Source organism: Strongylocentrotus purpuratus, unplaced genomic scaffold (assembly GCF_000002235.5).
Source record: "Strongylocentrotus purpuratus isolate Spur 01 unplaced genomic scaffold, Spur_5.0 spur5_scaffold_18, whole genome shotgun sequence".
Lineage (NCBI taxonomy): Eukaryota > Metazoa > Echinodermata > Echinoidea > Camarodonta > Strongylocentrotidae > Strongylocentrotus > Strongylocentrotus purpuratus.
Genome location: NW_022145603.1, coordinates 31,355,054 through 31,427,142, shown reverse-complemented (window position 1 = coordinate 31,427,142; position 72,089 = coordinate 31,355,054). Strand labels below are relative to the sequence as shown.

General features: G+C 36.8%; 1 protein-coding gene and 1 long non-coding RNA gene across 2 annotated transcripts; both read right to left on the bottom strand.

The window, feature by feature from the left end:
- Window positions 1–29,828: 29,828 nt before the first annotated feature.
- Window positions 29,829–41,462, bottom strand: LOC105437620. Its single transcript, XM_011664425.2, has 7 exons — window positions 40,774–41,462; window positions 39,609–40,143; window positions 38,417–38,562; window positions 36,814–37,088; window positions 36,052–36,084; window positions 30,640–32,228; window positions 29,829–29,873 (listed from the first exon to the last, which is right to left on the bottom strand). The coding sequence occupies exons 1-7, from the start codon at window positions 41,460–41,462 to the stop codon at window positions 29,829–29,831; spliced, it is 3,312 nt and encodes a 1,103-aa protein (XP_011662727.2).
- Window positions 41,463–46,276: 4,814 nt separating this feature from the next.
- On the bottom strand, window positions 46,277–47,970 carry LOC115925571. Its single transcript, XR_004064821.1, has 2 exons — window positions 47,451–47,970; window positions 46,277–47,018 (listed from the first exon to the last, which is right to left on the bottom strand). It is a non-coding gene; the product is annotated as an uncharacterized LOC115925571 (long non-coding RNA).
- Between the last annotated feature and the right edge of the window lie 24,119 nt (window positions 47,971–72,089).

Genomic DNA, 72,089 nt, shown 5'->3' with positions numbered 1-72,089 from the left:
CTTAAACAATCCTACTTATTACCAATGCCTTTACATTGAAAATTGTAGATGAACCAGTCACGGTGATGCTGTGTTATTTGTTGCCACTTGCCAAATTATTTAGTACAATTGCTACTTATAGCGTAAAGTACTAATTAATTGTATCATCTGGGATTGATGCCACAGATTACCAGACTATGTGGTGCATACCACAGTGTGGTAACGCTGTGGTATACTATGTGGTTTATACCACAGTGTGGGCCACATGTAAATTTGGGACATGTGGTATTAAACGCTGTGGTGTACTATGTGGGAGATACCACATCGTCGGCCACATGTGGTAACGCTGTGGTGTACTATGTGGTTGATACCACAGTGTGGGCCATATGTGATTTTGGGACATGTGGTAACGCTGTGGTGTACTATGTGGTTGATACCACAGTGTGGGCCACATGTGATTTTGGGACATATGGTAACGCTGTGGTGTACTATGTGGTTGGTACCACAGTGTGGGCCACATGTGATTTTGGGACATGTGGTAATGCTGTGGTGTACTATGTGGTTGATACCACAGTGTGGGCCACATGTGATTTTGGGACATGTGGCAACACTGTGGTGTACTATGTGGTTTATACCACAGTGTGGGCCACATGTAAATTTGGGACATGTGGTATTAAACGCTGTGGTGTACTATGTGGGAGATACCACATCGTCGGCCACATGTGGTAACGCTGTGGTGTACTAGGTGGTTGATACCACAGTGTGGGCCATATGTGATTTTGGGACATGTGGTAACGCTGTGGTGTACTATGTGGTTGATACCACAGTGTGGGCCACATGTGATTTTGGGACATGTGGTAACGCTGTGGTGTACTATGTGGTTGGTACCACAGTGTGGGCCACATGTGATTACGGGACATGTGGTAACGCTGTGGTGTACTATGTGGTGCAGTCGATACCACAGCGTTACCACACTGTGGTACGCACCACATAGTTTGTTTGTTTGTTTGATTGATTTTATTTCTGCGTTCAAAAATATACAAATTCAAAGTCAAAGTACAAAATTTCGAACAATAACAAATACAATGAATACAATGTTTACAAACGTAATTAAATGAAAAATCATGTTCAATTATATCATTCGATAAACATGTACGAAGCATACAATAACATAAGAAATATGAAATATTTTCAATAAATTAGAGAGGTAATTTGGAACGCAGGAGACCACCATCGTGAGCGGTTAGGCTGGAGATGGATGGCGGCCTCGTAAAAAGAATTGGCGACATAACTCTCTTCGAAAAACTGAGTGACCAAGAGGGTGCGGTGCAAGTGCAGGTGCAGTGAGCAGTTGCATGATAAAGAATAAATAAGTCACGGTTTTGTTATACTAATTTAGAGAGGGGGAGCATATGATTGTATTATTTGTCGTTTAAGTGTAGCTTTTAAGGAGTAGATGGTTGAACAAGACTTGATGTTGTCGGGTAAATCATTCCAAATGTCCGGGCCAGAATGTCTAACAGATTTGTGTGTTATTGATAATTTGGGGTTTGTAAGATGGAAATTTCCAGATATGCGAGTAGAGTATGAATGAACGGAATTATTAAACCTAAACATGTTATCAAAGGATGGTGGAAGCAGATTATTAATGTACTTAAACATAATAACTGCTACTTGAGTAGTGTTCAGATCGAAAATTTTTAGTGTTTTAAGTTTATAGAATAAAGGATCAGTGTGAGCTAAGAAATGCGAACCTGTACAAATACGTATGGCTTTCTTTTGCAGTTTGAAAATAGAATTGATTTTTGTCGAACCACAATTTGCCCATACACTATTACAATATGTTATATACGGGAGAACTAGCGAATTATATAGTAGGAATAAGGTTGCATGGGGTAGAAGAAACTTTAACTTGGAGATTATTCCAATACTTTTGGAAATGCACATTGTAACTTGGTGTAAATGATCATTCCAAGTCAAGGTTTCATCTATAAGAACACCCAAAAACTTGGAATTAGTTTTCTTCTCTAGTAGCATACCATCGATTTTAATATATATAGGTGTTTCTGTATTATGAGAATGATGTTTAAAATACATGAAATGAGTCTTTTTTGTATTAAGTGAAAGTTTATTGGATTTAAACCAATCTGATACTTTGTTAATTTCATAATTCAAAGTATTGTTTAGCGAATTAAGGTCTTTATGGGAATAAAAGATATTTGTATCATCGGCAAATAAGATAAAAGAAAGAAGGGGGGATGTATTGATAATATCATTTACATAAAGAAGAAATAACAGTGGACCTAAGATGGAGCCTTGAGGAACACCGCATTGAATTAAAAGAGGATCAGAATCATAACTATTAAATGTAACATATTGTCTTCTGTTTGTTAAATAATCTTTAAACCATAAGAGTGGCTGACCCCGAATTCCGTAATGACTGAGTTTGGAGAGTAGAATAGCGTGATTGAGCGTATCAAATGCTTTACTCAAGTCACAGAATATACCTATAACATACTCTTTGTTAGCTATGGCACTTGTAATTTTGTCATAAATTTGAATTAATGCTAAGTCAGTTGAGTAATTTTTTCTGAAGCCATATTGATTTGAATTGAGTATTTTGTGTTTAGTGATAAATTTGTGTAGCCTATTATGAACGATCTTTTCTAAGACTTTAGATATACTTGGGAGTAGGGAAATTGGACGATAGTTACTAATTTCGTGAGGATCATCTTTTTTGAGAATGGGGTTGACTTTAGCTAGTTTTAATAGATCAGGGAAAACACCTTGCGATAACGAGTGATTAAATATGTGAGTTAAAGGCTTTGCAAGTGGATACATTATTTCTTTTAGGAGAGACATACTTATTTTATCAAAACCATGCGATTTTGAGTTGTTAAGAGATTGGGTAATGTTAATAATTTCGCTAGGATTTGTCGGATTTAAAAAGAGGGACTTTTGGTTTTGATTGGAAAGATAGTCTTTAAAGTGTGCGTGAGTTCTATTAATTTTGCTGGCGAGTTCAGGGCCGATATTCGTAAAAAATGAGTTAAATGAATTTGCATGAAGACTAGGATCATGTATTTTAGTGCCATTTAATGTGATATTATCCGTGGGTGGGGGATTCGTTTTTTTTCCCATTACCTCTTTGATAATTTTCCAAGTTGCAGTTGTGTTTGAACTGGCCTTTTTTATTTTATTAGAAAAATGCAATCTACGGGATGTACGGATAAGTTTTGTTAATTTGTTTCGATAAATTTTATATGTGTTTAGGTTAGTGTCAGTTGGATTGTGTAAATGTAATTTGTAGAGGCGATTGCGTGTTTGTATTGATTTCAATAAACCTTTAGTTATCCAAGGGTTCCTGGGTTTATTTCGCTTATTACTAATTTTGCCTAAAGGAATATTCTTTTCATAATAATATTGCAATTTGTTACTAAAATGTTTATATGCAGTATTGACATCATTTACACTATATACCTCAGCCCATCCCTCGAAAAATAAATCCTGTTTCAGCAATTCTATATTACGTTTGGATTCTTTGCGATATATAAGCTCATCAAATGATTTACGGCCAGATAGTTTGCATTCACAAGTTAAAAATATGGGTAGGTGATCCGACACTTCAAAACACAATATTCCACCGATGGTTTTGTTGTTATGTACGTTTGAAAAAATATTGTCAATCTGAGTTGATGAATGTGGATTTATTCTGGTGGGTTTATTAATAATCGAAAAAAAGCCGTATGAATGCATCAACTGCATACAATTGGTTGAGTTACTGTTATCAGATGAGGGTGAGAAGTTGATATTAAAGTCACCAAGGATAAAATTGTGTTTATTTTCATCCCCTATTTTATGAAGATAAAAATCCAGTTCGTCACAGAATAAATCACAATTAGAATCAGGGGGTCTATAAATCAAACCTATGATGACATTTTTGGCATTTGAGTTATTAATTTCGATAAATAAAGATTCAGCTTGTGTTAGTTTAATATCTGAACGGATTTTGAAGTTTATGTTTTGTGTAATATAAAACGCAACACCGCCACCTCTTCTTCCTTTGCGGTCCGCCCTAATCAACTTATAATTAGGCAAATTGAACATATCTGGAGAATTCTGATGTAACCATGTCTCACTTATTCCAATGACGGAAAATGCAAAATTATTTAAAGAGTGTAAAAGGTTTTCAACGTATTCGAAATTTTTGTTCAGACTTCTGGAGTTTATATGTAAAAGTGAAATATTGTCTGGTTTGTAAGAAAATGAATTTTTGAATTCTTGGGGTGTGTAGTATTTGCTCTCGTTTATATCGTCGACAAGAATATCGGGAGTGTGCGCGTGCGAATTCATTTAACGATACGTATTATGTAAAGTACCGAAAATTTGGAGGATGAACAACTGCATGTGTGATGCTGGTGCGTTTGTGTGTGTACGAAGTGCAAGTGTGCGGGTAACTTCAAAATATAACACAAATAAAAATACAATAAGACCCATCTTGGTCACAGTTACAATAATTGCTTAGGAGCAACAGAGCGGAGCCCGACCGCCCGAGTAAAGGGTGTATTTTTGACACGCAAAATAGAGGGGCTGGGAAGAAACAAAATGCTTGATAAACAATAATGACAAATCGGAGTACGATTATTAAATGGCAAAGAGGGATTTGACATTCCCGCTCATCAAAACTAGTTCAGTCTATAACAATGGATTTTGTGATTGACACAGGAGTTTTGCAAACCAAAGAGTTTTGTTGTGCGGAGGAGAAAAATGTATGCATGTTAAAGCAGATTCTGAGATGATGCTTAATAGCAATAACGTCATTTCGGAGTACAATAATATTAAATGGCAAAGAGGGTTTTGACATTCCCGCTCAAAAAAAAAAAAAAAAGTTCAGTCAATTACAATATAACAGATAGACTCAAATTTTTGGAATGCTATACAGATAATAATTATTGATAAAGAGTGAGGAGTTCAGTCTTAATAATCCCAGTAATCAAGATCAAAGGTCGATAAAAACTTGTCTCCAGCTTCCAGCCCAGTGGAGGGTAAGCTATATACATTCCTGCATGATACAAAATGGAGCTGCATGACACCCGAATGTATAGAATCGTGACAATTTAGCATTAGTGAAAAAGTACAATTCCTTCAAGATTCAAATGTTTTTTTCCATTATTATTGGTCACAAAACAGTAAAACACACCAAAACATAAATGCAGATTCGAAATGAAAGTAAGGCTGCTCAAACAATGGACCCATCGCTCTATGCGTCGAGTATGTTTGTGATAGAGCGCCACAGCGGGCCGATGTGAAGATCGGTTAACCGTGGTGCGGAGAAGCCACGCCCTGTTCCTATACGTCAGACACGCGTAAGCGATAAGTCCATGTATTTGTTAAGGTTATAAGCACACGAAATTGCGAATGTATTTTTGATTGACATAGGTGATTAGAAAGATACATGCATGCTAAGACAGGCTCGTATGTACATACTTGATAACTGTTATGACAATTCGGAGTACAATAATATTAAATGGCAAAGAGGGTTTTGACATTTCCGCTTATCATAAAAAAGAAAAAAGTTTCGTCAATTACAATATAACAGATAGACTCAAAACAGTTAAATGCTATACAGATAATAATGATTGATAAAGAGTGAGGACTTCGGTCTTGATAATACCAGTCGTCAAGATCAAAGGATAACGAATACTTGTCTCAAGCCCATTTGAGGGTAAAGAATACATTCCTGCATGATACAAAGTTCTACTGCATGTCCCCTGGAAGGAATACAATCATACAATCATAGCACACCACAGTGTTACCACATGTCCCAAAATCACAGTGTTACCACACTGTGGTAACACACTGCGTTTGACTATATGGTACACAGTGTGGTTCACTATGTGGTAACACTGTGATTGTTCCATAAGGGCAGGGCCCTCACATATCCGTATATAGGCCAAGCTCCCGCGGTTCAGCTGGACATGCACCGAGCTTTGGATTGTTTTCAGGTCAAAACTAGCCCTAATTCGTGGTTTAGGCCTATTATGATAGAAACAAAATGCCGATGATCTCTCTACACTAGGGCGTACAAGTTACAACGTTCAAAAGTATTTCAGGACTCGGTTAACTTCAGGTCCATCTGTCAAATCATCATGCTGTTACACAGTGTACAGGGTCCGCAGTATGGCGGGGCTCGAGCCCCCCCCCCCCCCCCCCTCTTATTTGAAAAAGTATTTTAAAGAGAAATAGAAAGAAACCAACCAAGGGCAAAGCCCCGGAAAAAAAAAACCTTTTTTTTTTCCTGCAAAATGCGAGACCACATATTTTATCTTCATAAAAGCGTGACTTAGCAAACGTAATTAAGGAAAAAAGCACGAAAAAATAGCAAATGCGAAAAGTAAAAACACGGAGGCATCGTGAAGCATGTCGGCAAAGCTTCCAAATTCGGCAGTTCGCGGATTCATAAAATTAGTTCCGTAAAAGTGGTCGTAAAAGCCTGATTTATTTAGAAAATTACCCATTTTTATCGCCATAATCTGGGTAAAAACACTGCATTCAGTTGAACAGGTGCACAGAAGACGACCTGTCAGTCTAAAATTTTCTTTTTCAATCTGCCCATAATATTTATTATATGTAAATTATACCGAATAAAATTAGTCTCATGCACATCGTTTATTAGTGTCACAGATGGGTTGTTACTGTTACACTATTTGGACAGATTTGAAAGATGCGTAAATCATTGAAAATTAAAATCAGTATACGATTCGAAAAGGATTCTTCTCCAGCTTCCGGAAACCAACCTGGGATTTGTGTTGTGTCCTGCAGGACGTAATTACTCACCTCTTTTGCATAATGTGTGCGTGAGATTTGGTTCTTTCTTATACGTGCCCCTTTTCATCTCCGATGAGTGCATGCCCTTATTAAAATTTGAGAGGTGCCCCCTTTAACCCTGTAATCAGTGCTCCTTTTCATCTCTGATTAGTGCCATTTTTCTTCTGAAAATTGCACCTTTTCCGTTGTCATAAGTGCCTATTTTCATCTCTGGTGAGTGCCCCCTATTAACTGCGAGGAGTGCTCCATTTTCACCTCTGGTAATTCCCCTTTTCACTTTGACATGTGCTCTTTTTCATTTCAAATAAGTGTCATTTTTCCCTTTGGATATGTGCCCCCTTTTCCTTTCCCCATAAAAAGTGCTCCTAATTTAAAGGGATTAAGAGGAACTTTTCTTTAATTTCACCCAAGTGTGGCTCGCTACGCTCGCTCGTATTTAAATTTGATAAAATTATGGTTCATATTAAAGATCATTTCAGTCTTTCATGATTAGATTGTGCTTAAAACCCCATCCGGATTTTTTTTTCTTCTTTATAAGATGTAATTTTTTTCACTGCGACCTCACAAATCCAAATTTTTTGCTCGCTCGCTTCGCTCGCTCGCAAAAATTATTCTTACCTTCACAAACCAACTACAAAGTAAATGTGTGATGCTTGAACAGTATGGACCATGTTAAGAGAGAAACAGACATTGAAATCATCCTTGTATTCACATTGTAGGGGTATATACCAATTTCTAAAAAAAGCTGTAAATTTTCGCTTTGAGGTTTCCCTTAGTAGGTGCCCCTTTCTCCAGGAAAGTGCTCTTTATTGTTGATGCCCCCCACACCCTTTGAATGACCTCATTTGCCCCTGGCCTGCTCAAACCTCCGAGGTTCAAGGGGCGCCGCCCCCTGGATCCTACGCCAATTTACGCTACACTCTACCTGTTCATAAATACTTTAGCCCCCCCCCCCTACTTTGAAAAACGTTCACCGGGGCCTGATGTGAGGTATTTAAAGCTGAAGCCCAAATCAAGTTATTGCTGTCTGCCCATCACAACTGTTGCACTAGTCTTATACTGGTGGTAAGAGGACATTTATCAAAAAGCAAAAAACAAAAACAAAAATCGCCGAAGGGGGGGGGGGGGTTGTTCTAAAATACACACATAAAAAATAAATAAAGGGGGGGGGTTAACCCCCCCCCCCCCTGCGTACGCACCTGCCTAGAGGTACCGGTGCCATGAATACCAGTGTCCTAAAGACTTTTTGTCACAACGGGATACTATGCGGACTGCACACATAGTCCCACTTCTTGTGTTTACAGTTTGTTCCTCCTATCATAAATTTATGCTGGAAAAAGTCACAGATATTAAATGATATCCTGGCAGAAAGTATACACCAAATCGCACAAACTGAGTTTACAAATTCGATTTTTCTTCAGCCTTCAGGGGGACACATCCCCCCTCAGACTCCCCCTGTCCGCTCAAGCGCGGAACGCGCCGCTCAATATTTTCTCACAAATTAGCTCCCCCTCCCCCCTCCCCCCCCCCCCCCCCCTCGACGCCGGATGGATCTGCCCCTGGCTTCTAATGGGTGCAGCTCCCTTAGACTGCATGTCAGTTTTTTTAGATGATTTAATTAATAAGCAAAGAATCATATCAAAATACCACTGCAAATTCACACACACCAAACACACACACAATAACTCGGGAAAAGGGGGGAGCAAAGGTATTTCACAATTTACGAAGCATTAAATGTGGAATTAGTGAGAAAAAAAACTTATAATAATCCGTATTCTCTCACACTGGGCAATCACGTAATCACAGGAGATGGTCAGTCATTGTGAAAGGGACGAAAAAGATTTGTGATGAGCAAAGCAGAAGAAAAATGTGTTGAATTATATTCCCACATCTTCTATTTTTGTGTTATTAACCGGAGAAGAAGAAGCTCGATCGGCAATATCTCAAATCTATATCCTGCATCATTGTATAACATGTGAATGTGTCAATATGTGGAAAAATCAATAACATAGGTTACCCCATTTCATGCTTCATGAAATGGGCGAAAAGAAAATTATAAACCATTTAGTTGTTTAATTCACTCCCTACATATTACGCTAAAATAAAAACTTAACGCCCTTAGAACTTAAGAACATATTTAACCTTAGAGGAAGAACTTCGATCAGCAATCTCTTTATAGAAATCATCATGAAGGGAATATGACTGAATCTCCAGGTCTGTCAGATGAGACAGGAGACTGAGAAACTTCCCCACACAGCAGGATACTGACCTATCGTCGTATAGGTTCAAGTCATCAACAATAAACTTGAAATATGAAAATACACAATAATAACATATGTAATTCATGAAGCATGGATGGGGGGAAATAGTGGAAACCCTTATCCAGAATACTGCAGTTTGGAGGGGGATGGGGTTCAGTAAAAAAAAAAATGTATACGTATAATTTTAATTAACACGCTTAGCACGACTGTTATCTTTGATCATACTTAATTTCACAATTGTACTATGTTTGAACTTAACCACCTGTTAAAGTGTCATAGCTACATTACTATGATATTACAATACTTGTTGTTTCTTGTCAAATGAATAGTATAATAATTGTTAATACATGTTTTATATGTATATATTTTGTATAATTCAGGAGGATATGAACATTTTAAAGCTAATTAATAGAAGGCCCATTACACATGTTTCCCACCTCATCCTTCTTGATCTATTCCTCTAACTTGCCCATTCTTTCTTTTTCTTTCATTCTATTCTCACCTTTTGTTGATTCTTGCTCCTTGCTCCTATTTCTCACTCATCCCTTCTTCCTCTCCATACTCATTGAACTTTTTATATAGAGTTTTGATATGACTTTTTTTACTCATAATTCTAAGACTATTGTACTTTTCACTTATAAATACATGTACTTTTTAATTGTATTCCAATGGTAATTCAGTTGTAAGACTGCGACGATGGAATTTTGTTAATAAAACCCTTCTATCTAATCCACATAATGAACACAGAGTAATATATAAAAAATGTCTATTAAAAAAACCCGCTGGATTGCTCTATTTCGGAAACAGAGTAGCTTCTCAACACAGCAGTATGCTGATTTTCCCTCGTATTTATATAGATGGAATCTTTATTTTCTTTCCATTTTTGGTAGATATCATAATAATTTAAAGTGTTGAACTTTCAGCATGTGAATCTGTGGAAATACAATCAAATACGGTGTACGCCGGCACGTCATGCACACGGAAATGTGAATAAAAAATAGTGCGAACCCTATGATCTGTAATTGTTAAAAAAGCTGGTGAATATAATTGTTCTGCGTAATATACAGCTTCGAATAATCTGTGGAAAAAAAAATATGTGGTGTTGGTCAACCATGAAAGAAAATATAAACCGAATTTATGTTTGACTATCTCCGGACTCTCCCCGTACAGAAAACATACGCGACCTTACAACTTGTCATAATACCTGTGAACTGTAATGAACATTCAATTTAATTATTAGTTCATACGAAACTAAATATTGGTCAATCATATTGGAGAAAGCAGGGTTTAACAAATTGCATTATTTCCAGTGTATCCTCAGGTACTGAAAATATATCTGATCCAGCTTCAAATACTTCACCAGGATTATTACCATATCTATATTTTGTGCTGAAGTTTATCTTCCTGTTATTATACATGATTGTTGAAAAGTGTTATGCCCATGGAAAAGTATCCAGAAGACTGGTTTCATTCATTCGTATTTCTAACCCGGCACCACAATATAAAGAAGAAGAAAAATATGTAAAATTATATCTCCTTCGTTTTATTGGAATTTACCTGAGATGAAGAAGCTTGATTAGTAATCTATTTGTAGAAATCATCATGAAGGGAACATGAATAAATATTCAGGTATGTAAGATAAGGTAGGAGACTGAGAAACTTCTCCAGAGAGAAGGATGCTGATTGATCATCGCGTAGTTTCAAATTGGAAAACTTCAAAGTCTGAATCTGTGGAAATACACATACATGGCATTCTTAAATCATGAAGTGAGGAATAAAGTGGAAACCCCTAAAATAGTATTTACTCTCACATTAAATATTCACATAATCACAGGAGATGATCCAGATTCTGAAGGGGGGATCTGATGAGCAACACGCTAACTTATTGTTTGGTTGTTTGGTATCATTTTCCAGTGAAATCTTCCATACATTTTTTTTCAAAATAAATCTAGTAGGCCTAGATCTAGATTCTAGTACGCGAAAACCAGATGCTGGTGATTGTACGTCACGGAGAGATCCAGATCCTTCCCGTAGAGATTGCACACATCCCTATGCATTTCCATTGGCCATTGCTCACTCATGCTAGATTGTTCGATGTTTTAATTACCAGAGATTCAAACTAATATTGCTCGTGATCCTGAAGGTGATACTCAATAAGTGAGGTGTCATATGAAAACGCAGGTTTTTCTCCATATTCCCCACAGGGCCGGCCCACCCCCAAAATTGTAAAAATATCTTGCTTAGGCTAGAATCTGGATCTAGTCTACTCTCAACGAAGCACTCATAAAAAAACAACCGTGCAGGGCTGCGTCTCACGAAACCGTCACAATTACAAGTTGAGCGACATCCCATTGAAACGCGTGTTAAACCTAATACACGCGTTTCAATGGGATGTCGCTCAACTTGTACTTATGACGGTTTCGTGAGATGCAGCCCAGATAAACTAGAGAAAGGCCAAGGTGGTGTCATAATTTGTTCGGTATATAAAAGTATTAATGACTGCTTTAATATTCGATTAATAGTTGTTTTCATACGCTCTGGGGAAGGTTACAATTGGGCGATTGTCCTCGGCACGCCTCGATCGGGCAATAGCACAATTCTAACCTTCCCTTGAGCGTATAAAAACAACTATTTCTCTCAAAGCAGTCATTAATACTACACTAAAATCATTAGAATCATTTCATTTCATTTCTTTATTGTGTCCATAAAGGATAACTGTTTATATGCACATGAACAATCTTGCTTCAACATATGAACATAGGAACAACATAATAATTGACATTCATAGGGCCCTGTTTTAGTATACATTTGATATAATATACATGGTCATATACGTGTTGGTGAATTTAATCACCAGTCTAAAGTGCATTGACCTTTTCGACCATATCGCCCTCATTTAAGGTCGGAGGTATAACAAACTATACATTTTTGGAATCCTCATGACCAGACGAGTAATTTGATATGCATATCTACACGATATGAATATATTTGAATTTCGACCCCTGTTTGACCTTTGTTGGCCCCTCACAAAAATGCCCGGGATTTTCAAGGGGGCAGCCCAAGTCAAAATTGTTTGGTATTCATCAGGAAACACAACAACACTTTCAAACCTTTGTTCCCAGAGATTGGTCCCAAGACGTAAATAATCATATCTGGTTGAAACACGTCTGTAAAAACCCAATTAATTTCAGTGTCGATCACTACTGGTGTCGATATCGCCAATGCCTAGTTCACTTCACGCTACGAGTCCCCGTCGCGTATCGACCCTTCTAGTTTATCCTGGAATCCTCCGCTCAAAAGCCAATTTCGGACTTAAATTACAGATCACATTAGACCAAAGGACGTTAAAAATGTTCTTCAAAGGAAAAGTTCCAATTATTCCCCAGGTCCCGATGGTATCTATTATGGTATGCTTAAAAACTGCCCAGTCTCCCTACAATCTTGGTCTCGGAGTAGAGTATCGTTAATTCATAAAATGAGAAATACAAAATAACCTGAGAATTTTCGAATGATAGCATTATCAAGTACGACTGGAAAGATATTTCACTAAATACTCGCCGATAGAATTCAAACTTTTCTAACGGATAACGATTTTGTAGATCGCACTGTCCGGAAGGGATTCTTACACGGTATTTCTATCTGTCTTGACCACAATACATTTATACTATGACGCTCACACAATTAACACTAAAATAAGAGCTACTGGTGATGCTGAGGTTAAGCATTGCCTAGATGTTGCCCTTCAAAGGGAATCTCAGTGAAACCAGAAAAAAATCAACAGTGGTGAATAGTCATAATGTCTTTCAATCGCTTCAAGATCCTAATGCCACTCTTCCAAAATTGAAGAAACGGGTTAAAGACTCTTTAATACAAAAAAGGTCTAGAGACTTGGCTGAATCACATCCAGTCACTTTCAGTCCAAGGCAAGTTTTTTGAACTTGCAAACCTGGAATTTAAAATCAGTAGAATGGAAAAGCCTGATATACAATCACCCAACAAAGTTGCAAAGTTTCTCATGAATTCGCTTTCAGATACACTTAATACCTTTGTCGATGGGGGAAAAGGGCATCAGCAAACTGTACAAAATGTAAAAATAGAGAAACAGTACACCATGTATTGAACGCATGCCCTGTGTCACTTGATGAGGGACACTATACTTGGCACCATGACAACATATGTTTGTATCTTGTCGAAATTATTCAAGAAGGCATCGCGTCTCTTAGCGACACTATTATGTACACAGACCTGAATGTAGAGCGATGAACAAAAGAAGGCTTCTCCACAATTCCACTAGAGCACGGGAGGCCAACCCGCGGCCCGCGGAGCATTGAAAAGTAACAATAAAAATGGATCATGAATGAAATGCGACCCGCATGTGTATCAGCGATGAAATAGGGTAAAATATTTACACACAGCTATCTCAATTTCCATAATTTAGTTTCATCATTCACAACATATTGACTCGTTACTTGGTTGATACAAAACTCCTCAAATTCCCTCTCATTCCATTTGACATTAATGACATTAACATCACTCGCCGTGTTAATTTCAGTTTGTAATTTCCGCACGCAGTAACGTTTGTAAATATACAAATGGGAACCAAAAAATATGTTTGAAATGCCATACTTGTCTTAAAACAATTACAACACTTTTTTCCCGCCGTTGAATTTTTTCATGAATCTTAATCGTAAACTGGGTGGTCCCCTTTTTTTTACACCAAGTTTAATTAAGTGTACAGTGTACAACTAATAAAGTTAGGATATTATTTCTGCTGTGTCCTTGATTTTGTTTGAAATAACAACCAACATGGAATCGACTTCGATACCTGCGAAGAAAAGGAGAGTTTTTGATGGAGGCAGAAACTTAGATTGGTCTCTGAAGTATTTCTTCATGGAAGAGAAAGGTAAACCACTGTCTCATTTGTCACCAGAGTATGTAATGAAGTTTAACAACATAGCAGAAAAGTGCCAGCCCCAGAAATCACACAAAAAAAATAAACCTGATTTGTTTTCCCCAATGATTTTGTTGTTTGCTTGTTTGTTTTTGCAAAATTGCAGATGTGTACACGTATTGCATGAGTGTGTGTGTGTGGGGGAGGGGGGGTGACTACCTACGGCCCGCCAAGTTATGACGATCGTTAGCTGTGACCCGCGAGCTTTAAAAGGTTGGCCACCCGTGCACTAGAGCATATCCTACCAACCTCATCCCAGACATTTTTGTTAGGAAGAACTTAAATTAACTTAAATTCTTATACTTGAACTGTCAGTTCCCTTTTAAACGAATGTAATTAATGCACATGAATATAAATCAAACAAATATGCCCCCTAATGCCTAGTTCACATATAAACCGGGCCCCGTACGATTTTCATTTCTACGGCATGTGTGGTCACATATTCTGCGGCGCCCGGGAGGTGCCCGGAGAAAATTGGTCGAGTGAAATGCAAGGCGCCCGTAAGGGTGCCGGCAGGGTGCCGTCCGAGTGCGGGCCGGTAACCTTACGGGCTCCGTCCGATGAGCAGGTGTACCGATGGCTCCCGGAAGGTGCCCTGCCGAGGTCCTCAAGGCGCTGGGTGCAGTGCGGTGCACTGAACTACAGAGTGAGTCAGAACAAATGTCCCACTTTTTAAAATTTGTATTGTTTGAAGTATGAATGTTTAATCATGGGTTTCATGATATATCTCGATAGAGTTATCCTCCCTCTACATTTAGGTGCCATATCATTTGAATCTCTGCATGCATGACTGAACATCAAACAATCTTCACAAGACTGCCATATCTCACTTGCGCCAAGTTACTGGGTGAGGAATACAACAGTGCATTGAACACACAAACAAACAACAAACACACACATACCTTATACATGCATACATACATGCACGCACATGCCAAATTTGACAACCATAAAGTTAAAGAATTGGACATATTTCGAAATACTGACAGCTGCAAACTGTAGTGTTTTATTATAATGAACTCCGAAATAAGACGACACACTTTCAAGTAGTAATATTCACTATGAACATGACTGACAAAGAAAGCGGACAAAATATACAGTTCCTCAGGTAAATAAAGGAACATCCCTTCACTGCTATTATGTAAAAAAAAATGTGTAGAACAGGTGTCACATGCATATTCATGTTTTACATAATAGCAGTGAAGGGATGTTCCTTTGTGTACCTAAGGAACTGTATATTTTGTCAGCTTTCTTTGTCTGTCATGTTCATAGTGAATATAAAGATTGAGTATTTCGTCAGGAAGATGCGAACCCTTTATTTTGAGTCCCATCACTTAGAAAATGATGTATATCAAATGGTCAGGGGCGTCGCTAGACCTTTTTTTAGTGGGGGGGGGGGGTGTAGAGGCCAACGATTACCGACAAAACTAGCCCCCAATTACCGACAAAGTTAAATGTCCCAATAATTACAAATTTAACCCTTTATACCCGGGGCCGAAGGCTAAATTATTTTTCCTACGGACTATCTATAGTACTTGCGTATGCGCAAATGGTCATTTTCCTCGACGACATAAATATACGAATTATTTCGTCAACTTAGTTAGCATCATAGCTATATATTTTAATGCAGGCGCTGAGCTAGGATCTCATTTTAAGGAGGGGCGGTGACCAGGCGAAGCGCGCTCATTAGGGGGGTGTGGGTGATAGGCCTACCGCGCGAAGCGCGGAAGCTTAGACGTTTCCTTAAATTATTAGGAAAAGAAGACGATTTATTGTACCGTTCTCGACTGTTAACCCTTGTCTGAATGAATTCCCCCCTCCCTCCCGCGCGGAAGTTTTGGCGTTTCATTAAATTATTCGAGAAGGTAGACAATTCATTAAACCGTGCCCGACTCTTAATCCTTGTATGAATACAGTTTCTCCCTCTCTCTTCCGCGCGAAGCACGGAAGCTTTGACATTTCATAAAATTATTAGAGAAAGGAGACGATTTGTTAAACCGTGCTCGACTCTTAATCTTTGTCTGAATTCGGTTAACCCCTCCCGCGCAAAACGCGGAAGTTTTGACGTTTCATTACATTATTAGAGAAAGCAGACGATTCGTTGTACCGTTTTCGACTCTTAATATGCCCTATTTATCTGAATTCAGTTTCCCCCTTTCGCGCGAAGTACGGAAGCCTTGACGTTTCCTTAAATTATTAGAGAAAGCAGACGATTGGGTGTACTGTTCTCGACTCTTAATTCTCGTCTGAATTCAGTTTTCCCTTCCATGGCGAAGCGCGAAAAGCTTAGACGTTTGATTTAATTATCATAGAAAGAAGACGATTCGTTGCACCGTTTTCGACTCTTATCAAGCCCTATTTATCTGAATTCAATTCAATTCATTCAATATAAACAACAAATTAATTCATTGATAGACCTACACAAACATCACATGCATTGCAGCCCTTAAATATCATCCCCTCGTCCCTTAAGTTTTAGGTGTGTGACAACCACCGAGTAGGACTTGGGCAATGCAACAGTTACCGTATTTTATATCACTCTCAATCAGATGCGTTCACAGTTTTCACACCTCTTAAAAATGTTTCTGGAATTCATATAATGATACATGTACTGTGTTTATTAATTAAATCTAATGAATTCTTTAATTTCCTCAGCCAAATCCTTTCTCAAATATAAAAATAATAAGAATGTGTACAGGCTTTTTTTTTTTTTTTTTTTTTTTTTTTTTTTGGGGGGGGGGGTCTCCAAGGCAGGAAAAGCCAGCGAAAAGCCGGCGAAAGAGGGATTCAGAAATGTTGGCAGTCCAGAGATAGGGGGTGCTTTCAAAGGGAGGGAACGAGCATACGCGTACCCTAAATAACACTGAGTGGGGGGGGGGGGGGGGGGGGAGTCGGGCATCTACTGTACATGATTGCACTTTTTAAGCGCTCGCGCGCTGGCGCACTTTACGTCTGGGCTATAATAATACCTTGCAAAAAATTATTCTGAAGTTTATGAAGTGCTCGTTCGCGCACGTTGCGCAACTTCTCTTAATGATCGTGACATCCTGTATACGTGTAGGCTACACAGTTATACATACATTAAAAAAAAAACTAATTTCTCATGCATTAAGCTAAAATTGAAACAATCACGTTTTTTTTCTTCTTCTTCCTTTTTTTTCCTCTCTTTTTTTTTGGTAATCTCAGGGGGGGGGGGTATTTGTACAGGCCACCCCCCCCCCATCCCCCGGGATTTACGCCCCTGCCCCCTTAGTTACCGACACACAGGCTAGTGGATATTCTGTGGTGTATCTTCCTTTGGAAATCGACTCTAGAGGTCATATTTCGCCAGACAATGTGACGAGGCTAAAGCAGCTGTTGAAAGAAATTGGAAAACCTGTCAACTTGAAACAAGTTCGACAGAATTTATCCAAACTACTTATTGTATCTTCGTTTGTCATCTGCTACTCAAAGAATGCCAATAAATGTGAAACCAAATTTCCTCTTCGCATTTCAAGTATGTAAAGGGTTAATCAGACACACACACACACACACAAAACAAACAAAAACACCTTGTAACCAGTCTAATAATTTCTTTCTATTGCTCGCCTCTTTTCATTGCCTGGCACTGACAGAATCCTCTTTGTATTATTAAACCCTAAAAGGGTCGGGCTATTTGAGGTCTTAATAGGGACTTTTAGATTTGCGTGGACTGATACGTGGTACTTCCATTCACGGCAGTGCTTTAACAGGACGTCGATCGTAGCATAGACCTATTGTCTTCGTGCGAATCTAAAAGTCCCTAATACGGCCGGGGGGGCATTATGCCCACCTCCCCCTAAGATCTCTACCGTTAAACGGCCGATCGCCGCGGAAATCTGCATGCATGTCAAGTGAAGTGTGTAGAATACTATGGTAAATTTAATTTTATGGAAAATTCACTAATTTGCACATATATGGTAATTTATGCAAATAAGGTCATAAAACTCACCTTTTCACCAATAAATCATATATTCTTTATATGTAAGCATTCTTTTTCGCTACATGTATTCATTAGTCCATTTGAAACAATAATACCACAACGAAATTCGGAAGAGCTATTGGTTATTCCTTATGTTATCTCTTGTTTTGATAATATCTTATGTATTTCATTTTTTTCAACTTGTGTAATTTATTGTTTTTGTTGTTTTATTTAATTTCTAACTACAATTCAACTATTTTGACTCCCAAAACAAGCACCTAAACTTTAAACAAGACCCAATAACCAATAATCCATAAGTTTTGTACACAAATCACAAAAATGAGCGATTTTCGGGCTGACATGCATAGACAAAAGGTCACGTGACTCTGTACGTCCAATTTTCAACAAAAAAAATTGTTTTAAAAGATGTGCAAGACTCGAAAAAAAATCTGCAAGGGGCGCACAGTGGGCCAGGGAGGGACCAAAGTGCGCCAAAACTCATGTTTGGGGACTTCTTTTTTATAAATCCAGAGGAAATGTTTAGATTTCCAGGGATTTTCGCTTAAATTGTATTACCAACATTTTCTCTGATGTCTAAGCTTTAAGTTGATACCAGATTTGGCTGCCCGATTCTGCCCGTTATTATGTTAGAGCTGTTTTCCTTGCAACATTGCCCCGAAAAATGTGTTTATTTTGGTCTGCGGTGTCAGAACAAGTGTCACGCGCCCCCTCGCGCCGTGATTTATGACCACGAATCCTTCATGATTCATCCGCGGACCCCAAAAACCCACATTTTCGGGGCAATGTGGCAAGGGAAATCGGCTCTAACATAACAAAGGGCAAGTTTGGGCAGCCAAATTTGGTATCAACTTGAAGCTTAGACATCAGAGGAAAGGGTGGTATTAAAATTTAAGCGGTACACCGCGGAGATCTAAACATTTCTTCTGGATTTATAAAAAAACATGGATAATTAGTCCATTTTTCAGTGAATTACCCTATAATATATCATGAAGATTGTGTTTCTATTAATTTTAACCCATTCATTCAACGAAATGAACTATCAGGAATATGTGAGAGCAATTTCATATCAATAACTTAAAAACTTCATGTTGAATTGAAAGATTTATAAAATAGGTCACTTTTGCACTAAAACTGTGAATATGTAGGATTTTGCTGATTGAAGTAGTAAATTTATACCCTTATTGTGCATACCGGAATTAAATATTTCACTGAGGTATTCCTCTATGTATTACCTTTCAACTGGGCAAGAAAAAAATTGAAAAAAATAAATCACCCAAAAATAGTTTTGGCGCACTTTGGTCCCTCCCTGGCCCACTGTGGGGCGGGGCGCCATCCGTATGCGTTCCCGAACAATCAGAACAATAAATGACACTCTCATAATACTCATTATGTACGCTTCCTATTGATTAAGTTTATATATTAAGTGAATTTTTAATATTTAGCTCCTTTTATATCATCTATAGCTCGGAATATCCCGAACTCTTCAGTCCTCACTATGTTGTAAAATTAGTTTATTTTTAGTAAAATAAAGTGATGTTTTAGAAATGTGATTCATACTCGTCTGTAAAAACCCAATTACACACACACACACACACAGATGGCTTGCTTTATTCCAGAGACAAAGTAACTTCTCCAGACAGCAGGATACTGATTGGTCATCGTGTTTATATATAGAGAGAAAATCTCTCTTCTCACCCCTTAGTTTTTAGTAGAGTAATAATAATGATTTCAGGTAATCATCCTTTTGAATAATTATGTGAAAATACAATTGTATATGGCGGACACCGGCAAGTCAAGAAGAAGGAAAAATGGATAAATGATAGTGGAAACCCTCAAGCTTGTAACTCATTGATACTTTGTACATTACCCGCAACCCCCCCCCCCCGAAAATAAACAAACCAAAATATTTAAAAAAAAAAGAAAAAAGAATAACACATAGTTATGCCTGAGAAATGTAATGGTAATCCGGGTTAGTATTATCGATTACACTATATGAGTACTCTAACTGTTTGTTATTTATGGCAATCTATTACAATTTGTATGTTTGTTTTGTTTCAACTGAGTGCTACACAGGTATCATGTTCAAGGATATGCATCCGAAAGATTAGGGCCCTATCCTATCAGATCATATGGATAACATAAACAAAATCCTGTGGATTAAACGAATCTTACTGTATGTGGATTGAACCTTTTGGATTTTAATCAAGATGTGTATAAATTGTCTCTCGGACTTCACAAGATGCTGTAGGGCCTTATGTCCATTAGATTATCATATACTTTTCTGGATAATATTCTTGTCGTGATAATTACAATCAGGTCTTTACAGTAGTAGTCAGAATCTGTCATTTTTCTTTCCTTTTTACAATTTTATTTTCAAGAATAAAATACTGAGGTCAGCATGAAAAACACTAAAGATTGATTGAAGGACAATTAACAAAAATTTACAATGTTTAGGACTTTTCAATTATATAAATCTGGTTTGACTTGAATGCTCTCCTCTCTATCACCTATCCATACAAAAAAGAAGATTTCGACATTCAAACAAAATAATATATATTCCTGTAAACAGACATCTTTAAAAAGAATAACGGAAACGGGAGAAGAAAGTAAGCAAGAAAGGGGACTTTTATGGTTAAGGAAGAGATGAAAATAATTGTATGATGTATATCTCTTGAAGGGTGGTAATATAGGGGATCAACCTTGACAGGCCAATGGTCTTTGTTGATCCCTCACATCCACCACCATTCATCCTTCTTCCACAGTACCATGTCAATGAATGTTTTTATATTGTTTTAATTTATACTGATTTGTTTGTAAATCTTTTGATGTGTTTTTAAAGAGATGTGAAATACAATTGAATTTTGAAAAATGAGAAGGAGAAAGAAAGAGAGAGGGTAGGGGTGGAAATGTGAGAAAGCCGATTCGCTGCTTCACTAACCTTTGAATCCACCTCTCTGCCATGAAGGTCTGGAAAACATTCTTCACCTGCAATCTTTACATCCTTCCCAAACATATCCAACTGTTGGACACACGTTCGATGGCAAAGTGCATCTATCATATCCATTGTTTTTGGTCTAGTACTCCAGCCAAAAGATAACTTCCTTTGTGCCTGTTGAAAAGAAGAGATTCTGGTTATTTATTTAAAAACCCTGAAGGGCATACCATGACATCACCCGCATAGTGAACACAAAGAACTAGGTATTGGTAATATTTTGGAAATATGCCCAAATACAACCGAGTTTGTAACGTAGTTGGTAACTGAAGTAGGGCAAAGTTGAATAGGATTTCCATAAAATGCTAATCATACAGTTTATATTTAAACTTCCAATTACTTCAGCTTTTGCCAAAGAAAGATTTCTGACGAATTTATATATGCTTTTAATTAGGTCGTCTGTCGTCTACGACAGATCACCTATTGTTTTCTTCAGAATTTTCTTTCTTCTTTATTTATTTTTTATTTATTTCTCCGCACTTTTTTGTGAACTGGACAATTCAAGATCAGTTCAGTCAATTTCGTTTAATTTTGGCACAGTCGTAGGTCATTGTCATGAGACATGACAGGAACATTTTCAAGGTCATCAAGTCTTCATGACGTCATCCAGGCGCCATTTTGTGTTTGTTTTTGTACTTTAAACTCATGATCATATCTTCATAACGGAAAGTCATTTCTCATTCATATATATCAGGATTAAGGTCAATATCCGTCCGGTCAATTTCAGGTTAAAAAAAAGCGCGCGCGCAAAACTTTAAAATGCTCCAAATCATCTCAAATTCGTTTTAGATACGTTGTAGGCCATTTTAAGCATTTCGCAAAAAACGCGCACATGTGCATACGCGCGCGTTTTCGCGCGTACTGGCATTTTGCAACATAGAATCGCCACATTTTCTCTGTGATCATATTTGGCACATTTTCCAAGCATTTTGATACCTTGTTCACCTTTTTTGACCATTAATAACGGAATCAGCGTCCGTTTAAGATACATGTCCGTCCGTGCGAGCTCTTGTAATACATAGCATATAAGGGCAAAAACATGCCTATACAAAATCCATTGTAGCTCTTTAGGATGCAAGATGACCCCAATTTCCTTTTCATATTTCGATAGGGTATGAATTGGAGATATGATTTCATGTCTCATTTGACCCTTAATTAACTCATGACGTCATCATATTGACCTCCGAACTCAAAATTTCAATTTGCATATTATGACGTCAGCATATTTTTGGAAAATTTATTGTATCTCTGTAAATGTTGACCGAGTTTGTTACAAATTTTGATGTGTTCTAGCTGAGACAATTTTCTACAAATGTAGTTGCCGCGATTTTTCATTTTGACAAAGGCATCATGGCGTATTTTTTTTTATTAAAGGAGGCATGTGAATTTTTAACATTTTGCGTGTATTCTCGACGGGACATGACTTTTTCTCAAAACTGGATTCTACATTTACATCTTCGCGAGCAATATCTCCGTCATTTTGGCTTTGTTTTTGCTGAGCTTTGAGTATGTTGTAGCTGAGACAATAAACTATCACAAATATGCCCATTATTTTTCGATCAGATGCCGGAATCATGCTCATATTTCAGTTGCAAAGTGGGATTTGAGAATTCCATTTTCTGTTTACGTGTAAACGCTATTGGGAAATGTTATGGTATATCGTTAACGCATTTGACTTCCGACCTCGAGATCCCTGGTTCGAGTCCGAGCGTCTCAAACAATTTTTTTCTTTCTTTTTGACCTTTCACTGTACCATCTTCTTTAAATATTAAAACACGTAGAATGGCAAATAATGTGATATTAAATATTTAAATATTTACTTTATTATTACCCTATTATCACTTGATCCATTACTTTTTGCGTGTAATCCCTATGGGAGATGACTTTTTCTCAAATCTGGATTCTACATTCCTGTCTTTTGCGAGCAATATCGCCGTTATTTCTGCTTGTTTATTGTTGATTTTTGAGAATGTTGTAGCTGAGACTATATATGCTATCTAAATGTCCCCTCATTTTTCAATCAGATGTAGGGATCACGCTCATGATCATGATCATGATCATAATCATCATCATCATCATCATGGTCTGATGATCATCATCTTCAACATCATCATAATCATGATCATCATTATCATCATCATCATTTAAATTATCGTTATTATCATCATCTAACATTATCATTATCATCATAATCATCATCACCATTGTTATCATGATCATTAGTCACCGGAGTGTTGGCTCAGTCAGTAGAGCGTCCAGATTTTGCATAATAAAATCACTCACTTGTTTCTCTCCATATCCTGGTCTTATTTTGAAGAAAAAATGAACATCAGGGTGAACTCAAGTTCCCGTTAAGTATCATATTTGTAAGTTGTAAAACGTCGATCTGACAAAAAACATTTACCGTGTCATGTTGAAGTGCCATTTTCATTCTGTTCTCAGTAGTTATTTGTTCAGCCAGGGGGTCCAATTCGTCATCCGTAAAACAGCTGATGATGCTATACGAAATAGGTGTCCATGGAAAGTACATTTATAAACATTTTGAATCACTGAATCTTTATAGGAATTTAAGGAGAATATATAATCCTCTTTGATATAATATATTATATGTTGTTTCATTCCATGTAGGCTATATTTTTTTTAATAATTTTCGTTTAGGTTCCAAACGGTTTAAAACATGATCGATAAGTCTATACTATGAAAACGAATATAGTATATATTAAATGTGAAATAAAAATCCCATATATTATATTCTTGGTGGTAATGTAACAAAGAACACCAACAGAAATAGTTTAGTTATCAAGATGAATTTAATTATATAATTTATATCTGTTTTAAGTCTCTTTTAGTTAGAGTAGCTGTGCGCAGATTTTAAAAACTAATTTATTTTCATTATTGCAAAGATGAAACTTTGTTTGGACAACTTTATCAAAACTTAATGCTTGGAAACATTCGAAGTAATGATTATTATCAATTACAAAACGCTTAAATACAGCCCAGGCAGAGCATCTGAAGAGCTCTCCGTAAGCTGCAGCTGAAATGTGTGACATTACAGGTTGGGCATGATTTGCACAAGCAGACGACATCCCATAAAGAATTAACATAATTGCAATGTAATACCATGCGCGGAATTTATATTGAGGCAATAGATTAAACATTTAGCCTGGTGGTAGTTAGGTAAAAGAAAAAGCTGAAGAGAAGAACGAAAACAGGCACTGTAAATATGTGACATGTCATGGGACATCGTCTGCTTGTGCAAATCATGTTCAACATGTGATGTCACACGTCTCAGAAGCGTTCGGAGAGCTCTTCAGGTGCTATGCCGGGGCTGTATTTAAGTGTTTTGTTATTGATAATAATCATTAATTCAAATGTTTTCAAGCATTGCATTTTTATAAAATTGTCCAATCAAAGTTTCACCTTTGCAATATCGTTTTTGTTAATTTACTCATTCAATATTTATTTATTTATTTATTCATGATTTCTTTCAACAGGGTAGTTTCATTCAGTTCCACTGGAAGCCTTTACTCATCTATTTCTTCATTTGTATTAGCATCACTGTTATTATTATTATCATTATTATCATTGAAAATAATGACAATTTCTGCAAACATGGCCCTGATAAACGTACCTTATTGATTTCAAATGCAGGTGGTTCTTTAGATTACGTAGTATTGCTTCACTGCGTATGTTGCCCATTACTATCTCTTGGAAGGTCAGACAGGTGAGATGTGGGAATGAACTGGAGAAAAGTTGTCCCAGTGAAGTAGGTTCTCCAATGAGAGGAACTAGATTTTTCCCTTTTTTCCCTTTCTTCCCATGCTCAATAGACAACACAGTTAGGCTGGAATGTGCCAACCGTTCAACATCTCCCGGTGAGACAGTGTGAAGAGAGGTAAAAGTCAGTTGTGTCAAGCTCGGGAATAGGTCTCCAACAGTGACATTAATGTCACCGTTATTAAACCTCTGTAGACCATTTAGGAATTGATGATCTACAACCAGCTCTTTGATTGAGTATTTATCTCCCTATATGCGAAATGACAACAAAGTAGAGTATTATCAATAAGTCTATTTTCAAATAATATCAGACTCTAGTTATGATTTGTATGTAACGTTCACATTTACCAATGCCGAACAGCCAGATGTTCCCATGCTAATGAAAAGAGAAAAAGAAACTGTTTCTTGATGGAGCAGACATACTTTTCCTCAAAGGCAGATATCTCATGGCCCATTGCAGTTGTGCTATCCGTCAAGAACAAACAAGAAGGACTATTGTTTCCTTTACTGCTCAAGGAAAAAATACCTGTAAACGGTTTCCCCTACCCCCTAGTTTCCACCCTGCTTTAAGGTAATACTTTTTCATTAAATTCTTTATTTAAAAAAAAAAGGGAATTACTTATAAATAGGACCAGACATTTGGGGGTAACTTTTTTAACAAAGTATATGATTATTTGTTCTTTAATTTGTGTATGTTCTATCTTACTGCTGTTACTTTTATAATGCAGATGTTTTTAAGTGATTTCCTTTTTTTTCAAACTTGCGAATTGTGAATTTGATTTGAAAAGGGTTTCCGACATACCAATTCTCATGTCTTATTATCATTAATATAAATGTTATCATTACTTTTTATTATTATTTATCGATCTGAATATTAGTTCTTGCCGTATGATCATACATACAGAAGCATTGATTATCATTTGAGAGAATTTCTAAAATTGTAGATAATTTTGTGTACTTTCAAATGTTCATATTTTAAAATTATTTGTCCCATCATCCCTGTTTCTCTGATCATTTAGTCTTCACAAAGGTATTTTTACATTTAAATAGGCCGAGGCATCTTTGAAAACTTCGGTTGCTTTCTTCTCTCTGAACAGTCGGTTTGCCACATATGCAATTTTCCACTAAACTATAGGCATCGATTGACCAAAGGAGTGCTTTGTGCAACATTATGGCTTTGCAAATTTACCCATCTTCGCACTTGATAAGCTCCATGACAAACCTTTTAAAGGCAGCGTATTTTATGATATCGCTACCAGTGCTTTAATGTATTTTTAATTGCTCCAAGGTGTATATAGAAAGATTTCTGGTTCCTGCGCTATATAAGAACTAGCTATTATTATTATTATTATTATCATCACCCATGAGTCTTAAGTTGATGATACATAATTGAGGGGCATGGCTGGAGACACATGGGGATATTAAGATCAGGAGCTAGCAGTATACACAAACCTGAAGTAGTGCCAGTAGAATACCCTGCCTCAAACACCCTCTACATTTTTTGCGATGATTTTTTAATGCTAAAAAATCTTGCGTTGACATTTTACGACTTTTTTTGTTCGGGTCTTGCGCATCTTTTGAAACTATTTTTGTTTAATTCGGACCCACCGTTACAAAGTCATGTCAGCCTGAAAATCGCTCATTTTCGTAATTTGTGTACAAGACATACAGAAATATCATTCTTCCCAAAAAAGAGATGAACCATTTGTTATTTGGTCTTGTTTATAGTTTAGGCGTTTTGGGGTCAAAATAATTGAATTGTAGTTAAAATGAAATAAAACAACAAATGATATTGCCAATCGAAATCTTTTTGCCATTTTTTTAGACAACCAGTTTACAGTGCACCCGAGTGAAGGAGAGCGATCAAGATGTGCATGATTTGATATACATACAAACTGCGGTATAGTGGTGGATTGAGGGTTGGAGGCTGCAGCCATTTGAGAGGGTGGATAAAGAGCATAGGCCTTCGAGGGAGGAAATGGGTGTAGTTGTTGTATTTTTATTTTTTTAATATTTCATACGTGTGTTTCACTTTAGACCAATTTAATCACAGATATACCGCGGACCCTTCAACCCCCCCCCCCCCCCTCCCCAAAAGAGGGCGGAATACGTATCTTTGCCGCTTAAACACAAATTCCTGAACATTATTTCTTTCTTTTTTCCCAAATAGGTGTACCGTGACTGTCTTGCTTCCAGATTTGCCACTTTTCCGTCCCAGGCCGAGACAGGCTTCTGCCCCCTCCCCAATCATTTAAGTAGAGGGGCCCCGTCACAAGAAAATGACATGTAATTATCATGCATTACAAAGATGTTTAATAAGCTTTATCTTGCTCTAACATGCACACTTTCAGCATTTCGAAACGAACACATTCTCACTCGGTCGCTATAGTCCCTCAAATATAATCAACTGTTGGATAGGGTCATGGCTTGTCTTGTTTGTAAATGTTTCTATTCCATTGTTCCTTTTACATTGACCTCTTTATTTTTTCCAGTCGATAACGTTGCAGTAGAAAGAAGAAAAAAGAACAATTAAAGTACTAAACCTGCTTATGTAACACTGCAGTACATAAAAGATAGCCTACTTTTATAATGCGACACAATGTGGAACGATTTGCCACTTTATACTAGATGTTTAGGGGATTTGGCTGAATTTAAATGCAGACTTAATCATTTTCAAATGATGGAAGTAGGGAATTAATGTCCTTTAATTATTTCAAATTAGATGTATCATTTTATTTGTATCAGTTTCTTTAACCCTAATAAGGCCGGGGGGCATTATGCCCCCCCCCCCCCCTCCACGATTTTTCTGATTGCTCGGGAACGCATATGGATGGCGCCCCGCCGCTCACTGACTTTTTTTGTTCGAGTCTTGCGCAACTTTTAAAAGAATTTTTTTGAAAATCGGACCTACAGTTACAAGGTCACATGACCTTTTGTCTTTGTATGTCAGCCCGAAAATCGCCCATTTTCGTGATTTGTGTACAAAACATGTGGAAAAGTCATTTTTCCTAAAAACAGATCAAACATGGGTTATTGGGTCTTGTTTAAAGTTAAGGTGGTTGTTTTGGTAGTCACAATAGTTGAATTGTAGTAATAAATGAAATAAAACAACAAAAACAATGAAATACATAAGTTAAAAAACAATGAAATACATAAGAAATTATCAAAACAAGGGATAACATAAGGAATAAGCTGGCTCTTTCGAATTTTAATGTGGTATTATTATTTAGAATGGTCTAATGAATATATGTAGTGAAAAATAATGCTTAAATATGAATAATATATGATTTATGGGTAAAAATGTGATTTGTATGACTTTATTTGCATAAATTACCATAAATATGCAAATGAGTGAATTTTTCAAAAAATTGAGATTATCATATTATTCTATACACCTTTACTTGACATGCGTGCAAATTTTCGCGGCGATGGGCCGCTTTGCGGATGAACTTCTTTGAGGATGAACTTGGTTACACCAGTAACAACTTATATCCATCAATCTTTTAAGTTTGATTGACATCTTACTCAACAAGGAAGTTCCAGGATTGTGATTAAACATGAAATGTTCAGAAAATTTTGTTACAGACCTCTTGTTTGCTGGTGGAGGAATCGAGCAGCAATTCCACATCAATCCATATTTCAAGTTTGCGGTCGAGATCTTAAGGAGGACCATAATGGTCCCCCGGCCGTACTAAGACCTCAAATAGCCCAGCCTTTTTAGGTTAAAGGTAAAGACCAGTATTGGAAACGCCCCAATTTCAAAAAATGAAATGGAAGCTCTTATTACCAATCATGTGAAAGAGTACGTTTTGACTAATACATGATGATAAACAATTTGAGGGGAACCGCCTACTAATTGACATATTTGGTAAATTAGTTTATCTATTGGTGTGTGAGAGATAAACGCACGTGTCGCGCACGTGTGCGTAGTCCGATATACATCTTTCTGTGTACAGTGCTTGTAACTTGACGAAGACTGGGCCAAATTTCTTATCATTTTGATGATTCCAGAACCTTGCAGTACACACCAATACTTATATGCTAGATGATCAACCTATTCTGATCGATTCCACAACGTTTTTTTCACAATGCAATCGCATGACCGTAACTGGTCTTTATCTTTTAACTCGATTTATTTAGCCAAGTGCTCTATGTGGTTTTATATACTTTAAATATTATTTTCCCATATGGAATGTCGTTGAGCATGCTAATTTCATGTTGTATAAAACCCTGGATTTGTTTTCATTTGTTTGTAACTTGTAACATGTAAGGCGCACAATCATTTCTGCCCCCTACCCTCACAAGGGCTAATCTCTCTCAATAGAGGTCTTTTTCTCGTCTCATTTGCAAGATAACAATTAAGCAATCTATCATTTTTCTCAGTCACTACATTCCCTCGCCTAGTAATAAACTTACTGTGAAGTTACGAGTCTTGGTACAGTAGACGTACTTTGTTCTATTGGGTAGGTTCTGCTTTACGAAGAAACAAAATCTAAATATGCTCAGTTGCTCTAAATTTCTTTTGTGTTTAAGGCATGTTCAAGACTTTAAAAGGCTTTATTCCAATGGTACAGAACCAATAATGAAAGTTGTATTCCGTTTTCTAGCCAGTGCTCACTCTCTACCAAATATTGTCCCCCTTTATCCTGCCATCAGTGAGACAATAATTCAATATCAGGCCTTATAAGCGAAGAGGACCACAATGGATGAAGTGTGCATATTTTCTTAATATCTTGTATGAAGGGGAAAACGTGCTTGTTTGGGGTATATGCAGGAAGTCTGCATAGATAAATTTAGGAGGGGGGTTATTATTGAAAATCCACGCTATTTGCCCCCCCCCCCCCCAAAAAAAGTAATGTTTTTAAACACAAAATGGAAATATTATTTACACAGTACCTTGTCTTAAATTCGTCTGATAAAATAGGATTGTAATAAGTAGTATTCTGTTTAAAAAATTGTATATTTACCCCTATCGTAGAAACTCGTGTATGCATTAACTGATAAAAGTCATCATCCAATGTTGTACGATAAAACTCTAATCTCGATAATGAGTTCGATGCGAATAGGACGTCTGCTAGGTCACGCGATACAGTTGGGCCCCATGATCTGTCTCTGAATACCAAACTTTCCTGGAACAGACATAAACATGTTTAATATAATTACTATACAATTCTTATTGCTTAAATGATCCTGACTCATTATACAGGCCTGGGAATATATATATATGAAATCATTATTTTATATGTCAACAAATTTCTAGTTTAGGTTTACATGGAATTCTTTCTCAGGCTATAGTTATAATTCATCGACGTTCAACTGGCATTAAATGTCTACCAAGTTAATGTTGATGTAACACTTCTATATTGAATTACACCATTTTTTCAAAGTAAATATTCCATGTACTATTCCATGTAGGCCCATAACTAAAGAGAGGGTGCATGTGCACCCCCCCCCCCTGCTAACGATAAGAGGTCCGCTCTAAAAAGAAGAAGAAAAAAAATTAGGTTACCTAAAAAATACCCCATTCGTGGCCAGTTCCGGCTCCGTTATCTACTGCTGATGGAACGGTATATTACTTGGTACGTATGTAGTGTATCTGTTTTGAAGCATGCATGCTTGTACCAATGAGGATGGTGCTCAATCTGATATTGGTAAAGGAATCAATGCAACAATGCAAACAACATCTATAGGTAGGACCATAAGTGAAACCATTTGTAATGTTCAATGTTTCCGACAGAAAAAAAAAGCAAACAAAAAAAATCCCTAACCCCCTTCTTGACCCTCCCCCACTAGAGAGCTTTGCGCCCTCGTCCACCTTATATAATGTCTGCATCCTCCCCCCCCCCCCACACACATACACTGAAATTCTAGTTAAGATTCTATTACAAACCATTCCATGCTGTTCCATGATGAATAGATAACCAGACACTGTGTGGGCAGGCATTTTTTTATTGATGGTCAACTTTTTCTCGTCTGCAAATATCTGTAGTCCTACTGCTTTTGCTGTGTCGTTGTCATATGCCTCAAAAGTGACATCTACTAGAAATTCCTCTCTTTTTTTCCTTTGTTGTACATTTAGGAAGTCATTTTGTTGTATTTTCTCGACGATATCAAGTCCAACCTCCTTACCCAGGGCAGCAGTGAAATACAAGAGGTAACGGAATTGTAGTGGGTCATCTTTCAGTACTTTGCCCATTGACCTTCCGTACTCTTCGCGATTCGTGTCATATAGAGAGGCAAGATGAACAGACGCAATATATTCTTGAAATAATTTGTGAGGAAAGAAGATGCTAGTGGTTACAGACTGTGAAGCATTCAAAGTCTTTTTCCATATGGATACATTTCGATCTTCCCGACTTAGAACTCCGATTCTGCAACATGTCTCCATGGCCTCCTCACACGAGCTGAAGTCCTCCTCATTAAAAACCAATTTCTTATTCAGGAGTCCTGAGAAGGCAATCGATCCTATACTTGTCAAACAAAGCTGTATACTTTCCATTTCCTCGTCCAAATGGGCTTCTGCAGCCTTTGACACATAATGATCTCTTAGAAACATGATCATTTTGTCAAATAATTGAGAAAATGTCTTCAGTCTGCGTATTGTTTCTCGTTTCTCACTGTCACAATTTTCCCATAAGATGCATAGCATTGCTACGTAAATAGGGAAGGGTGCCATGTTCTCCTTGATTACATCATTCACTTCAATAAACCGACATAGTTCTGATCCCGAGTCTTTATCGTTCACGAAGTACTTGCTGATGTATTTCAAGACATTTTCAGAACTAAATCCTTTTACTGCAATGAAAGCATACAAATTACTCAATCTTTTGTTGGATTTGATCTTATTCGCCTTCCACGGTCTTGTTGTCACCAAAACTATGCATTGCTTGAATTTCTCCAATCGCAGAATCTGAGCAATATCTGTGCTTTCTTTGGCAGAGAGGTCCCCATCATACTCATCTAGTCCATCAAGTACAATCAGAACCTTTGTAGGTTGAGACAATATGTAATTATCGATCTGTTTAGGGTTCACAACATTATTGTCAGAGAGATAGTTTTTCATAATATCACCAATTGTCTGACCCTTGACAACGTTGCGCAGGGGTATAACCAGAACCCAACTGAAGTGCTGAAACTCGGAAGATCCATTGACCCAATCCCATGCAATCTTCGAACAGAAGGTCGTTTTACCAACACCACCTTCACCTTCAACCAGAAGACGTTTAGGAAGTACCCCGTTAATCTTTGTAGTAAGAAGATCAGCGTAATCCAGTGGCTTTTCAGTTTTCTTTGTTCCCATTTCGTTCCTGAGCAGCGTTAAGTTCGTGTAAATTTGCTCGAATTCAACGATGATGTTGAAATCAAGCGGGTAAGGTTTGATTTTGCACATTTGTTCGCGGTAGAATGTCTTCAAGTCTTCCCCACACTGGAGAACCTGTGCCTCAGTCATAATTGTTTGGGAAGTATCCAGTATTGGATCTGTACAGAGATTAAGTACAATGTATGTTAAATTGTAAATGCAACGAAATATTTATTTCAACAGATGTTACAAATAAGGACAAAGATATCAAATGCCTAACACGTCTAGATAGGCGACTGACATCTTTGGAGGGGGTGAATATCAAGTATCTACAGGGTTGCAGCACATCCTGACACACAACTGCCTCACTTGTTACCTGTATTTATGTATGTATGTAAACAATAACATACATGTGTTGGTGTATGTATATATATCTATATAAAATCCTTATAAGTCGTTTCCTGACACACAATTTTAATCCATTTATAATTATATTTTAGTGTAATGTTTTTTATTATTATGACGTCTATTGCGCCATTTGTTACACCCCATGTACTTGAAATGATACCTTACGTAGTGCAAACTACGTCGACATATCTCAGTTTTTCTTTTGGAATTCATATATACGATATTAATGACGTTTATTTATGTTGTCATTGACTATGTCTGATCCTCTGTGAGGCGCACATAATCTCAGTGTGACCTCTATTACTGTGACTCACATCGCGCCATTCACTCACTCACGCTCTAATTAATATACAAATGTGTTTGAAATTGTTGTGGTATTAACGCATACACACTGGGAAGATATCAATATTAAACCCATTTACACATCCCAAACAACATTTTGAAAAATCTTTGATTTTGGTTGACTGCCATTCATATTACTAGAGAAAACCTGTAAAAAACCCTAAAAGTTCGGCCATGCCGATTTTTTGGTGAGTAGTATTTTACCGAAGTTTGCATTTACACTGCAAAAATCAGTGTAATTTCGGCAGTCATGTTTTACAAAACAACACTCCAGAGGGGGATTTTCGATTTCTATTTTTGTCATGTTTGCCGTTAGTTGCTATGCACCGGAATGTCAGAAATATCCATAATTTTTGGTTGCATTGTATATGCAGCTTATATCAAAATCAAGTTAAACTAAAGAAATTAAACTATACACTGAACTAGTGGATTGTTTTAGCTTCTGAAAAGAAATTGTTTACCCATCACAAAAACATCATGAGCAACGTTTCCTAAGTCTGTGATAATTTTCCAGAATTCTCGCCCTCGCTCTACCCCCAAATGTCCGGATGTTATTTTCAGGCCCTCATTTCAAATGCACTCTGTGATAGCTTGGTGACTTAGTGTGTTTTGGTCTATTTCATGCAACCGATCCAGTCCCGGCAGCGGGCGACGGCCGGAAGTCACAGTGCTAACTCTCATTAGCGCAGTGCAATAGTTGGATGATGCTACCTTTCACTTCGTCTTCTTTTCTTTTTTTTTTTATATAATAAGTAATTTTCTATTTTTATAAACTGAATTGTCAGTTGGAGTATGGTGCAATACTGTAAATTTGCTATGTGCTAGTCGCACGGAAAATACTAAACGAAACAACCTTTGGAGATATCCCTGGATGAGAGATGTGACTTGGTATTTTTGACAAAGAACAATTACAAAATGATGGCCATACAGTGGGATTCCTTAAAGATGAAGTTGAGTTCTTGTCATGCGATTGCATTGGGAAAGAAACGGTGCGGAATCGACCAGAAAAGGTTGATCATCTAGCATATAAGAATTTGTGTGTATTGCAAGGTTCTGGAATCATCAAAATGATACAAAATTTGGCCAAGTCTTGATAAAGTTACAAACACGTACTGTACACAGAAAGATGTATATGGGACTACACGAACACGTGGCGTAAAAATCTTACCCTGGATTTTTACGATGTTACATGACATATTTAGAATATGAAGGCATTTGAAGAGCCATGTTTTTCAGAGAACATGTCTTAAGGCCCTTTTACACTTTCACGGATCGCATCACGGATCATCCCGGATCTTAATCCGGGGTGTTCCGGCGTGCGACACCACGATTTCTTCTCGATGCCGGTGTGGATACGTTCCGAACTGGGTGTATACACGGGCAAGTACGGTGTCTCCACGGACAGACAAGGTAGCAACGCGGACCACGCCGGAAACGCATACGGAGCTAACACGGATTTCAAGGAAGAGCACGGAGGCTACTGGGTACTTTTACGGTCCTTACACGGAGGTGTACGTTGTCTATTGGGATATCTCCGGAATGTTGACGGGTGACTTGAGCTTGTAGGCGCTCATTTGATATACGGAATTTCAAACCCGGATGAAACCGGTGTTAATACGGACCTCCCGGTGTCTACACGGACTGTCCCGGATGTATTCGGCGGCTACACGGAGGTACACGGTACCTACAGGGAAGAGGACGGATTGTTTCATCCGTGAACTCCGGGATGAAAAATTAAGCAAGCTTAATTTTTCCCCGGATATGCCGTACGCCAAGGATCACGCCGGATGCCTCCCCGGTGTATACACGGTAATGCCGGAGATAACACGGATGATCCCGGAGCGACGATCCGGGATGATCCGTGATGCGATCCGTGAAAGTGCCTTTAGCTGATGTTCTTCCACATTTGCATAATAAGAATGATAACGCTCACAAATAATTGTTCACCTCTTCCCAGAACTCAACATTTTCTTTAAGTCAGCTTGAGCCGACAAGAAAGCTCTCGGATACGTGTATACTGCACATGCATAATAGGTATAACACGCGTGCGCCTCATGCATGCACCGTATACACCGGAAACATGTAAGCACCGGATGTATAGATGAAAACTACATCCAAGAGGCGCATGCATGCACATCCGGGCATTTAAGGGTATTTGTGATGGGGAGAATTCTTTGCCGTGTATTTTAGAGTAAACTAACTAGCAAAATAGAATCTCATGCAGTATTTGACTATGATGGTGACTAATCGATATCTATTGTCTGCTGTATATAGTTTACATGTTTAATTTTCAATATTGATGGGGATACTATATATGCACTGTTTTGAAGCTCCGGTCTCCTGCAGTAATGAAATCTGATTGGTGAGTTGGTGACTAGCATAGTTACTATTTTCTTCGGGCTGAATCCATTAGAAATTCAAATTATCAACCAGAGCCTCTCAGTCACGATTCGCCCCCCCCCCCCCGTGAGCTAACTTTCACACAATATTGAGCTTCAACTTTCAAACCTCAAACCAATAAAATGGAACCATGGAAGTTACTAGCATGCAGGATTTCTCGCTCGAATTCGTCGGTGTCTAGAGGGCGCCATATTGTAAACAAATTAATGCACGCTTATACGCCGGAAGAAAGCGCTATATCTCCCATCTCCATATCTCTATACCGATACAAACAACGGAAGCCTGCAGTACAGTGCGGCCGTCAGCAACGCCTTTACATAAACATGTTCAAAGTGCTTTACGTTAGTAAATAAAACAGAATAATTATTATGCTCTCCAAGCGCATACACTGTAAAATGTGCTGTGTAAAGCTGTGTATAACCCCGTTCACATCCCATACAAATCTACACAACGCCTTGTCAACAAAACAATCACAAAGAAAACAATAAGTCTTGAGATTTCTCTTAAATGATTCGACTCAGGAGCAGGAACGAATGTTTAATGGGAGACTATTCCAAATAGTGGGACCAGAAAAGTTATATTTCGTTGACCCTTTTTCGAATTGATGCGGGGACTTGCAGAAGAGGATCTGACCTTGAGCGTAATGAATATCTTGATTGCTGGATGTCACAAAACAGACTAGAAATATAGGATGAGATAAGGGTATACATGAATTTATAAACAAATAGTGAATTACCAATGCAGGGTTTTAGTTATACACATTAAATTTCTTATTATAGTTTCATGCTGCTTCCAAAATATAAGTGCATTTCACACCGTAATTATTTGAGGGTCTTGATCATGTATACTTACACTGAGTTGGGGTGTCTTGTGTCGAGTATCCACCTATAAGTTAAAATGAGACAGCTATATGTATTAAAATTGAATGCTCTTTAAAATAAATATGTAATTTAACATTGTCAAGTTGATCAAAACTTACATAAAATATAATTAAATTATGAGTAACAAGTAAAAGTTTTAATTACGACGACGAGGAAGTACCTGTTATCACACAATTCTTTTGGGCAAATGTAAACAAAAATTCTACAACTAAACATGACAGGCCTCGAACAAATTCAACAATTAGAATATAAGAAGGAGTTCTATATGTAGTATCTCCCAATAGGCATAATAGGTAAATGACAGTGGAGACATATTAACTGCCATTGTGTTATGAATGAAATCGATTTAAATTATCCTCTAACGTATATTCTATTAAAGAAAATGTGGCCCAATTATTTACTTATTTTCCAATATCTACTATAGATGAATGCAGTAAAAACGGGTGTTACTAATTACGCTAGAATATTGTGAAAATATATGTCATATCAAAACCAAAATTGTAGCATGTACATTAAGAAGGGATCGGAGGGAAGGGGAATGCCCGTCATTACCCCTCCCCCTTCATGTCCACATGCTAATTAGGCCTCAGAACAAGTGATATTCTTGTTGACTTGGAGTGACAACTCCCACCCCCCCCCCCCCACCCCCAGCGTCATGTACAGTAGGTCTACACATATACCAAGGACAGACAGTCGCGTGAAAATACAGAAATAAATTGCACAGCGCACTCACCTTCTACTAGTTTTGTTCCCAATGCATCTAAATATACACTCCTGAGTTTTTCAGCTAAAAGTGTCTTGTAATTAGTGCCACCCCTCTGCTTGACTCCCCAGCTGCAGATGACTTCAAACAGTGAATTGGACACATCTAAGAGGTTTTCCGATAATATTGCTTTACTTCGTGCATGCTTGACACCTAGAGCATTGCACAGGCGGGTGTAGTGTTTCGGAGGAACTTCGTCTACCAATGACAGCAATTCTCCCTCTAACTCCAAGCTCCACTCAGCCCTAACAGAAAAATTGATGAGAAAGAAAAAAAGAAAACTAATCAACTGAATCGTACATCAAATAAAGAACCAAAGTGCGAACGTCATATTCGCTCTTCGTCCAGGTTACTGATTGTGCATGAGGTTCACTGTAAAATAATTCAAGTAACAGGCTGGAGCAGGAGAAATTCAGTGTTTGGGGCTGGTGTGATGATCACCACACCATTGTTTAGCCCAATTTCTTTTGGAACCAGCAACCTTGACACCTTGGCCAGTACAAGACATCACGCTTCGGTACTGAGCTATTTAAAGGAGTTAATATTAAATAAATCAATTGCATCTGAACGGAGTGACAATTTGCTTTAAATTATTGTCTTATAATACATGTTTATGTAAATTGTTTTGGTGCAGTGAGAAACCAAAGTATGCCTCATTTTCACTTCAATGAAACAGATATCATTTTGGTTAGTTTAAATATTCAATGTCTTTGGCTTTTGGTCTAGTTGTATATCTAGAATTATCGAACAACAGAACAACAATTTAAGGAAGAAACAAACGATATGAAGTACATCATATAAACTTTAATCTACTCCCTGAAAATTCAGCGACAGATTTCGCCTCTTGTTCCAAAACATGCTACATCCCTAAAACTAAGTTCCAACATTTTTTGTATTATAAATAATAATCCTATTTTGCATTATCAATTTGAAATAAAGCTCGAACCAATTGGGAGGACACAATCACTCCCTAAATAAGCCCTGTAATGAATAGATTACTTTAAAAAATCTGTGGATTGGTCAGTTCCTGGAGCTGGCCATTGTAAACTTAAGTTCTTGTAAATATAGAAAATAAATTCTCACAGAATCCAACGAAACTTTCATTGAATGTTCACGAATACAAAATAATGACATAACACTAATTTAGAACTTCCCTTAACACAGGTCACTATGTGCAAATAGGAGTTGTACTTTTTATCGAAGATAATGCCCAGTAAGCTTTTGTGCGTTTGGTTTTATTTCACTGGTTCAAACAACCAATCTACGGCAGGATAAACAATCCAGAATACATCATAGCAATTTTTTTCAAAATACGATTCCCATACCAGAGCTAAAGATTAGCTTTAATAGATGTATCATGTTCTGGAACTTAACATGCTAGGGAACAGGCCAGAAGTGTTTACTTTAATTGTCGTTCATTAACAATTCAGCTTTTTGACTGTGTATGCGGTCTAATCAAAAGAATAGTAAATTCAAAATGCAACAATAATCAATTTTGATTAAAGTGGATGTGGCATTTTTTAGAAGTATTCTTTTATATATCAGTTTAGCTGAAGAAATATTAGAGACTTACGCTTCACGAGGGCCTGGGTTGAGCTCTACATCACCAGATTTCATGAGGAGCAATTCAGAGAGATGAGGAATCTGTCCAGAGATCAAATCTGTCTTTGACTTCAAGGATGGTCCATGACAAGTTGATGCCGATTCTCCCATCTGTTTCTATAACAAAACGAGAGAAAATACGGTGAAATTATTTATGATTGAGCATATTTCACTTCACCAGTACATTATCTATTACGAAAATGCTTGTTATTATTGTTTGCCTAATCATGAGAATATCCATTTGTTTGTGTACAATTCTTCCATTTCATTCATCACTAACTAATTTCGCATTACACACAATGTAGGACAAAGGCCTTTAACCCTTTCGAGATATCCTTTGACCCAGAACCTAAATAATATACGAGATACATGTACACAAAAAAGTAAAGAATTATGAACACACGTTTTGTGTCCATTTTTATTGCATGACCATATTTGCATTTGATAAGTTGTTTTTTGTGAAAAATAATTATTTCAATACTCAAATTGGCAACATGTTAAGAGGTTCAAAATCATTATTTTTCTATCAAATGTTGCCGGTTTCCCACTTTCAGACAGAGTTCTTTAAAATGTATATAGTTCTGAGGGTCATTGAAATATATCAGAACAATGTAGCAATGAAATAATAATATTTTTCTTGCCAATTTGCAAAACGACATGTTTCTGAGTTTCCACTTCCACAGTTTTTGCTTTAAAAAAAGAAGCATAACTTGCAACAAATATATACATTCTGTTTTTTAATTTGATTAATGATTATCAAAATGCATTATAATACTGTATATTGATTTCCGTGATTGACTTCTTGTTTATATAGATTGTTCTGTTGGAAATGAAAATGAAAATAAAATTGGAGCTAATTGAGCCCTTAAAAATACTCGTGTCCTGCAAGGGTTGAAACAGTCACACCTAAGGTACAAAATCTTTGATCTAGGTACCCTTTCTGATACAAAATGTTTCGTTGAAGGCATTAACATGCTGCTCCTCTCTTTCTTGCTTATATTTGTTTTTCTTTACATGATTTGCAATTTCACAATTACTTAACCCACTGACTACTGATATTTTTCTTTGCCATAGGCTTTAAAATAGGGGCCATCTGGATCAAGTAAAAAAAAGGGGGGGGGGGGTTAATGTGAAGGGATGATTAAAATTGTACGTGTACCCACCTCTCCATATCTGTCACTGACGCAGTATTTTCTTGAGACGATTGGAACCACCGGACTGCATCTGACTGCCGTGCGAATACTGGGTTCAGTCTGTGACTTCTTGCAGCTTCCCGATAATGTCTGATGCTCCTTGAGGAGTTCATCATCAATTGCTTCCTTGGTGAAAGTATCAGGTTGAGGATGCTGCTCTTTGTCCACGAAATGAGGTACTTTGCAACTCTCTTCAGGGAATGGCTCATTTTGTCTGTCAGGTTCATGCCAACAAAGGTCAATTGGGGGAAGATCTATGCTTGCAGACAGGGTTGGTTTTAGGAGCTCCACCTGGAAATCATCACATGGTGCGAATGGTCGGCATACTGTGGTTCCTGAACCAGGTGATGATAGCTCTTTCACAGAGCCAACTGATTGGGTTTCATGGTATTTGACGTAAGAAGTCTTTATGATGAGATCGGCATTCAAATCGTCAGTTGGAGTCCGAAGGTCTTTCATGGACGGATATGATGTGAGTAGCTCCCTCAAGGCAGCGTCTGACAGACTATGACGCGGTGAAATTGAAAAATCAGACACATGCTGTTCTTCCGAATCTCCAACTTGTGTATCTTGCTCTATGCTTTCATCATTTGATGTACGTACTGTTTTGACATAATCATAAACTTGTGCAAGCTGCTCTTCGATGTAGTCATCGTCCGGCCTTATGAGCCGTTTAATGTTATTCTCATTTGGACTTAGTAGATTAATGATGTTTGAATCATTTGATGTGATTAGATCCGTGACATTAGAATATTCTGATGTGAATAGATCTATGATCCTAGAATCATTTGGTGTAATGAGATCTTTGATACTGGAATCATTTAACGAAGTTAACTCTTTGGTGCTAGAATCATTTGGGCTATCAAGAGGTTTAGTGTCAGCATTCTTCAATACGATTATATCTTTTATACTACAATATTTTGGTGTAATTGGATCCCTGATACATGTACTATAATCATTTGTCGTGAGTAGATCTTGGATTCTAGAATCATCATTTGCCTTAACTAGATCTTGAATTCTAGAATCGTCATTTGCCTTGACCAGATTTTTAATTCTAGAATCATTTGTCGTAACTAGCTCTTTGATACCAGAATCGTTAGGTGTGATTACATCTTTCATAGTCGAATCATTCAACCTGTTTGGACTTTTGATGCTACAGTCATTTGAGGTAACGAGTCCTTTGATGCTACAACCCGAAGAAGTGAGTATATCCTTGATATGAGAATCACTTGCCGTTAATAAATCCTGTATGCACTGATCACATGAAGTTAGTAAATCCTTGATATCTGATGTGTTCAAAGTTTTATGAGGACATCCATTGGGATCAGGGTCATCTTGTCTGCTTTTGTCATCTTCGGACTCCTCTCCACAATCACCCATTTTTGCTTCAAGTCTCTCGCAAAGAACCTTCAGTCTCTGAATCCTTTGCAATCTTTCTCTTCTTGGTGTCAGCGATTGTTTACTACATGTATCTGAAGGGGTGAGTAACTCTTTGATATGAGAATCACTTGCCGTTAATAATTCCTGAATGCACTGATCACATGAAGTTAGTAAATCATTGATATCTGATGAGTTTTCTGACGACCGAATGTTCAAACTTTTATGAGGACATCCCTTGCGATCAGGGCCATCTTGTCTGCTTTTGTCATCTTCGGACTCCTCTCCAGAATCACCCATTTTCGCTTCAAGTCTCTCGCAAAGAACCTTCAGTCTTCGAATCCTTTCTTTAAGCAATTGTTCTCTCCTCTCCTTAACCTCATACTCCCTAATCCAACGAACGAATGTTCCAATTCGGACCCTCCACTCACTTATTGATACAGGCATCTTGGCAAATCGATTGACTCAGTCACAAGAACAAGCCACGATCTGGAAGAAAATAATGGTAGGAAGGCCTACATTAAGTAATGAAACACAGCATTGGTGATATCCATACTTTTACAGTTACACATTTATGGAAAATTGTCAACCGAAAGCACATTTGAATAACAAGAAAAAGAGAATAGTCAATCTGAAAACCCCACAATGTTTCATATTCAAAACTACCCGATAAGTTTTGTTTTGCAAAATTAGAAAAATATAGTAGTAGTAGTAGTAGTAATAGCAGTAGAACGAGACATTTAATTCGTCATTGGAACGAATTAGGTGGTCTGTTATTATGTCTGGTTAACGTTGATCTTGTTATGAATTTTCACAGCTACAACATATCAGAGTTACAATCCATTTTCCTTAAATATGCTGACTTCATAATATGCCTATTCGTATTTTGGGTTCCAAGGCAATTATAATGATGTCAAGATATGCTTAATGGCCAAATGAGACATGAAAGCATATACGCATGTATTTGCCCATTATATGCTATGTATTACAAGAGCTCGCGCGCACGGACATTTATTTTAAACGGACGCTCATTTCGGTATTAATAGTCATTAAGAGATAAACATGGTATCGCATTGTTAAGACAAAAATGGGGATTATCATGATAGAAAAAGAATGGCGATTCGATGTTGTATACGGCCATGAAGAACTAAGACTCGCGTGCAAAATTCTGAAATGCTTTAAACGACCTGAGACGTATGCAAAATTAATTTAAGACGATTTTTAGCATTTGAAAAAACTTCGCGCACACTGACGCGCGGATGTACGCGTACGCGCGCGTTTATTGAACTGAAATTGACCGGACGGATATTGACCTTTATCATGATAAATATGAATGAGAAATGATTTTCCGTTATAAAGATATGATCATGAATTGATTTTCAGAAAATTTCACAAAATGGCGCCTGGATGACGTCAAGAAGACCTCATGAACTTAATGTTCCTGTCGCGTGTCATGACAATGACCTATGACTGTGTGAACCGAGCATGAGTTATCCGTTGTACGTAAAATTGGGGTGAAAGAAATAAAAATTAAAAAGCAAGGAAATTAGAACGAAATCAATGGGCATGGTCTGTCGATAAAAGACCACCTAACTAGTAGCAGTAAGTGTAAATAACTGTAGTAATACTAAGAGTACGTAATTTTAGTTGTAGTAAGAGTACGTACTAGAGGTAGTAGTAGTATTAGTAGTGTTGGCGGTGGTGGTGGTAGTAGTAGTAGTAGCAGTATAAAAAAAAGGTAGTAGTAGTAGTAGCAATATAGTAGTAGTGGTATTTCATTTCAAATTTAAAAGCACAAATAACAAAAACATAAAGGTAACAAAATTAAGATTAGCATGATATACACAAAATTCACAATCACCACCCCCCCCCCTTCTCTCCATGTCCCAATTAGCAAGATTCGTCGTTCATGCAGGGGCGTCGCTAAAAGGGGGTGTGGGATGCGACACCCCCCCCCCCCCCCCCACACACCTGCCAGGATATTGTCGGTAAAATTGCGCTGCCGTCGGGAAAATGAGAAAAGGGGGAGGGAGAAAACGAGAGGGAAAGGGTAAGAAGAGAAGAAAAAAAAAGGGGGAAGGAAAAGAGAGGAAAGAAATAGAAAAAAAAAGAGAAGAAAGAAATAGAAAAAAAAACAATGAGAGGAAGGAGAGGAAACAAAGTTAAAGAAAGAAGAATTAAAAAAAGGAGAAAAGGCAACAAAAAAAGAGAAAAAGGAAACGAAAGAAACGGGGGGATGAGAGAGTGGAGAGAGAGAGAGGGGGTAAGAGCCTAAGAGAGGAGGGTGGGAGTAAGAGAGAGGGGGGATATTGGGTGGAGTCGCCACGTCGAGGGGGCAAGAAAGATAAGCATAGATAATTATGTTCCAGTGTCGGGTCAGCTGTGTTGGTATTCTTGCTCGATCCTCGTATGCAGAAGTTTGAAGTCGGAGAGATATATGTCTGTCGGCCGGCAATTTTTTTTTTAAAATAATATAAGGAAACGTCAAAGCTTCCGCGCTTTGCGCGGGAGGGGGTAACCCACCCCCCCCCCCCCCACACCGTTCATCCACCCCAAGGAGCGTGCTTTCGCACGCTCTTTAAGTGATTCGCACACTTCGCGTGCTCACGAAACCGAGCATTAATACAAGTAATCACACACACACGCACACGCACACACACATGCATACACGCACACGCACACACGCATTTACGCGCACGAACACATTCACTTGTACACATACCAAGGAGTTACCAGCACATACTAGCTCCCATGCGCAAAAAAAATACCCACATGAACTTATTGCATTATACTCATAAATGGCTACGCACAGTGGCACTGATATCTGACACATATCTATACGAAAGCAAATTAATGGAAACCTCAACCCAAAGAATAAGTGTAGTTATTCTGAAATATGAGATGTATTCCTGTCCTTTGATGTACAATATTCCTTACGAAAATGTACAAGAGATATATAAATTAAGATATTCTTCGCATGATGTGATGCCTTTTACATGTAGCGTAACATGGGCGCAGCCATTTTCTTGAAAATGTAAAGTACCAGTTGAAGTTGTAAATGTATCATGCACCAAGCTTTAGATGGAAAAACTTTCAAAATCTAAAAAAACAACATTTACTTTTCAATGAAAAATAATAATAACTGAGAAGATAACAATTATATTAGGTGAAAAATAAATTACAGGGGAAAAATTATTGTAACTCAATGTATTCATAAATACTAAACTATAGCTGGAGATGTGAGTTGGTCAGCTTTCTGTCTTCGCCTACAAACTGGCTAACGCGACCCCGGTTCGAAACTGAGTCACGTTCTTTTCGGATGGTGACGTTAAAGGTTGGTCCTCAGACGTAAATAATCATATCTGATTGATACACGTCTGTAAACACCCAGTTACACACGCACGCATTGTACAAATCTATTTCATTCATGAGAAACCTTCACCCCAGAAGAGCACCAATTTATTTATGCAATTTTCGTTCTGGCAATGGTAGTACGAAGGATAAAAGGAGGTGAATGAAATGATGCATAAATTCAAATTCAAAGTTTATTCAACACTCTTCATAGAAACATTTAAAACATACAAATACAGAATGGAGTTATAACAAAAAACAAGAAAGTGATAACAAATACAATGGCAATTTATAAGACTATAGGATTCCTTATATAAAAGCCTACCCCTAAAAACACACATACAGGAAAACGAGAACAAAAGAACATAACAAATGTACGATCAACGTTTGTTTAAATATATTTAAAAAAGAGTCAAAATTTTCCCATGCTATTAATACTGATTATTATACTTATTTAACAGAAATTGTTTATAATTATTTTTTTAAAAGATTGAGAGTTTTGCATTTTTCAATTTCCTGAGGTATACTATTTCATATTAATGGTCCTTTAAAAATTAGAGAAAATTTCATACAAGTCGTTCTAATCTTGGGGATAACCACACAGTCTGGGAAGGAAGCATCTATACATTTGAATACATGTACTTGATAATGGGGCTTTCACATATACACTCCGGCTGCCCGTACGGCGAGTAAAAACAGACATTTGGGGAATTTTTGGGCCGGCTCCCTTCCACTTCCTGCGGGCGCCGGGACATTGTTTTAAGTCGTACGGACCTCGTGGTACTGAGTTGGCTGCTACCAATTCTTCCTGCGTTTTGATCTGACCGTTAGGCCGTAGAGAGCCCGTAAAGGACCCGTGAGGCACCTTACGGGTCCCGTACGGGCTCCGGACAGTGCCCGGACGGGGCCCTCGCGATTTTCTCCTGTTAATTCTCACTGTACAACGCATCTTTGAATACAGAGGCGCGGATGTCAGAGGACACATAGTTCAATGCGCCGCATGGCAGCCTGTCGGGCAACGTACGGGCGCCTTGACGACCCTGGTCGGGCTCCGGAAGCCTTGGAGTCCACCTGTTCTTCGGACGGAGCCCGTACGCTTACCGACCGGCACCCGACCGGCCCCCTTACGGGCGCCTCCCTTACAAAAAAAAACCATGGTAGTACCATGGTAGTACCATGGTAGTACCATGGTAGTGCCATGGTATGGTACTGTACCATGGTAGACGGTATATTGGCCACGCTACATAACCATGGTACTACCATGGTAGTACCATGACAATTATTACGGTAGTACCACGGTATAGTATACTACCACGGTACTGTACCATGGTACCGGACCACAATACCGTGGTATATACCATGGTACTGTACCATGGTAGTATACCACGGTACTGTACCATGGTACTGGACCACAATAATACCGTGGTATACCATGGTACTGAACCACGGTAGTATACCACGGTACTGTACCACGGTACTGTACCACAATAATACCGTGGTATACCATGGTACAGTACCATGGTATACCACGGTATATATTGTGTTCCAGTACCATGGTACAGTACCGTGGTATACTACCGTGGTACAGTACCATGGTATACCACGGTATTATTGTGGTCCAGTACCATGGTATAATTTACAAATCTACTACATAATTAAAGCACTTTCAACACAGTATTCCTCATAATATTTGCCAGCCCTTGTTTATTTAATTTTGAAATAGCATGCTAGTCGTCTGCACAGTAGACGCAAAAATGACAGGAGCTGGCATGTCCACTTTCAACTCAATTATCTATTCAGCCGATTCTCTCGCAAACACGATCTGTTAACAAAAGACATCACAATCATGTTGATCATTATTGTTGAATGATCATATGACGTATCAAACATCAAACAATGGAAACAATATGTTTACTTTAAAAAAACGTTTATTCAAACAAGCTAAAATCTAGCTCGCGTAAAATATATAAAACAATTTACAGTCGAAAACTGAAGTCTATTTCTATAGCGAAGACTGCCGCTTGTAACATCATTATACAGGACACTAAACATTTTCAGCACACAACAATATCTTAAAGTGGTTAGTCTATTTCTATAGCGGAAGACTGCCGCTCATATTCAAATTACATAGTACATTATAAAAAACTGTCCTTCCAGCGGAGGTGCGAGATTCGTTGACGATGTCGTACTCGAATTCAGTCGAAAGATGACATTTGAAGAAACAATTGGTGACTAGGCCTTCTTGGCAGATCGTAGATGATGTCGGTGATCATAGTACAGTTCAAAAATGAATGATGAACGAAAGTCAAGAGTCGGCGATGTCGATCGGATGCGGAGTCCGTGTTCGGCGATGGTGAAACGCGGTATAGGATCAGACCTGCAAACGACGAAACGCAAATCGAAGAAGGTAAAAAGGAGGTTCTTACCTTTAATCAAAGTTCGATGAGACTAGTGTTCAAAGACAGAACAAACGTCGATAATGCCAATATCCAATTCATTATTACAGTTCGCAACAATCTTCAAAGTTCAAACGCGAAAACGGAGGTCGACGTCAAAGACATGGTGATAGTGGCGTCGATGTATATTGGTGAAGATGATAATAAAGAACGAGGTCGATATGGAAACTACTCATTTGTCATGTTGCGTCTATATCTGTAATTTAAAAAAGACAATTTTGAATTAGAGTCTATAAAAAATTTAAAAAATGAATATCAACAACTGTCAACATAAAATCACACAGTCACAGACGCAGACATGACATCGATTAAGCGTAATTCGTTAATATGCTGGGTTTTTATGCAGTATGTTCTAAAAAGAATAAAACATTAAATCCTGCGAGCAATGATACTATAATCACAGCAGAGTTAATGTGTATGTAAATGGACAAATTTTGCTTCGAATGATATCTGCCCCATAAACCCATCAAGATCCTACATCAAATTACGTACATGGGATCATACATGTTCAGTCTTATCCTGTCGAAATGTGTTTTAAGTCCCAGTTAACACTGTCATAAATAACTATCTAGACATCGAGTAGATATATGTACATATTGTAAATAAGGTAGATGATTCTTAAACTTACCCATACTGTTGTAGATTAGCAGGAAAACTCAATATTCAGCATTATTTTGCAGAGAAAACACCAAGATTCAGTCTAGCTCCTGTCTAGGCAAAGCTACATTGTGAATTTATAATGCACACAGTAGCTATAGTGTAGCTTGTGCGTGCACTATTCCCAATGCAAGCTTTGTACAGCGATCCTTTGACACGTACACAGTACACATAGCTAGCCATTCAAAATATGCGGGGTTATATTGCACAACGGTTCCAAAGGATTGGCTGTGTGTAGTACGTGCGTTTGTGTGTGTGTATGTGTGTATATGTATATGTATATGGGGCCTGTAGGTATGACCTTCTTTATGATATTTCAAGCTGTTGCACAATTTCTAATGTACACACCATTGATAAATGGCCAAATGAAAATAAGTTTTCAACTCCTGCTTTCCCCTAATAATAATTGCAAACGTTTTAACTACATTAATGAATTTGTTAAAATAATAAACTTAAGTCAGATTGCTAGATGTATTTTTTAATTGTCAGTTTTTCATTTGAACTAAAATCTCAGAAAACTTAAGGACTATGAAATTACATAATTGTACTGGATTCACGCGATATCATTTTTTTTAATATATTTTTTTTTTCTTTCTACAATTCTTATATTTTTGTTTGAATATTTTTTTATATTCATAACAATTTTGTTTTTAATGATAGTTTTTTTTTTTTTTTTTTTTTTTTTTTACAATTCTTTTCAAATATTTTGAAACAATAATTACTATAATTGTTTTGATTTTTCTTCATGATTCTGAAATATTTTTATTTTTATTTTGTTAATAATTCTTATGTTTTTTTTATTTGGTTTCATGCGTCCGCTAATTTGTTTTTTTGTTTTTTTTTCAAAATTTAAAGTCCATTCTTTGAAACAGATTTTGTGGGTCGGTGGAATTGTGTGCACGCGTAACTTTGGGTAGGTCTGTAACACACTCGGTTATACTTCGTGTGTTTAAACCATGCAAAGTTACCTTGAGCAAACGATTCGGTATATCAATAAGTTATAAGGAAACTGAAAAAGAGCAAAAACAAATGACAAACTAGTGCCAAACACAGAATCATGTTAACCATGGAAGTACCATGGTTAGTACCATGGTAGTACCATGGAAGTCCGGTAGTACCATGGTAGTACCATGGTAGTATGGTAGTACCATGGTAGTTCCATGGTAGAATCATGCGTACCATGGTAGTACCACGGTTATTATGGTAATACCATGGTAATACCATGGTAATACCATGGTAATACCATGGAAGTACGGTAGTACCATGGTAGTACCATGGTAGTATGGTAGCACCATGGTAGTACCATGGTAGAATTATGCCTACCATAGTAGTACCATGGTTATTATGGTAATACCATAACAACCATGGTAGTACCATGGTATACCATGGGTTTTTTTGTAAGGGCTTGCATATTCACTCGACCAATTTTCACCGGGCACTTCCCGGGGCCGCAGTATATGTGACCACACATGCCGTCGAAATGAAAATCGGAAGGTCACCGGCATCAACGACTTCGCATAGTACGTCACGTTTTCAAGAAAATTGCGATGCCCATGCAGTGCTGAGAAACTATACATTATTCTTCCTTTATGCCTCTCTCATACACTTTGGTGGGGAATCTTGTAGATTAATGGGCAATAATACAATAAATCTGATTTATTTCCTGGGGTTTGGTTTCCTCTAAATCATTATTATTATTATTTGATTAAGTTAAACCGAAACGGAAATCTAAGCTATTTACGAAACAGAAACCGTAAATAGCAGCACTCCCTAACAATTCTATTTTTTTATTGCCGTCTTACTTACAGTATTCCATATCTGCCGATGTAATGCAGACAAAGATAAGTAATACAATCATTATATATTCTTCAGAACTTAAGGATGAATATTCTCTGTTATCCTGGTTATCCTAGCTTATGCAGATCAATTCTCTTCTTTGCTCCACTATCCTTATAACACATACATACATACAATTGTCTTTTATATAGCGCAACATCCAACGAATTGCTCGAAGCGCTTTACAGAAATAATGACATAATGCATTCCGCCTTGCTTTTAGGTTTGTATAATCTTTAAAATATCTACTATCCAGATATCTCAGATTGCCTCACATAAAATATGCTCCGAATCTACTCATTCCGGTTATATATGGTACTTTATGATTCTTTGAGTTTAAAACTTAAACTATGACATCTTTTATGAAACCATAATTTAGGATTAATGAATTGAGACAGAAAGGGCAAATATATATACATTATGTGTTTGCCATATGGAACTTTAAGACCTTACGTATTGCTATTCTCCAAAGTCTAAATAGTGCTTCTAATGATAACTCAAATAATGGACATAACTTAGTACCATAAAAGCTACAACAAAACTTTTGAAAGATATTACGAAAATCACATTTAGCATACTTAAAGTTACTCAGCAGAATATTACATTGGCAATTTTTTTTACAGCAACTAATTTGGGAAAGACCAACATTTACAATAACATTGCAAACAGCGAATTCCAGACACTACTACTTTGGCAAGTCCTCCATTAATTTGTATCATACTGTAGGACCTAGCATAATTTTCTTTCCATCACATTTGAATATGATAAATTGAAGTTTCTCACTATTAAATTTTTCATGAAACTGAAGAGCATAATCCTGAAAAATAACCTGCAAAGATTTGACCCACAAAACATCCTTTTCCGAGTGCCTTCAATTTATATATACATATGTACATGAACATGCAAAACAGATAGATAGATAAAATCCCACCTTGTCCAACATCATAGCATCCATGACAAAATCAGAACTCCATCAACTCCTTCCCATTCGAGTCCAATCTAAATACATAATTATTCCCAAAGCAGCTAGCAGAACATAGAACAGGTCCCTTTACGTAATATTAATTCAATAGTTTTACAGAATCCGGTACGGAATTAACTCTATCAAAGGCTTTACTAGCTTCCAAAACAAGACCATAAACATTACTCTTAACATGAACAAAATACACAATCTACAGCATGTAGAATAATTTTTGGATTAAACTGTAGCTCATATGACAATGCATTAGCAAGACTAGAATTGCCATCTCTATTGACTCGTAAGGAAAATTGTCGAAAGATGTTGCTGTTTCAATTGAAAACAAATATGTTGTGTCAATTGTGGTTACCTCCAAAGAAATCAAATTCAATTTACCCAATGTCAAAAAATATTAAGAATTTACATGCAGAACTAAGAGATTCAAAAATAGTGCTCTTCTTAATTTCACACGTATACTCAATAATCATCATGAGAAACAAAGTTTGTAAAATCATTTATCATGTTTGTAATACTCTGACCTGTTTCTATTTGTTATGGTGTTGCTATCAAGTCACTGCTTTTTTCTCTATGTTTATGAGGTTTTTCCACACTATACTCTTTCTCCATCCCTATTTGTATTTCCCCCTTATTCTCTCTCTCTCTCAATTCAATTCAATTCAATTTATTATTTCATAAAAAATCACATACAATATATATACATTGAGAATTGTGCTGGATCATTTACACCCAATAAAGCCGATGGCTTGAGAGAAGTGGGTGGACCCATAACATAAATAACAAATGTGGAAAATACAAAACATTAAAATTCACAATAAAACAAAATACAAGACGTGTACAGGACATTACAAACTAAAACACAATAATAATACAGAACGATATAATTTATATGGTAATTGTATGTATCAGAAGTCATATATATGTGGTAAGAAGACGCAACTTAAATTTCGATTTAAAAGAACTAAGAGTGGTTACATGTGTGATTGAGTTATCAATATTATTCCATATTATTTCCCCCCTTTTTGTTGAATAGAATTTACCTTTCGTAACTTTAAACGTACATATGGCAAGAACATTTTATTTTTTTGTCTTGTGTTAACATTATGTTTCTTATCAACTGTAATAAAGTAATTATCAAACACGGGTGGTAACAAAAAATTCGAATAACGGTACATAAAGACTGTTTTAATTGTTATATTATCAGAGAAATTTAGTATATTCAGTTTCTTAAACAACGGCGGGGTATGGGCAAGATAATGGGAGTTTGAGCATAGACGAATGGCTTTCTTTTGTAAAGTATGTAGCCTGTTTAAATGACACGAGCTGGCCCCTCCCCATACAAGACTACAATAATCGAAATAAGGCAGGACAATGGCATTGTATAAAGTGAAAAGGGTTTTGAGCGGTAGAAAATAACTTAGCTTACTCAACATACCTATAGACCTGCTAATCTTTCCACGAATGGAGTTGATGTGATTAACCCAAGTTAGCTTATCATCTATCTGTACTCCTAGGAAATTGATACTGCTTGCTCTTTGTATTTCAAGGTTATTTAGTTTTATCGAAAAATCAAATTGAAGTTGTTGGCGCTTATTTGAACAAAAAAACATATATTTAGTTTTGTCAGTATTGAGAAATAATTTGTTAGCTTTGAACCAGCAAGAGATCTTGTTTAATTCGACATTTGCATAATTTTGAAGAGTATTTTTATCAGCAAGTGAAATAAATATGTTGGTATCGTCTGCATATAAAACAAAATGTAATAATTCAGATGTATTAATAATTATATCATTCATATATATCAGAAATAACAAAGGACCAATTATACTCCCTTGTGGAATTCCACATACCACAGGCATTGTCTCAGAACTTAAACCTTTAAAGCTAACAAATTGTTTTCTATTGCTGAGATAATTAACAAACAAGTCATGTGGTATACCACGTACGCCATAATTTTTCAATTTTTGTAACATTATGTTATGATTTAAGGTATCGAATGCCTTACTTAAATCAATATATATCCCTAAAGTATATTCTTTTTTATCTAAACATGAGGTAATATGCTCTAAGGCGTGTAAAAGTGCCATTTCCGTGGAGTGGTTGGGTCTGAATCCAAACTGGTATTTTGTTAGAATGCTCTTTCTAGACAGATGGCTATAGAGTCTTTTAAATATAATGCGTTCGAGGATTTTTGAAAGAGTTGGAAGTAGAGATATAGAGCGATAGTTTTTGGTTAAATTTGGATCATTCTTTTTATAAACAGGAATTATTTTTGCTCTCTTTAGGTTGTCTGGGACGACGCCTGTGGACAAAGACAAATTGAAAATGTGTTTTAGAGGATAGGAAATATGATGTATAATTTTTTCACAAAATTGGTACTTATACCATCATACCCACACGAGGAACTAGATTTCAAATCCTTCACAATCTGTATAATTTCACATTCACTTGTAGGATTAAAAAACAGAGATTCCGAAGTCCTTGGATTCAAGTATTCCGAAAAGTGGTGAGATGTTGACTGAACATCGTTGGCAACTGATGCACCGACATTAGTAAAATATGAATTGAAAGAATCAGCCATTTCCTTTTCATTAGATATTTGTTTGCCATTTTTCAAGATAAATTGCGGTAGTTTAACCTTTCTATTTCTTCCTTAAATATCATTAATCGTTTGCCAAGTTTTGTTAAGATTCAATTTATTTTTTTCAAAAAGGTGTGCATAGTGCTTTCGTTTTGATAATCTAATAATGTAGTTCAATTTGTTTCTATAACTTTTGTATAATGAACAGTTTTTACACGATGGGTTTTTTATATACTTCCGGAATAATCTCTGCTTCTTATTGATAGAACATAAAATCCCTTGAGTTATCCATGGCTTTCTCGGAATATTTCTGTTTTTCCGTTGAAATGATGCATTAACATTTGCATGCTTTTTACATATCCCAGACAGTGTATGTAAAAATGCTTCATATGCTGAGTTTGTATCATCACATCTGTTTACACAAAACAAATTTTTTAGACTTAAATCCCTTGAAACATTTTCATAATTTAATTTAGAAAAAACTGAATCATTTGTTGTGGGATGGGAAGTACAATCCTGCATACGAACAAATTCGGTCAACTGGAAAATGGGGAGGTGATCGGAAACGTCACAATAAAGTACTCCAGAGTAGACTGTTTTGTCCAGAACATTAGTAAATATGTTATGGAGCTCTCACACTCTGCCGTGTAGGCCTACCGTCCACCTGCCGGGCTATTAAAAAACAACAGAGTCCAGAACGTTGGGTTTTGAGCGAACTTGTCCCCGGCCGCAAAAAAAAAAAAATCATAAAATTAATCTTTTCACCGTTTCGTTGCCATCTTCTGACCGTTCTCACCGGGCGCATACCGGGTGTTGAACGTGCTTCTACCGTCTTCACCGCCCAGATTGACTTTTGTTGAAAATTTTGGCCGTTTCCATACCGGGCCCATACCGGGTCTCGAACGTGTGCACCGGGTTTGTAGCAGCCACCTACCAGTCACTTAGCGTCCCCACACCGCTCGGAGCGTCCTGTGAGCGAGTCCCCGGACTGCTGACGTCATGACACGACTGCTATAAATACCCCGATTTTTCGGCCCGTTCATCACCGTTCTGTAACGGGTTATGAGCGTGTTGTGAACGTGTTCATACAGTGTGACCGTTTTCATAACGTATTCATACCGTCCTCATACCGTTCAACACCGTCCTCTTGCCGCTTACTTGCGGCCGGTGCCAGCCGGCCAAAGTTTTGAACATGCCCAAAACTTTCGCCGGGTCCCACCGGGTGTAATTAAGCGCCAACGCCCTATTAACGTGTTGCCCGCTTTGATAACGAACCACCGTGTGCCCTCACCGTTCTCCACCGTCCGCAGACATTTTCGCGCACGGTGGCACACGGTAGGCCTACACGGCAGAGTGTGAGAGTCACTTTATCAATACATGTACAGGATGACGCCGTGACACGTGTAGGCTTGGTAATCAATGGTTGCAAACCATTAGAATACATGACACTTGAAAAGTTACCAGTTTGAGAATGAGAAGAATGTCTCAAAATATCAAAGTTAAAGTCACCAAGTATATAACAGTACTTATTTTCTTTAGAAATAGCTGACAAACATGTATCTAATAAATCGTTAAAAGATTTTCCATCCGAGTTTGGAGCTTTGTATATTACACCAGCAATCACATTTTTATGAGAATTAAACTGTAGCTCTATAAATAATGAATCAATATCGTCATTGTTAAATGAAATATCTGGTCTTTCTTTGTAATTTAAGTTAGAGTCAATATATAAACAAACCCCTCCACCTACTCGAGTTGTTCTGGATTTGTGTAAAAAAGATTATCCCAACATATTATACATAGATGGAACGTTTTGCTTGAACCATGTTTCTGTAAATGCATATATTGAAAATTTATGGTGTAAACTCTTAATATAATCCTGAAAGCTCATGTATTTGGAAGCCAAACTTTGACAGTTTAAATGAAACATTGAAAGAACATTATTTTCCTTATAAGATTCAAATTTACTATTAAATGTATCACTGAAATAATAATTGCATGTAGTGTCAAAAGTATCAGGTCCATCATTATCCTCATTATCATTGAAAGTGTCAAACAAATTCGAACAGAGTCGTGAAATATTATTTATGTTACCGTTTTGACGAAAGAAAGCATTAATGGTAAAGATAAATTCATCATCATCAATGATATGGTTGAATGGTAGTTCATTTGCAATGCAATAAAAACATGACCACATTCCTTGCGAATGAGTTGCATCTGAGCACTTTTCATGACATTGGTTGCCACAATGACAAACCAGGTGATTCTGATTATTTCTTAATGGGTTGAGACATACAATACACTTCATGACTAACACATATACGATTATAAAATTACGTAATACGTATGCAAAGAAACCTTAGAAAACACACACGTTCAAGAGTTCAAGATTGTAACTTACAATTCAGTAGCCGGTTTGTTTACATTCTTCGTGCCGGTGAATTAAGCGTTCCTAGTAACAATTGTGTATCGCGTAAACATAGAGTAGTTCAGGTACTCCATTTATGTTTCTGCCAGTCAGATTCTGATGATATTACTATCTTCATATTTGATGGTGTTTTCACTCTGATTTTCCCATCCTGTGTCCAGATCTTGTTCGGTGCTGGGTATCTCTCTTTCACTTTTCTCATCAATCTTTGTCTGTCACTGGTGAGATTCTCATGTATGTAGATGTTCGTTGCTTTGAGCTTTGATCTTGCGTCGTAAAAGCGTGATCTTGGACCATACTTGGTGAACTTGACTATGATCGGCCGATGTAGTTGACGACCATTCTTGTCGATTTTCCCGTGGAGACCGATCCGATGCGATCTCTCTCCGTCTATCTTACTGTTTCTTCTTTCTCCTTGACCTCTTACTTTTTTATCGTAAATAATACTTTTGACAACATCTTTTAAAATGTAATCTCAAATTCATTACCTATAATTTTATCAATGTAAAGTATTTTATGTAATTTGATATTGAATTAAATATAATGTATTAACAATTGCAATACGTATTTATAATGGATTCTAATATTTTTTAAACATGTATAATTGTTCAAAATTGTACATGTTCTCATAAACCTGTATTGAATTGAAGAAAAAAAACTGTAGATCACTTTTACAAGTGATCTACATATGATTTGTTTCTCTTTTCATAATGACTAATTCAAGAATTCTTCAAATGATACTGCTCAAAATTATTGCACAAAAATTCCATGAATTACCCAAATTTGCCCATCGACCTTTTGGAATGGGATCATTTGCTTCTAAGCATACTGTCTGAAGTTGACCCGTGTCAAATTATTGCAGTAAATAACAAAGCAACATAGTCACTTATCATATTTTTTTCCATAAATAAAATGATCTGACATTACTCCAGTAAGATCATCTTTCTTAGACTTATTCAGCTTCTTTATGGAATTACATACTTCATCTGCTGATATTATATGATTACCTTGCATACAAAAATCCCTGTCAATCACATCTGCACCTTTCATCTAATACGGAACTGTCGATATAATTTCCCTTTTATTAAAACTTAACACTATTATATACATTTTCAAGTTTGGGGCAAACATTCCAGTTATATTATCCTTCCCATGCATACCATCTACAACATTTGGATATATTTTTACCATTTTAGAGCTATCACAGAAGATCTAGAGTCGACTGCTGCAATGGAAGCTGCCATTTTATCACTCTCAATAATTTTAGAATCTTTCTGTGCCCTTTTCAGGGTTTTGTGATAGTCAGCCCTTGATTTCTTTCTAATCTCAAACAGCTAACCATTGAAAGGACGACCATTCTCTATCCACATTTTATGCCAAAAGACTGCATTTTCAAAACCTGAATCTATATATATATATATATTCATTCCAGTCTGGCATCACTTTACATTTAGCTTTTGAAACATCCTTATCAAACACTTCACTGGCAGCAATTAAACGTGCATTTTTAATACTATCATGAAAGACATTATATTTAATATTCTGATATATATCATCACATGGCATGTAGACACTGCATTACAACATCCCTTTTCCGGTCCTCAAAATTAACACTAACTGCAAATAGTCTCTTAGATTCTGAATCAACCTTCATTGGTTCAACCTTAAATTGTATATATATTACAAAATTATAAGATTATATTAAAAACTATAGCTCTTCCATGCACCATGACAAAAACATTTTCTTTATTCATTGCACTAACCCTATGTCTCCCTACTCCACTTTCTTCATATATTTTATCAAACCATGCAAACTGTGGAAAGACTATACTTTTGATACGCTTACCTTATCTTCTGACGTAGGTGTAAACCGTTACCCCAAATCAAACTTAAAAGTGAAGTACGTTTTGTTTATCGTTCTCCTATTTGCTTGAATACACGCAAGACGAAAGACTCATCGTCAACGCCGATGTCAAATGTTGGCTTGTATCATTCGCAATGGTACATGTATAAACTGGTATTATAATGCCGAAAACCAGCCAATTGGCTGTAAAATACAAAATCACTAAATCCATGTCAACGTGGTATTCCCCGCGTATAATGTCGCGCCCTTACAAACTTGACTCTGTCCAGGGTCGTGTGTTTTTGTGTTTCCATGGTGCACACCAAACACGATATGAATGTAAAGAATTATGGCATAATTATATCACTATTGTTAATTTGTACCCCCACGTCGCATAGAAAATTTGCTTAAAGATGAAGTTGAGTTCTGGTCATGCGATTGCATTTTGAAAGAAACGGTGTGAAATCGACCAGAAAAGGTTGATCATCTAGCATATAAGAATTTGTGTGTATTGCAAGGTTCTGGAATCATCAAAATGATAAGAAATTTGGCAAAGTCTTGGTAAAGTTACAAACACTGTACACAGAAAGATGTATATGGGACTACACGAACACGTGGCGTAAAAAACCTATCCCCCCCCCCCGAGTTTTACGAGTTACATGACATATTTAGAATATAAAGGCATTTGAAGAGCCATGCTTTTCAGGGAATATGTCTTATCGGATGTTCTTCCACACTTGCATAATAAGAATATGATAACGCTCACAAATTATTTTTCACCTCTTCCCAGAACTCAACCTTCTCTTTAACGGCTTATAGGCAGTGGGAAATCGACTCAATTCATGCTGCTTTGCTACTGCGGGATTTCTTTTATTATTATTGATTCAATTCATCATTATTATTAATATCATTATTATCATTGCTCTTATCATTATAATCGTTATTATAGGTTTTCCCGCCCAATTTCATCAGAGTTGCATTCGATTGAATGATCACCGAGATCAACTTTCAAAAAGCGAATTAGTTCATTCAATTTAATTGTATAAGCATGCGGTTTCATGATTTTCTCACATTAAAAAATGTGTAAAAAGCGCGTTCATATTAAAGATACACGTAAATGCATTCGATTTCGCACCTGCACCGCCCTGATGAACGTTAAAGATAAAGACAAGTTATGGTCATGCGATTGCATTGTGAAAGAAACGTTGTCTACGTCTACGTCTGCGGCTGGTACTCGTCAAAAGCCTTTTCAGCAACTAAACGTGGAATCGATCAGAAAAGGTTGACCATCTAGCATATAAGTATTGGTGTGTACTGCAAGGTTCTGGAATCATCAAAATGATAAGAAATTTGGCCCAGTCTTCGTAGAGTTACAAGCACTGTACACAAAAAGATGTATATGGGACTACGCACACGTGCGCGACACGTGCGTTTATCTCTCACACACCAATAGATAAACTAATTTACCAAATATATCAATTAGTAGGCGGTTTCCCGGCAACTTGTTATCATCGTGTATTAGTCAAAACATATTCTATCACATGATTGGTAATAAGAGCTTCCATTTCATTTTTTGAAATTGGGGCGTTTCCAATACTGGTCTTTACCTTTAAGGTAGTGCTGTAACATCACGGATATCTCCAATTGCGTTTAACCGCCAGTCAAAACCGGACGAAATTTGGCCCAGTCTTCGTAGAGTTACAAGCACTGTACACAAAAAGATGTACTTGGTACTTGGTTGGGTAATCCCTTTGGCAGCTCACTCAGGAAGCTATACTGGTCTTTACCTTTAAGGTATTGAAATTGACGAATAGGCAAGCATTACAGCATTTGGGTAGTCTCTTTTTGTATATACCGTGTGAGTCAAAAAAAAAGTTTACACCTAAAAAATTGCTAATTATTTGTAAAATCATCTATGAACAGTAATTTATTATACATCTTATGAAAGAGTGTTTTATCCCAAATCGTTTGGTACCATTTTTGTGTGGTATGTGTTCACGCTTGGATGAACAGGTGGCATTGTTTGCGAGAGTGCAACAATCGACTTGCGCCAAAGTGATGCCTACAGTATGTATTATATTGGGATTGGCGGAGTGAGAGAACGAATTGAATGTATCAAATGAAATGCATTGCATATGTTTTTTTGCAAAGGGCAAAGTCACACAAACAACCACACACGGGCGCACAAATGTTCGTTGATATTTGATATTCGATATTGGATATGTGTGGCATGATTAATTTTGTTAGGGATGTTATTTGGATCTGCAAAGACCGAATTAATACCCAAATCCCAATTGTTTTATTCAAACATCACATCATCACCATCACAATTATCATCACCATCACAATTATCATCACCATCACAAGTATGATCATTCTCACTACCATCACATAGCTACCATCACAAGCTATGTTGATACACCCACTCAATCACTTTCACGCCCCTAAATTCCAACATCCACTTTACTCAACAAAGAAAGAAAAAAAGTTCCCAGGCGGGTAAGAAATGACAAACTTGAAGCAGGATTTGGAGTAACGTACAAATGAATTTAAATACCATCTATACAGTAAATGCTTTACAAAAGAATCTTCTTAGTATGTTGCTACGGCATAAATACACCATTAGAAGCAATGTCTGATAGAAGGAATAGCACACAGGAAGCTACATACATAGTCACACAAGATTTTGTACCGTTCACATATCATCATGTCTTCCCATCTTCCCCCAAATATCACTTCACATATGAATTCAAATCTATGGCAAGCTTCTACCAAAATGCATTCAAATCACAATTCTAATGCTTGCCAGAGGCTTGCCCAACATAGCAACTAATACAGGCAACCTGCAGTGTGAATGTTGACATACTATTACTTTCATTAGGGGAATGCTATACAAAAATAATAATTTGTCATCTATTTATTGGGTATATATGGAATACAATTGTAAAATGATCTATTCCAAATTTCTGTAGCGTGTTTATAATACCACAGACACTTGCAAAATTGAATGCACTCATACTGAAGTTATTATTACATTTCTCTATCTTTTTTTGTTGTTGATGAAGCTGAGAATAAATTGCTCGTAGTTACTTACACTGTGAATTAAGCAGGTGTGCTGTTTCTAATGTACAAATAGGTTCTCATAACATAATTAGCTATTGGTGGGACCATCATGTTAAAAGCTATTAATAATATTGGTAATGACACGGAAATTAATGAGCAATAGGTCATTCTCGAAATGCAATCAGATTTAATGCACAAATCTTTGTTAAGTGCCTCATTACAAATCATTTCATTCACGTGTTACGAATATTTGTATTCCAATAGTCAGAATGAGACTTCCATACATTCTGTGTGGTAAGATAGAACTAACATTATGGCTTGCCCTACCTAGCATTACATAATGTTTGCAATTCGCATTCTGACTATTGAAATACAATTATTCGTAACAGGTGGAATTAATTAATTTGTAACATAGCACTTTACAGATTTATACATCAAATTTGATTGCATTCATTACATTATCTTTTCTTCAGTAAGGCATCATATTGTTTCACATGTATCGTATGATTGTCACGGTACATTATATTGTTTCCATTATTTCCAGTGAATTCTATTTAAAATATCAAAATCCCAAATAAAAACTGCGGCTCCTGTACAGCCCCCCCCCCCCCCATTCCTTGAGGTGTGTACAAACATGCACACAACATTGCTTGTCCCATTTCATCTATTTTCACCTTTCATGTGTTACAGCTGGTACCCATGCTACAAAGAAAATAGACAGCCGCTTTGGATGGTTAGTATCCTGATATTCATAACCCGGTCTGAAACCCAACAAATTCTTTTTTCTCTTCTTTTCTTTTCTAAGGGAGGGGAAGGGGGTACCAATACTAAAGTAAGGATTTTGAATGGATATGATTTCGTCAGGCATCTTCTTATAGCACACTATGTACTTCTTTCCTGCTTCAACCACCATTTTGGATCTACTACGTTTTAACTCTAATTTCATCCTACCCCTACTACCACCCTACATGTTGATATGAATAGTGGAACGAATCGAATCTGGATGATTTTGGACTCTGTGTTTTCTGTTATTTTGTGAGTATTTTGACATTCCGTATATGTTTCTGACTCTTGCTTTAGTAATGTAAGGCTTTTTAAAGCCTCAAACTACAACCAGGAGCATTTTTTATCGCATCGAATCCGTGAAATAGTGAACTTTGGACTCAGTTTATTACTACCACTCAGAGGATCAAAAGTGCTGATAGTCCCAAACACGCAAAATTTCGTTTCCAACCTGCTTTTTCGTATTTCCGATAAAACCCTATAGTTAGTATACTTCTATGCCATGGTATTGCTGTTTAATGAGGCATGAAGTGAACACATCTATTGTCGGCGCTGATGGTCAACTACAATCATCTTATTGCCCCAGTCTGCTGCTACCCAGGATTTTATTGTGGACACTTTAAGCTTCATTGTTGGTAATTTAATCCAGCTCTACCGAAACCAACGATTACCATGGCAGATACAGACAAAGCCCAAATGAATACAAGGGGGAAGGAGAAATAGAAATCTGCTTTGCTGGCATCAGTGATACAGGACATCTTTCGGGATAAAAGATTCATCGACTTAGTGGAAGAGCGCGTTAGTTAACAACTAGCTGACATCAGGGAAACCATCGACACTCAACAGGCAAGGATCTTCGATCTCGAAATCGTAACAGACAGCAAGTCGAAGGAGATCGCAAACGTCCAAAACCAACTTGAAAATCAACACGAGCAGATTAAAACACTACAACGCAAGCTCGACCAACAGGAGCAATACTCCAGGCGAAATTGTCTCCAGTTCTTTGGCTTCGAGGAACGCAGTGAAGAAGATACCGATGACATCATTCTTCAAGTGGCAAATGAAGTTCTCCAGGTCAATCTCTCCAAGGATGATCTGGAACGTACCCATAGAAATGGCTCCAGGCAGAAACATCAAGAAAAGAACCTGCCACGCCCAATCATCGCGAAGTTTACATCATATAGAAAGCGCCAGGAAGTAATCTCCAAACGACGGAAGCTCGCCGGTAAGCGGAAGTCCATCCAGGAAGATCTGACGAAAGCAAATCAAGACCTGCTTGCACATGTACGAACCTCTGAGAAAGTAAAAGCAGCATGGACACGAGATGGTCGTATTCTAATGACTGACAAAAACAACAAAAAACAATTGATCTTGTGCAAAGACGACCTACGGAAGTTTTAAAGTCTGGTTAGGGTAGGCACATTCTGAACTAAGTGAGTGAACTTTTCATTTAATTTTTTCCCCTCATTTAACAAAAGTACTTGTTACATACTTTGTTATTACAGTATATTAATTGTTATGTTCTGTATTTATTGTACCCCTATGTTTTGTTGTTTGTCTTTATGTAGACGGATTGTCATGGTCATATTTAATGTTCTCCTTTTAAATGGATGATACACATGACGCACAGTATCCCATATGCTTAAACCCAGTGTTTCCATTTTCTGATTTGAGCGATGATGAATTTAAGAATATTTTTTCAACACCATTGCATGAACATAAAATTGATATAAATAAATTTAAAAATACATTTAAACATTCTTTAGAATGTGATCCAGCGTGTGACAATGATGACGATGATTTTTTACAGGATGATATTGTTGAAAGTAATTATTATTTGGAAGATGAATTTATGTCTTTACCAAAATTAGATTCTGATTTTAGTATTATACATTTCAATGCAAGAAATTTATCCAAGAATTTTTTAGCTATAAGTGAATTTATTCATTCATTAAGTTACTCTTTTTCTATTTATGGTTTCACGGAGACATGGATTCAAAGTAATACCCCCATTTTATTTCATTTAGAAGGATATTCATTCATTCATATTGATCGTATCAGTGGTAGAGGAGGAGGAGTGGCTTTTCTTGTTTTGGACTCTTTGAATTTTAATATTAGAAATGATATTTTATTGCAATGCGATGGTAATGAATGTCTTTTTATTGAGATTACGAATAAGATTGGAAAAAATATAATTGTTGGAATAATTTATAGGAAACCGCAATCAAGAGTAGAAAGCTTTATTAACGCATTTTATGTATGTTTACAAAAACTTAATAAAGAAAATAAATTTATTTATATTATGGGTGATTTTAATATTGATCTTTTAAAATGTTCAAATAAATATAGTGCTGATTTTTTAGACATGTTACATTCCTCATCACTCTTGCCACTAATTGTTAAACCCACACGTATTTCTATAAATAGTGCAACTCTTATAGATAATATATTTACAAACAATGTTTTTTCATGTATAACCCCGGGAATATTTTTTAATGATGCATCTGACCATCTACCAATATTTCAAATAACAGGGAACATTATTTGTAGAGATTATGTGTGTAATATTCCTAAAAAACGTATAATCAATGAACGTACTATAAATAGTTTAAAGTTAGATTTGAATAATGAGGATTGGAATGGGGTTATGTATCCCAGTAATGTAGAAGTAGCATATGGTCGGTTTAAACATAGATTTATGGTATATTATGATAAAAACTTAACGTATTCTACTAGAAAAAAAAAGAATAAGTGCAAGAAACCTTGGTTAAGCGAAGAATTATTGAATGTAATCAAAAATAAAAACAAGTTGTATAGAATATATTGTAAGAATTCTTCTTCTAATAATAAACTTAAGTATCATAAAGCTCGCAACAAGGTAAATAAATTATTGAAAATGGCACGCAAGGCATATGATGCAAATAGATTTAAGAAAACTAAAGGTAATATTAAACAAACATGGTCTGTAATAAATGAAATATTTGGTAAATTAAGGAAGACTTTGCCTTCATATTTTATAGTAAATGGACAAAATATTCATGATCCACATGATATTGCAAATTCTTTTAACGATTTTTTTATTAATATTGGATTGAATATATGCAATACTATTCCTGTAAATAATATTGTAAATTATAGAGATTTTCTGCATCAACCATGTGCTACATCTTTATTTCTAAAACCTGTTAATGCAAATGAAATAACTACAATTGTGCAATCATTAAAAAGTACTCAAAGTTGTGGAGTAGATGATTTTAATCCATGTGTAATTAAGAAAGTTATTGATTATATTTTAGAACCTCTTATTCATATTTTTAATATGTCTTTAAGTACAGGGATTATTCCATCTGATATGAAAATAGCCAGAGTCACCCCAATATACAAAAAAGATGATGTTCATAATTTAGGTAATTACAGACCAATCTCAGTTTTAACTTTTTTTTCAAAAATCTTAGAACGAATTGTATATAATCGTTTGAATACATTTGTATTAAACAATACAATATTACACTCTTGCCAATATGGATTTACCAAAAATGTATCAACTGAAATGGCTCTAATTGATGTTCATGATTATTTAGTATCTTCCTTAAGTAATAAATTACACACTGTAGGTCTTTTCTTAGATTTAAGCAAAGCCTTTGATTCTATAGATCACAATATTTTGTTAGATAAATTGAATTACTATGGAATAAGAGGTGTTGCTTACACATGGTTGAAAAATTATTTGAATAATCGACACCAAATAGTTGTATATAACAATGTTTTATCTGACCCAATGCAAGTCACGTGTGGAGTCCCTCAGGGCTCAATTTTAGGTCCTCTTTTATTTTTATTGTACATAAATGATTTAAATTATTGTTCAAACATTTTGAAATTTGTCCTTTTTGCTGATGACACCAATATCCTCTATTCTCATAAAGATATTAATATTTTATGTCAAACTTTAAATAATGAGCTGCAGCATGTATCGCAATGGTTCAATAGTAATAAATTGTCTTTGAATACATCTAAATCTAATTTTATATTTTTTCATTATAAGCAAAAATTTATTTCAGCTGATTCATTGAATGTATTAAATATAAAGATGAATGATGTTCCGATAAAACGAGTGCAATCAACTAGCTTTTTAGGTGTAACTATTGACCAAAATTTAACTTGGAATGCTCATATACTTACCATTTCAAACAAAATTTCAAGAAATATTGGTGTCATTAGCAAATTACGTCATATCTTGCCACAAAATATTTTGAGTTTATTGTATAATACAATGGTTTTACCGTATTTAATGTATTGTAATGTTGTATGGGACAACACATAACCAACGAGATTACAACGACTGCATATATTACAAAAGCGTATAGTAAGAATATGTCTTATGTCTGATTTCAATGCCCATTCAATACCATTATTTCAACAACTACAGTTTTTAAATATTTTTCAATTGAATCAATATTGTATATCACTCATGGTTTTTAAACATAAAACTGATAAACTGCCGATTAATCTTACCACTATGATGAAATGTAAAAAATATGTTCATAATTATAATACTAGAAATCCTGATAACTATTTTATTGAAAAATGTCCATTAACAAATTCCTTATTTACTTTTAGACACACTGGCCCGAAAATATGGAATTCTCTCCCCAAAGATATACGTGATACTGCTTTCTTAAACTCTTTTAAATCTAAACTAAAAAAATACTTCATCTGTTTTTAAATCTATAATAATATTTGCATGTTAATACGTCTCCTATGTTTTGTACACTGTTTTGTTATTGTTATACTTTTTATAGCCAATTGTTGGAAGTTGTATATGTATCTTTTAATAACAGGGAGCTGCCTCGACAGAACCTTATGGTTTTATTTGCAGTTTCCCCAATTCATTTCTATTGCTGTTTAACTTTTTATAATTCTGATATATTTGTAGACATGTTTCCATTTTGTGTGTATTTTCTATATTGTATATAATCTGTATCTTATATGTTTTTTATGGACTTGAATTGAAATAAAACTTGAACTTGAACTTGAACCTCTACTAGCATCTCATCTTACCTCTGCCTCCACTCCACCTATACTACCATCCTGGATCTAGTACTATATTACCTGTAATTCGATCCTACCTCTCCAACCACCCTACCTCTATTACCACCTTACCTCTCCTACTTCGATCTACTACGATTGTACCTCTACCACCATCCTACCTCTACTACCATCCTAAATCTATTACCACCCTACCTCTACTACCATCTCATCCTACCTCTGCCACCACTCAACCTCTAATACCATCCTGGATCTACTATCATTTTATCTCTAATTTTGATCCTACCTCTACTTCCACCCTACCTCTATTACCAACCTACCCCTTCTACCCTCCTACCTCTTCTACCATTCTACTTCTACAACCACCCTACCTGTTCTTCCACTCTACCTCTTATACGACCATGAACACTACCATTCTACCTCTACTACCAAACTACATCTTTTACCATCCTATCTATACTACCATCCTACCTCTGCTAGACTGCCACCATACTCAGGGGCGTCGCTAGAGGGGGTGTAGGGGTGCGACACCCCCACTTACATGGGTGTCGATCCTTACGTAATACCTATTCATCAGGGGGGATGAATGAATAGACCATCCCCCCCCCCCCCTGATGAATAGGTATCAGTTACAGATCGACACCCATGCCCACTTATCAGGATATTGTCGGTAAAATTGCGCTGCCGTCAGGAACAATGAGAAAAGGGGGATTTGTAATTGTTGGCTAGTTTTGTCGGTAATCGGAGGCCTCTACACCCTGGCCCCCAAAACAGGTAAAAACAGGTTAATTTTACCTTTAAAAAAAAAACTCCCCCCCCCCCGCCGTTGAGGAAATAAAAATGAATGCTCTTCCCCCCTCCCCCCCCCCTATTTTACATTTGCCACATTCGACCCAGGGTGTATAGTAAGTGGGTGCCATGTAGGGTTTATTCATTGAATGCAATGAGCGTTACGGCTGCCAGAGCTTAAGTTGAGGTAAAAATAATTCAGTTTCTATTGTAAGCGCAGGGAAACGTTATGTTATGTGATTTATGCGCTATTGAAGAACGGCATATTACTGTTATTGTTAATATTACCATTCTACCCCTTCTCCCTCCTACTTCGCTCCCATATCCCAAGACGAAAATCCAATTGAAACCAATTGAACACCAATTGAAATTTCAATTGGTTTCAATTGGTTTCAATTGGTTCCAATTGGTCTCAATAGGTTTTAACAGGTTTCAATGGGACTTCAGATGTTTTCAATTGGTCCAGATTGGCCCCATTGGAAAAATTGGCCCCATTGGCCCCATTGGCCTAGGCCCCATTAGACTTTAATGGGTCCCCAATTGGTTTCAATTGGTCCGGATTGGCCCCATTGGACAAATTGGCCCCATTGGCCCCATTGGCCTAGGTCCCATTAGACTTTAATGGGTCCCCAATTGGTTTCAATTGGTCCGGATTGGCCCCATTGGACAAATTGGACCCATTGGCCCCATTGGCCTAGGCCCCATTAGACTTTAATGGGTCCCCAATTGGTTTCAATCGGACCAATTGGCCTTAATTTGGACTTCAATTGGTCCCATTGAAACCCATTGAAACCAACAAATCTAGGCATCTCATGAATATTCATTATCACTTTACACGTGTCACAGAAAAATAAATTGATCATGATTTGTTAAGCAAATTATGACAATGCACATCAATTTTGTGATTTCTTTATTCCTTCAGCAATTATTAACCAATAGATTATTTGATCATGTTACAATTACATTCACGTTTTAGCAATAGATATATTGATTATATGATTACTAACCAAGAAACAATATACATATTTAGTATATATATTTGTACGAGCCAATGTCACTGTAAATGTAACTCTTGAATTCACTTCAAATGATCTTTGTGATGAAGTTAATGCAAATGAGATTGGAATATACCTAATTGGTGGACAGTTGCCAATATCGATTATGAAGTATCAATAATTTATCACTGGTTCTTCTAACTGGATCGATTTACTAATTGAATCCCCATTGAATGCCCCCATTGAATCCCAATTCAATACCAATTGGCAATTGGTTCCAATGGGGACCCATTGTTTCACTTTCCACTTACTCCAAATTGGATTCAATGGGGACATTCAATGGGGATTCAATTGGATTTTCGTCTTGGGATACTCTCCACCCAGGTGTTAAATGGGTACCCGGTAGGATGCCTGGCTGGAATGCTCCCCAAGTAGTGGAGATTGTGCACTGAATCTAATGACCGGGGTAATGATACATTTGCAAAGCGCTTAGAGACATTTTTGATAAGCGCTATATAAAAGAAGCTAAATAAAACACTTCTTCTAATCACATTCTGCTGCCACAGTATTGAAATATTATCGTACCTCGATCTACTACCATTTTCCATTTCCCGTCATTCTACCCTACCCCTACTACCTGAATGGCGGAAATGGAAGTGTGTGTGAGTGTGGGTAGAGAGAGAGAGAGAGAGAGAGAGAGAGGGAGAGGGAGGGAGGGAAAATGACAAACAAACACAACCAGACAAACGAACAAACACAAGCAAGACCATATTCTAACCCTTTTTACATTTTATTTCCTTTCATTGTACTTTAAAAAGAATTAAAAATGTAGGCCTAGTTTAAAAAGAAGGTTATAAATTTGTATAGATGCGATCAATCAAAATTTAAAAATCGTGAGCACTAATTTGTTTGGGGGGCCCTCGAAAATTTGAAAAATCGCACCCCCCCCCTTGAGCGCCAAGGGGGGGGGGGGCTTCTCCAAAAAAAGGTAAAATTAACTTGTTATTTTTGCCAGGGGGGCGGGCCGCCCCCCCCCCCCCCCTCAGTTACTTACCAGAGGTAAAATTAATCCTTAAGTACAATAACCCCCTGGAAAAATATTATTTCATTAAAACAAACTTATTATCAGGGTGGACTTCCTCTTTGATTAACAGGGGGTAGTTTTCCAGGGGGGGGGGGTATTGTCCTTTGGGTTAGTTTTTCGGGGGTAATATTTTTGGGGGAGTGATTGTCCAGGGAGTAATCATCCTGATACGCTCTGTGAGATATATTCCGAGCTCCCCTCCCATTTGCTCCTTACGTAAATGTTCCATCATATATGCACCTTAAATATGATCATTGCAAATATGTTTTTATACAACCCCTATATGGACAAAATTTATTCCGTCATCAATAACGAAGAAAATGAAAGTTTATGGAATGTTATGTCCAGAGCAAATAGGAGTGGAGCTCGCAAGATACATCACAAAGTTGTCAATTTGTGTTTTAATGATCAAACCTCAAGGACAAATACCTATGGCATGGTCCTTTACAAAATTCATTAAAAACAGTGACACGTATGTTTTGTTTGGCATCAATGGGATTTATTTTTAAAATGTTCTCAAGTACAAACAAACATAATTATTCAATGCAATGTGTTACTCAGCGCACTAAAGTCACGCTTGTCTTGAAAAAATAATACCTCACATTCTTCAAGCTCTACATATAGGACAGACTCATTCAAATCAATCACAATTGTAATTCCTATAACAGATTAATGAAGAAATATATCAACCTTTGCTTTTAGATTTTGATATCTTTTCTTAACATCGTCATGACATATTTAGGATGGACTCATTAAAATCAATCCCAATTTCAATTCCTATATATCAGATCTATGAATAAAGATATCAACTATTGCTTTTGTATTTTGATATCTTTTTTAACATTGTCATAACATAATACTGACTCATTAAATGCAATCAATTCCAGTTCCTCTTATACGAATACATAAATTATTACTATTGATTTTTAGATTATTATATATTTGTTAGAATATAAAGCGGCAAAACCGCCGGTTTACTAATGATGTCCCGGAATTATGTAAAATATGCTTGCATGTGTAATGTGCAATACGCTTCCCATTTTTGTATCTTATAACGCAACGCTCACTGAATACGCACAAGTAATTTGTTGCGCACATTTTGCTTTCATTTACATTGACAGAAAACAAATTCTTAATGTTACGAAGGGGTGACCATGTTACATGTGTTAGAAATGTTAAGTTACTGTTGTGTTTTTATAGATGAGAGATACATGACATCATATGAGCAGCCGCGAATCGATTTGAATGTCCTATTCAGGATTCTAATACACAGACTGCTGGTGTGACCAGCAGTCAACAATGATCTGTTGACAAAGAAGTAAGTCTAGATTTCTTCTTGGATTTCGAGAAAATACACACAACTACACAAACTAATGATGCTCCGTACACAAACAAATTGTACATATAATGATTTGTAAGGCGTCAAAAACACTAATACACTTGAAATTAAATGCTCAAGACACACATAAAAGAAGCTTATCAAATGCTAATAAAAACCTTGCAAACATGGTATATGCAAATGGTAAAATAATGGTAAATTAGATAATGCTTGCAGAGGCTTCGGAATGTTATTAGGATTGGGGTGAAGGCCTCAGCGAGGCACGGTAGAGGGGTATCTTCTTTTCTCTTCTCTTTATTAAGTATTGGGGGGTGGGCTCATTGATACTTTAGCCCCCCCCCCCCCCCCCTTCCCGGTTCCTAAGCCTTTGCTTTGGAATAGGTGAATGAAATGTTTCATCTCTAAGTTAGAAGTGAACAGGCATTTTTGATCAACTGTAAAAACGGTATTTACAATATCGATAATAGTAACATTTACAGAGCACTTCGATGTATAAGCTGTAAAACAATATAAGTTTATAGTACCGGTATGAATGTATACAGCGTTTATGGTTCTAAGCGCTGTATAAACAATTGTCATTACCCCCCACCTATTAAATGCCGGGCTAGCTAATGTTATAAGAAAATATGACATTCAAATTTCTCCATACCAGGTAAACATTTCTTACACATGGGTGTAGTGAGGCACATATGGATTAATATCTTGCCAGAGGATTTCGTGCAATAGCAAAGTAATATATGAATTCCATGGCTTAAGCATAGAGAGGTAGAGGTGTCGTGGTCGAGTGGATACGTCGCCGGACTGTCGATCACAAGTCCCGCCGCGGCACTAATGTCCTTTGGCAAGACATTGATCTACACTTGCAACACTCCACCCAGGTGAAGTAAATGGGGACCTGGTAGGAATTTATTCCTTGAAACGCAGCGTGCGTGACAGCTGCACTGCTAAAGCGGGGGTAATTATGCTGCATTATTGTAGAGCGCTTAGAGACTTCTGATAAGTGTTAGGCGCTTTATAAGCAAGTATATATATTATATTATTAAGCAAACATTAAACATTACATGTAGTATATTTCATAATCAGTTAATATAATATTTACACATAACGAGTGGCATAGAATATAAACAATATATACATACATGTACAAAATTGCATAGCTCCGAGAGATAATACTGTTAAGATGAATTCAGCATTATTGTATTACAAAAGAAAGCAAGATATCTTAAGAACTGTACAATTTTAGACTCACAGCAAATTCATCAAACATATGCCAATGAAAGAAATAAAAACTTGATGACTTTTAATACACAAATAATAACAGTTAAGTAATTGTAAGTGTTTGCATAGTAAATTAGTATTGCACTTATACGTAACAGCTGTTTTGAGGTAGAATGGCAAGAAATCAAAACAGGGAATACAGGATCCTATTAGGTGAAGGAGGTCTACGATCCGTCTTAAAGATGAAGTTGAGTTCTGGTTATGCGATTACATTGTGAAAGAAACTGTGTGGAATCGATCAGGAAAGGTTGATCGTCTAGCATATACGTATTGGTGTGTACTGCAAGGTTCTGGAATCATCAAAATGAAGAAAAGTGGCCGAGTCTTCGTAAAGTTACAAGCACTGTACACAGAAATATAGGTATAAAAGAAGGTATAAAAATCCGTCCCCATTGTTATGCCGTTACATGCCATATTTAGAATGTTAAGGCTTTTGAAGAGCCATGCTTTCCAGAGAAAAATTTTAATCTGATGTTCTTCCACACTTGTATAATAACAATGATAACGCTCACAAATTATTGTTCATCTTTTCCCAGAACTCAAGCTTCTCTTTAAATCGTTGTTCAAGG

What these genes read in the sequence shown, in the direction of transcription:
- LOC105437620 (XM_011664425.2), bottom strand. Translation starts at nt 41,462, where the DNA reads ATGCCTGTATCAATAAGTGAGTGGAGGGTCCGAATTGGAACATTCGTT. An exon ending in AGCATCAAAAGTCCAAACAG is followed by an intron (nt 40,144 to 40,773) that starts GTTGAATGATTC and finishes ACCGCGTCATAG; the next exon opens with TCTGTCAGACGCTGCCTTGA. An exon ending in ACAAGACACCCCAACTCAGT is followed by an intron (nt 32,229 to 36,051) that starts GTAAGTATACAT and finishes ATCTCTGTACAG; the next exon opens with ATCCAATACTGGATACTTCC.